General features: G+C 46.9%; 1 protein-coding gene across 1 annotated transcript; it reads right to left on the reverse strand.

Moving 5' to 3' along the window:
• Window positions 1-813: 813 nt before the first annotated feature.
• Window positions 814-60,407, reverse strand: LOC128271349 (box A-binding factor-like). Its single transcript, XM_053008833.1, has 7 exons — window positions 59,943-60,407; window positions 55,826-56,179; window positions 27,604-27,660; window positions 26,234-26,263; window positions 14,625-14,718; window positions 3,584-3,896; window positions 814-2,972 (listed from the first exon to the last, which is right to left on the reverse strand). The coding sequence occupies exons 2-7, from the start codon at window positions 55,968-55,970 to the stop codon at window positions 2,817-2,819; spliced, it is 795 nt and encodes a 264-aa protein (XP_052864793.1). The 5' UTR covers window positions 55,971-56,179; window positions 59,943-60,407; the 3' UTR covers window positions 814-2,816.
• Window positions 60,408-62,981: the final 2,574 nt, after the last annotated feature.

Genomic DNA, 62,981 nt, shown 5'->3' on the forward strand with positions numbered 1-62,981 from the left:
TATTGAAAATAGTTCAGTTTCAATGTTCAAATATGTTTTCACGAGAACAAACTTTCTGATGTACGATCAAAAAACTAAATTATACAATTATGAACAACACCGTTCAATAAGTAATCGTTGTTTTATGACCACGAGTGTAGGGAAAGCTTACTCACAAACCGATTGAAATATTTCAACCATTTCTTACGCCGCAAGCACCCGAAATCTTTCTCCTCACTGAAAAGCTCTTTAAAAAAGCTTGTCGATGAGAGAAACACGGCTATTCATCGGAAATGTTCGGAACTAAAATACCGTAGATAATCCATCTTCTGGAAAAAAGTTAAACTAAAATATCGTATCGTCATCTTACCCCCCTATCATAGAACTCGATTCGAGTCCTCGAACGTTCATTCCGTTCATTTTGAGTTCATTTTGCTATAGCTTTCTCTTTCTGCCCTCTCTCTTGCTGTATTCGGCTTTCTCTCTTGTTGTGTTCACTCGAACGGTAGAGTTTCCGTTCGAGATCCATAATAGGGGGGTTAATCTTCGTTAAATTCCCGTCGATATAATCTTTATCAAATCAATATTTTGGCTCAAGTCGAAGACAATGTGAGCTTCAAAAATGAAGTTCTTGTGTTTAGTTGTGAGAGTCTGAGACAAACAGTTTTGAGGAATGTCAAAAACAGAATCTCTATGTACCCATTGCCAAAACTGGGCCAATCTATGACGAAACAGGGACACCCAGCTGGGTGGTAGCACTTGGCCAAGTGATTTTTGTAAATTTTCGGATGAACTGCGACTTGTAGAAAGCACATTAGCGCCATTGTTTCTCGCATCAATACATTTTTATATTTTAAATTACAATTATCATCATCACTTACAATTTTAGGTTACATTCCTTTCTCACGCGTTATCTTGTTCTACTCGTTCCGGCGTATCAACTACTTTGTAAACTTTCACTATCGCACCATTCAATGTGCTAATCTAAAATACTAAAAATACGGATTTTTTTACCTCTTGCTACGCACCGGTTTATCAAACATGCGCCACCGCACTCCTATCTCTGACTCAGTGCTGTTCGAAATAGTTTCAATCGCTTTCAGATCGCGGGCACTCAATGTGAGTGAACATACTTCTCTCGCCTGGCTCGTACAAGCATTGTTCTAAACAAAACACATAGAAATCAAAATTTCCGAACGCCAATAATGCCGGCCACACACATCGTTTTTCGAGCTGACCCGCTGGAATACCATTACTGTTTAATAGTTCTTCGTCCTTACTGTCCCCGACAGGAATATCATCGATTATCTCTGTGTGTTTTTGTCGTTCCACTTCTTTGATTACGGTTTCTGGTCATTTTCTTAGCTAATAGCGGGGAATGAAAAACTGCTCATTATTTCGTTTCAGGCGATGAAAGCATTAATAAAAGCGGTGCCGCGAGCACAAACTAGGAAGATGTTTTGCTTACAGGTTGGACCTCGGCTCATTGGAAATCGAGTGGGGCTTTTAAGGGCTCCAAGCCAACTCGGGCCAGCCAGCACTACCGGCGAGTGAGTTTTTCGGTGTCTGCAGTTTGAAACGGTTTGTGCAGGTTGTGCGTCAAGTGGTACGCGATCCTACCAAAGTCCACGGATTCTCTAGTCTGTCCACTTTCCTCTGTCAAGCACTCGACGTTCTGAAATCAATCTCGTCTGGTGTTGTGCGGAAGAAACCACGTGGCGCGTTCTGCTGCATCTCTACTGCGCCCGCTCTAATCGACAAGGCTTTCGTCATAATCTAAATGATGCTAGCTAAAAGAACAGTCTACATGCTACTCATACTCTCTGCGTCTCCCAGTTTCGTTCCGCTCTACCAGCACAATGCCCCGCGATCCGTTCCGTGTGCTTATCGCTCATTTCCGTTAACATATTCACGTAGCTGTCTCTTTTTTGTCGTCGCTCCCGCCTAAAAGCCTTCATCTCTATACGTGCGTGTGTGCGCCAGAGTGATGGTGTGTCAGTCTTCTTCTAGTATTCTCTAGGCAAAAATGAGCGGTAGTTGCGATGGGCAAAAAGAAACTAGAATAGATCAAAAAACCAGATTTCGTTTCTTGGTGGAATACTACTGAATCTTGAATCCGCGTGAGCCTATCGTTTGTTCACTGTTGTGTGCTGATCGAACGTTGGAATGACAGTTGGATACAGAAATAAAATCATTCGAGAACAGGAAGAAAAGTTGTTGGAGCGAAAAGGTGTTGCACGCGCTCATCAACAATACTCGTGCCTGTCCAATTTGCCGTTCAAAATGTCGCACCTTTGAATGCTATCTGCTCACAAGTCCTTTGCAAATTACCTCAGCAAAATGCCGCTCGTGAAAAGGTCTGTGGAATTTGAGAATCACTGTATCAGTGAGTTGGTGATGTTGAGTTCGCAGTTTTTCGCACTACCTTCACTGAACACACACGCACACACACAGTGCGCCATCGTCCGTAGGCCATAATTTCATCTAATACCATTTTTGGTCGACCCAAGAATAAAAATCAATAAATTAAATTACTTTAAGCTTCTCGTTGGCCGATAGCCAAGGTTCAAACGACAGATAATCGACAAAAAACCAAACTTCTACCAACTGGTTCTTGCAATTCTAACCAAACGGTTGTGCCCGATGCAGAGCCTACCATGACCGATCAAGATCAAGTGCTCTGCTCGGTAGGAATGGAAATCTAAATGGAGAGAAAGCTCATCTTATGTTGCTGTCCGTTCACTAGAGTTTGTTATCAGCTTATGGTCAGAGGCGCGCATTCCTAATACTTTACAGCCCCCCTGTCGTTTGGCTGACCCGAAATCAGTGTTTAGAGCTCAGTACACGTAGATCGTCTTCAGCTGTGGTTTGAGTTCTGGCGGTATGGCTGGGGCCGGTTCGTGCGTTTTTCGTGACACCAGCCGCTTGAACCGACCGGACAGCTGACGCTTTAGTCCCTTGAGGCCGGTCTTCTCGTTATGTACTAACGCATCCTGCAAGGAAAAGAAAAAGAGACTTGATTAGCCTAATGCACCTTCGGTACGCAGCCACATGGAAGGGAACGCAGCCAAACAGACGGGCATCGAAGTAAGCCTGTCTTTCTCCCGCCTTAAACCAGCCAACCCAGCAGCAGAACTCGAATTTCGGGGAATTCCTACACCTTTCTGGGGGCTCTTTCATCATTCTTCGAACATTATAAAAATTTCATCACGTTTGTCCACCATCAATGGGAGTTCGTTTCCCTTTGTGGAACAAATCAGGACTACGAACACATCTGCCCATCTCAGCATCATATTGTGGAAAAGTGTGGCAACGAACAGTATCGCAGCAGGCCCAGAACGCGCTGGGAAGCGATAAACCTGCTGCGGGAAGGGACAGAGAACGCAGACAGCCTTCAACCGTTGAACGGTCGTCGAGCCGTAGGGTTCAAGGCCCCTCGGGCTGTGAAGCTTTCATTGGCGGAGCGTTTTTGCTCCTTCTTCCGTCTGCCCGCGGTTGCGGTTAGCCAAGCGAAACGAAACTGAGGGCGGTCGGCTGGTCGGCTGGTCGTGGCGGGAAAATGGACAGGGCTAAAGTAGAGTAAGAAAAGGATCTCAGCCCTCACCTGACTGCTGGCGCTGTAGATGTTCGGCTGCGGTGGTAACGGTGGAAAGACCCACACGGTGGACGGGCTCTGGCGGAAGGCTATCGGCGTCGGGACGGAGTAGCCCGTTTCCGGAGTGCTGCCGCCGTTCTGGTGATTGCTGCCGCTGTGCGTTTGATGCGACTGCTGCTGCTGCTGCGGATAGCTAGTCCCGTTTTGATGTTGCTGCTGCTGCTGTTGTTGGTGATGGTTATGGTGGTGGTGTGGTGGCGCTTCAACATTATTCGCCGTCACTGGACTCACCGTCGACGATTCTTCCCGCTTTCTCAGCTTACTGCGGACGAGACGCATCGTCATTAGCGTACCGTTGCTCCCAACCATCTTCTTGAAATGTTTAATCGTCGTGGCACGTCGATTCGTCCTTTGTGTGGCCCAAAAGTTCGACTCAACTGGCAGAGTATTTTCTTCACTATCTAACTATCTCTACAATCCGGCGCGTGGAGCGACTATCACAGATACTTCACTTGGGCGCTTGCGAACCGTCACCGACTTTGTGCGGGACTGCGGGTGTGGTGGGTAAGCTGCAAGGCTTGAGGCACCATTTAAGACTCTTTCCCCGGTTTCGTGCACAGTGTCACTTCCCACTCAACTACAGTGCATTCTGCTGTAGGTTGACTTCGGTTTAGTTCACTAGGATTCGCCAGTTCTATTGTTCAGGCAAGGCTCGAGGCTAAAGGAGCGATGATGCTACGCAGTTGGGCAATCGAATTGACCCAACGGAAAACTCATCACATTCACACCGATCGCACGCACGGTCAGTCCACAAACTTCTCTACCGCTTTCGTGCACTTTTCACGCTCGCCACTCGCTCGGCGAACACTGTCCACCGAACTGCTCGGCGGAGGCCCTTTTGTACAGCAAACGGCCGCTTCTTTCGGGAAAAGGGTTCGGGATGATGGTCGGGCCTTCGAGCGCTCGGACTAGCGAAGGGCACACACGCGCGACGATGGCTCTCTCTGGCAATCGACGGATTCGACTTTCGATCCGTTACCCTGCGCGGCCCCGACAACTCCGTGGACCGAACGCGACGCACGCGCTGAGCACTGATAACCGCTGCGTTTTTCGCTTTAACTCGTTGCAGACCTTCACAGAGCCTACTACCCCTTTCGCTTCTGGTAATATGTCGGCGTTCTCAAAACAGTTGGTCGTACGGGGAACACTTCCTGCGCTCTCTCGTGGACTGCTAGTTGCCGCGGTTCGTACTCGACTTGCTTCGGTTCGACGTCGGGTGTTCGGCTTTATATCACCCGACGGCGGCCCGCGAGATAGCGACAAACCAAATAAAACCGCGGCCAGCGAAACCTTCACACACGCATACGCGCCCCGATGTGTGCGGCAAGCAAAACAAATCGGACACACACACATCGTGGTTGTCGTTGTCGTGATCGGCCAAAGCAGGCGCGATTTTGACGTCACTCCGCGCGCTGTCAAATCGAAAACAATGTTCGCGCAATAACCGAAACGTCACAACCCGCGGGAAACGGGCCGATAAAGCGGATCTCGATCACAGAGCAAGCGGAACGGAACGGAAACGGAGTGGAACTTTCCACATACACACATGTGTGTATGCGGGGCACGGTGCGTGCGCATGGCGCCCTGCGCTGACTGGCACGTCTTCCCCCGTTCGCGCACAGGTAACTTGAGTCACAAAAAAAACTCAACATTATCTAGGAAACGCGCCGTGGCATGCGCTAGCCACGGGCCTGCACATCAGATATAACTGGTGCGGAGCAGATTGCACCGCAGAACGCCGGCGTCGCCGCACAGTATGAACCTCTCTCTTGTTGCATCTCAAACGTTGTCCTCCCACCAGGGGGGGCGAACCCACCCAAGGGAAAAGGTGTTGGTCGCCGCCACCGAGCGAGCAAAGGACAAGGGGGGGGGTCGCTTTCGAACATTAATCGATACGAAATTCAAGGACGCGGATCGAACCGGTTATTAGCGAGCGAGCGAGGGGTCTCTTCCCGGTTCGTGGCGCACTGCGGGGCAAATGCAAATGGATTATGTACGAGCGCAAATCGGCCGATGCACCCAGTCCCGAGTCCTTCGACCAGGCCAGACCAGGGCGCCCACTGGGGCCCTCGCGAGGCCCCCGAGGGTTGCTTGTCAAAGAAAATGGTAATTGAGGTCCAGACACCTCACAGACACGACTCTATTATCTTACGGGAACAGAAAGCCGATGTGGGTTTTGTTTTTGTTGGAGGATTGCGTTGGTTAATTTAGGACGACAAAGCTCAACTCACATCCCAACAAGATATCAATCACTTGCGGTTTGCACCATAAGGCAGTCGGAGCCATAAACGACCACCATAACATGGCTACAATCAGTCTGTTTTATCGTTCCAACTATCCGTTGCTCGACTTCCGGAACAACAACATGCAGCAATCAGCAGATGGTTGCGTGGTCGCGTACCATCAATTGGAAACCATCCTCTGTTGAGTCATGTTCGTGGTGACCGAAGGGTCTGTGTAGAGATCCGGATGATACGCTCTCTTAGAAATGATATCATTTCCAATATGTGGTCAACGGTAGAGGGAGGGCTTGCCGTGTAACTGGTTTGCAAAAGTTGGTCAGAAGTGACGCAAAGTCCAGCAGAGAAACATTTTGATGGGATTTTCCAGGGAGCCCCGTAACGGTTGTTAATCAAAACTTGTCCCATCTACTTCGCCTACGGCCGTGGCGCTGAAATTGATTTGGCCAACAAAATTCCCAGACCAATCAGCTCTGCTGTCAAGCAAAAAAAGTGCTTCGAAGGCGGAAGGAGCCACGGCACGGCTGCAACGGTCGTCGTGCTGAAGCGCTGGCAGTTTTAGTTCTAATTTGCATAGCAAACATCAATGACAGTGCATTGCGCCGTCATACGTCACGGTTTACTGCAGCCCTGGCCCAGGCCGTACACCCCGTTCGTTTACATGCATTATTTTTACAGTCAGTGAGCCCTTGCAACTGTCATTCTTACGTCGTCTTTGATAGCAGCCTAACGTAAATTTCTCGAACTAACGTCGGAGAAATTCTGGAATCATTACACCTCAACTACACTTACTGCTTACCTTAATCCTATCTGCTAATAGCGATAAGTCCTTCCTCATATCGGGTCATAATTGGGAACTTCGTAGTAATACCATCAATTCCGCACCAAGGTGAGGTTCATTCATGGGAACCCTTGGCATCCGGTCCGGGGTTTAACGATAAGAACGTTGTCTGGCGATGACGACAGCGTATTCACCGAACGGCGTCGTCACAAAATAACGCAGTTGATTCGAGCCGAGCCCAAGGGTCTCTATCGTGTATTGTGTCTTGGCCTGTTTGTCTCGTTCATGGCCACGCTCTCGTTGTGGAACCAGACCGCTCTCCTGCTCCTGCTCCTGCGTATCGCTCGGTCAGACCGTGCAAAACAAACGCGCCGTTGGAAAAACAACCTTCAAAACATGTTTTGTCGCAAAAATGCATGCTTTTTCTAGGAATTCAGTCTGTAGATTGGACACCATCATGTCTTTTAATTTACGATTCGGACCATTTCGCAGGAATATTCGCATCACTCGCCATGTATTCTCTCTCCTGCGAGGGCCAGTGTGGGAACGGATCGAGTTTAATTGTTTAAAATCGCTTCCAAACCGCGCCCGAAACGCGTGGCAAGGACATATGATTAAAATGATTCTCAATTAAATATGCGTTAACCAATCAGGATCGTTTCGGAATCGTAATGTCCATGGATACGACGAGAATGAAGATATTCAAAAAGGTATACCGTAAACATTGTTAAAACACATGTTTTATGAACACTTGGGCATACATTTTTTTTTTCAACATTAGTTAATCGCATCTTCCATTTCTTCGTCAACTGTTCTTAAGCATCGCAAACATCTTCCGATGGTGGCCGGCTAATAAATGCTACAAACAACACTATTCGGTCCCTCGTGAGAACCTAATTTGTTGCAGCTTCGTGATCAAACCATTCCACAAATGGATCGGCCATCTGTTCCCTTGCGCCGTTGGGTCGGTAAGCTGTTTTGTTGCAGATCCCTTGTTGGAGATCCGGGGCGGTGGTGGCAAGAAACAGGACAAACAAAAACAATTTTATCAGCAACTTTAGTCGAAGACAAACAACTATGTATTGCGAACGGTTGTCGCAACGGGGTGGCCAGCCGACTAGCAACAAAATCGTCTGGAGGCACGGCCCCTACACGCAATGGGCCACTGACGTCAAGCGTTTTGCACTGTTAGGCACGATTTCTTGGTGTGTTAATCACTGATCAATGTTAGATCTTCGGAATAACACGCGTGAAACAACACCAAAGCCAATGAAAACCGTCGGATGTCCGGCAGAAGAATCGATGCTCCTTTTTTTGTCCTCCTTCGATTGTTTTCGATTACAGCAGGCACAATGCACACACCACTGTCGGGAAGGGTTGGCTTATGTGTATGCCCCGCTAATATCGATTTAGGAGCCGGTACTACAAACAATTACAACATTGGACTTTGGACACACCAACAGCCCGGTACAATAAGAAGGCAATTTTTACCAAATGTTAGTTCACGCTGGTCTTTCATTGATAATTTTTCCACAGGAACTATGAGTAAATTACTTTCCTGGAAACGGGAAGATGCTAAAGTCTGGAAAGATCAATCAAAGTGCTTGTCGTGGATATCGCTGATACATGTAGCTCATAATCGATCCTACCATTTGGTGCCATGGAGTGTGATAAGATTTGATTGTTCCAACTGATCGACAGTTTAGCATTCACATACGGCTTGGCTTGAGCGAGGTGAGCGATGAAGAGCGAGGTGACAAAGTTACGCGATGAAGTTGATAGAAAAAAAAACGAAAGTTGCGCTATTGATGTTAAATACCCATCAAAAAACTGTGCCGCAAAACGATGAATCACATGCTGTGATTGAACGATGAAATGAACAAATGAAAGACTGGTGACGACATACATTTGTTGTTGTTCGAATCTGGAGGTGCCTTAAAAAATGCTATGCACTAATGAAGTACAGCACGAAAACATTACATTACGTCACGATCCTTTGAAGAAAGTGAATTGATTTTAAACACGACATGCCCGAAGTCTCAAACATATTTGGAGCTCCAAATAACATGTGACGTGCAGCAATTAAACAACATACATATAAATCTGTTCCCAGCCCTTTGCCTGCAGACAAAGTAGTTCATAGATAAAACTTAACAATTCTCCTCCTTCTCAGCTCTTGATACTTTACACTAGTTACGAAATCCCGCATTTTTTTCTATCCTTCTGTTTGAACTAACGGGTGGGTATTTTCCACCCATCATAACCTTCTCAGAAATGCACGGACGGAAGTGTGAGCAATACTACCGTTTTATGACTCACATGCAAACAAAAATGCCCCACCAGCTCGCGTGCACTCTGTTTCTGTACTATCGTTCCCCCATCGTTCATCACCCGTTCCGGTGGAATCGGCATGTCAGACTCCGGCATGTTTCAAAACGCCAGCCTAGACACCAATTAGCACCTCTTTGAGATAGCCGGGGAGGAAACATAACCTTCGAAGTTCCCGGAGGTGTCCGGAGAGTTTCTTTTTGATTGATCAGCCTACTGCGTCAGGCTGCGTGCGCCGAATCATCTTTCTAAATTTATTCGTCAGCCCGTGGTCGGAAAACGTTATCGACACACTTCCTTGATACGGCGGCGGCCCCGTCTTCGACTCGACTTCGACAGCGACCAGAGCGCATAAAAGCAGTGCAAACGAAAAACTATTTGTCGTCTGTTGTGTGCAGTAACCCCTTTACATTCGTCGGTCGGTTGTGTGCGATCATTACCTTTCCATGTAGAGGTACAGGTAAACTTCCTCCATCGTGAAGCGTGGTTGTGCTTTGTTTGCTCGCAATTCTGCTGCCACGCGCGATGGAACTGGGACTTGAAGAACTCGATCGTTGGCTATATATCTGGCGTCGGCTCCTACTACTGTATGGTATGTAACTCAGCGATCAGCGGCCCTTAATGATTGTCGTTTCCATTTCCCGTGTGTTAGGCTCTCAGTTACGATAGGCCAGAACCTCCAAGGGCACTTTTTGCCGATCGGCCAGGAACGTGGAACACGGGGCCTTTGCGTTCCTATAGTTCAAAACATACCGCGCCAGCTACCACTAACACAGCGCTGCTGCAGCGCACAACCGTCGACGTGTCGAGGCAGCCAAGGCTACAGTTTTGACGGTGAGGATTGCAGCAGCACACCACACGGAACTGAGATGATTTGTGCGATCATCCGGGCAGTTGGTGAAGTGGACACTGCGGGCTCAACCTTGAGTCAGCTGTTCTTCCAGTGCTGATGGTGCTGATGGAGCGGTCTTGGAGGGACCTTCTCGGAGGCTCGAGTCTTCATTGCCAATGCTCAACGAAAGGCTTAGCGTCGTAACTGGCGCTTAGACCAACTCCACACGGAACGAAGGTTGACGTTGAATCACTCGACACCGAAACTACACTCAGCTTGGCTCTCGTCCTCGTGGCTAACAAAAGCAACAGCTCTCAGCTTTCTTGGGCTGGCTCGTCTTACTCATTGAATCCGTTAAATGCTTGCACCACGTAGACACTGCTTGGCGATCGCCATTATCGATTCAGAAGAAGTGGAACATTGCAGCTCTACAACTGATGGCAGCAAACGTGCACCGAGCTCAGTCGGTACTAGTCGTAGTAGTAGTAAAAGCCGTGGCAGTAGTAGTAGTAGTAGTAGCACGGACTATACATGGCACACAGTTGGACACGCTCAGCGGCGGCGGCAGTCAGTACAAGCCACCGAAACAATGGCTAGGCGCCTTGAGTTTAACCAGGTTTTTCTGCCCGTTTGCCGTTCGTTCACAGAGCGCACGAACTGAACACTCTCTTTCGCACCTTACAGAGCATCGGAGGAGCTTGCCAACAAAAACTTTCCGTCACCGGACCACCGCGCGGTCGACCTCGTTAACAAACTTCGGAAATCCCCGACTTCGGGCTTGCAACAGAAAAATTCGTCTCGGACTCTGCAACTACGCGGTTTTTTACGTTGTTCGTTCCGTTTTTCGGGTTCACACGCGTTTGATAAGATACGGCTTTACGGCGGGGCTTCTGTCTGTTCCCTGGCAACAGCTGACATTTGCCTGCTCGCTCGCACTCACACACTCCTCTTCATGCACACAATCTCACACACGCACATTCAGACATACATGCGCAGATCCACAGAGGTACACGGTCGGTACGCAATGTGTTCTCTGCTGCTCCGTTCAACGGCACATTTGTTCGGGGACTGATATCCGAACATCGTCGGACGACTAGTTTTAACCGACCAAAGCCTAACCAGCGGCCGCCCCGTCGTGCGCCGTTGTCTGCTGCTTTGCCTTGTCCGGAACTGAGAGATCGCTTCTACAGCACCGAGAGAAGGGAGTAACGACCAGCAGCGACCGAGCAACGGAGCAACCCGCCGTCTGTGGAGTTCCCCGTACCTGGCATGCATTAGCCTTCACTGGATGTGCGTGAGTATATAAGCCCGTCACGTTTGTGTGTGTGTGTGTTGAGATTGGTTGCCATAGCACTCACAACGGCTGCAGAGGTCCCTGTCTGACTCACGCGCGCCCCGTGGAAGTCCCCGAAGATGAGACGCCAACACAAAAGGCCCCGTGAGACCAACAGCCAGCCAGACGGGGTCCGAAAATGCAGACGGCGCCGCGATCCCGATCACTCGTGAGCATCCGTGGCCTGGAACGTCTTTGCCCTGGTCAGCTGAGAGCACTGAACAACGGGCAGCATAATTACATATCGGGCACCATGAAAGGGTAACGATCTCGAGGAGACGATCATCGAACCTTTAGCCAGTGTCCACAAGAAGAAGACTCTCGTCGCAAGACAAAGGATCGTTTCGTGAAGAACGATGAACTTCCATGGGATCGCATAGTTGGCAAAATCGTCTTCAAAGGGGCAAGAGTCTTCTTCGTTGCATCCAATTGATTTTTATTCCGCATTAGCCTCTGTCGATTGCTTTCTAATTTGCTGCGTGTCAAAACATGTTTCTTAATCGCCAAACGACAACACACCATGAACTGTGAACCCGTGCGTCAAAACGACAAATTGTTGTGACAATAACTCAATAGATCGTTGTATTGATAGCCAATTGTGCTCTCATTTAAGACGGCCTACCTCAGCACATTTCCAGCGGCTTGAAAATGGCTGCGGCAGAAAGTGGCGTTGATTTTTTTGCGCTCCGCTCATTGATAACTCTCCCAATCAGCGGAAACATTCAGAACACACTGTTGTAATTGCGTAAATTGGCGAGGTCCGGCTAGCGGGGCACGTTATAGAGTCATGCGTCAGTCGTCCATTTCATTTAATCGAAGCCGAGATTCGTCAGTTAACGTAGTTGTTTCCGATTGCCATCCCCGTCCCGTTGCTTCCATCCAAACAAGTTTGTTGTGGTTTTTGGTACGCTACCTAGAATGTCCATAGATACGGCCCCGTTGGTATTTCCAACAGTTCAACGGGGTTTTTGTGTCCGTTGAGGAATTCCTAGTGATCCCACCGCAGGGGTTTTCACCAGCGAAAATTGTCCCCGCTGTGGCTTAGATTTTCCCACAACCTGAATGGGTGTGCAAAAATTCCAAAACAACAAGTTGGCGTAGGTAGTATAAGTGTTTTGAAACAATTGCCTTCTTAGGAGCGTCCCTGAGCGCACTGAATGTAGAATCAGGGAATAAATTATTTAAAACGCCATGGCCACTGAATCGCCACCTAAGCAAACTGACGTCATACGATCAAGCGCACCGAAAGAATGAACGCAACATTCTAGAGCCACTAATGATCGAGGTCGTAGTTGAACGTGGTTTTTATTCTTTTTTACTCAAATGTGTATGCTATTCTAAGCAAACAATCGATCAGCTGCACAGCTGTGGAAACGATTAGCCCAGAATGTGCACCACACAAGCAGGCTTCATTAGTGAGTTAGCTACAACTTTTGCCGTTTGCCCTCAGCGTTATTAGGCGCTCCCTTTCCCAGTCCTACCTACTGTGTCCTCGTCGTTGTTGGTCTCGCCGTACCAGCAAACCCAACCTCTCAAAGACGCTAACAACCATGACCAGGACTGTCGCATGTCAAACTCCCGAGACTGCGGAAATGTGATTCAGTGTTGAGCCGAATGTGCCGTTGAATCACGGCAACTGTTGGGAACCGTACCGTGTTCTCCCCAGGCCCCGTTAAGTGCAGCCTGTGGCCGGATCGGGTGGTACACGCGACTGTTATCGGACACTTTGCCGCACATCGCCGGATCTGCTAACGGCCACGGAAGATTGCACTCCGACGACCGTCTTCCAGAGAACTGAACTGGGACGGGATCAGCTGAGTTCGCAGTACCACCACCACGCCTTCGACCGTTCATCGACTGCCGAAAGGCTGGTGGCAATACAATCGGACACCGTTCGGGGTTTCACATTACACGAACGCAAACGTCTGGTACATGGTGTCCTTGCCCATCGTGACCTTCCTGTACCTCAGTTTTTATGGCACCCCGAAACATGTTCAGAAGCATCCACCAGCAGTTCACTTTAGCCCAAAATACTTGTAAGTCCGACCCAAGAGAGTTGTGTAGCTGAATTTACCAGAATGTAGTATACGGAGTGTGCATATCGCGCAGAAAGTTTCGTTATGCAATGCGAGACTGAAAAACTGGGAAAGTTGAGAACTTGTTAGACGCCGACTAAGCGGACTCACGAATGCTACGCGTGTCGAATGGATACGCACGCGCCGTGCTAAGTGGATTCGTTAAGCGACCTATTGTTTAACCAATACGAGTGATTTGTTCATCAAATTCGCGTTCACATTGGGTACCATTTTAAGGATGCCCAAAACCCATCCACAAGTAGGATCATTTTGCCAAAAATCTAGGCAAGACTATAAAAACCGAAAACGGTACCGCGCCCAGTTTCACTCTTCCGAAAGCGACTAACGTAGTTCCATCAAGCGAACGACTCAAGCGAAAAGTTGATCGAACTTTGGCACTTTTAGACTGACAAGGAAGAACCAACATCTTCCGTACGTCTAACAACGCGGATCATCAAAAGAGGCCTCAACCGTCAACAAAACTCGGCACCGAAACGCGACCGGCTCAGCGAAGCACAATAGCCGACGGAGCCGTGTGGTTATGAATATTAATCAACCTCTGGCTGTTTTATACTCGCCTATTTTGACAACTTCTACTTCCTTGTGACCTCCGTGGCGACAGGTCCGTGGGCAGCTGCTAAGCCATTGTAGCGGGGTGTGAAATATTCTAACCTCTCAACATATTTTGAGTAGTTGCGCCTCACTGTTATTTTTTTCTGACAAACGATCAAGACCGTAATCTCGCACGGGTAGTGTGTTAAGTCTCAATAAAAATAACTTTATGTCAAGTGCTTTGCTGAAAGCGTGAGGAACTAGAATTTCCTCCGTTACGCGCAAATCTTCATTAGCCACATTAAGCCGCGGTGCATGCTAGTTGATAACAAATCGGGGAAGGATTGACCACAAAGTATACCCTTTAATGTGCAGAAACTAGTGTTGTAAAGTACTTCACTAAATACTCGAAGCAGCGAGTGCGCCGGCTTGTGCTTGCACGAGCCGTCGTTATTCTGTGTTCAACAACGTGTAATAAAAATAATACAAATACCTCGAATAACGACGAACCGGAAAAGTCGGCTCAAGAAGGCTGCAAAACACTCGTGATTCGAATGAGCTGTAAACAGACGGTAAAAATAGCCTGTATAGCCCGCGCGGGTACATGAGGTTGCCGCACAAAAAAAGGAGAAACTTGAAAAAAAAAACATCGAACCAACGAATGTTTGATATTTACAAGAGCAAATGTAAACCCCGGCAGCCTTGTAGTTAAACAACACCTACATGATTCGACAACTACAACCTGAGACTACAACCTGAGACCTCTGTTGTCGCTCTACCACAATATTGGCGCTCTGGAACAAATCGACGTGCCGCGAGATATCGTTCACCATGGCGGATGCGACTTACCTGATCGTAACTGCAACTAAAACTATGATGAGGCCCACGAGGAGCATGGCAATGACGACTCCACATACCATATACAGGACATCGTTGGGAGCATCTGAAACGGTAAAGCACGTGAATATATGACGGATCAGAAGAAGCTCTAGACTATGATTAGAAAAAGGCGATATATCATCTGCTCGCTGCAGTTTAGATTTAGCCACTTGTAACCGACCATCCTGTTAACACTTGAAGCCCCAGCCAAACTGTCACCAGTAAAGCGTGCAGCTATCGTTGTTTTTTGCTTTTTGACGTAAGCCCGTGTAACCCAAGCTTGACTCGATTGTATCTTTTACATAAGTGCCCTGCTGCTTGTACCGCCAATTTACGACCGGTACGGATCGGGCCGAGATCGGCATCGGCCATGAGACAGTAACGCCGCGACCCAGCAAACGAAAGTGCACTGACTTTCCGTGTTGCCTTTGCGTAGCAAGTAACATAGCTTTCGCCGCCTTCTTTTCGTCCCTACAGCCGAACGGACCCGTCCCTCGCAAATGCGTTCTATGGGAGTCGGCTGAGGCGAATCATCGAAGCAAGCGTCTAGGAAGACGCTATCGAAGGACCAACCGCATATTTGATCGTTTCTTGTTCACCAATACAATAGGAAGATCGGAGCGTATCATTACGAGTTACAGAACTGTTATACTCGATAGTTATAATGTCACTTAAATCATAGCAACGGGAACGATGGTTTGACGGCACCCTTCACTCTACGCCACCGGGAGCTGCAGGAAGCAAACTTTTTACGTGGGCTCCGAGATATTTATTGACACGTACCAATTCCTGGACGGCCTGAAACGCTTCCTGGGCGGCTTGCATAATCCGCCTCCGATCGGCGGCTTTCCGGAATGGACGGCAATAGTCTAACATTTTACATAACGCACCGCCCGCCAACGGTTCCTCATAAAACAGTGGCAAACAGATTCTGATGTTTGCAATTGCAAGTGCGTGGGTTCGCGGCGAGTGGCGCGTGAAAGTATCGCTCTTGGCTAGCGACGTCATTTTGATAGAGAGCCGGCCGCCGCCGTATACAATGGGGGACATTGAACAGTGAGGCCTTGGGGAGCGCGAAATGTTGACACTAAATGTTGCCGAGACGCGACCGAACGAAAGGTGCGCGTTCAGGGTTTCGGCATCTTGGGTCACCAAAACAAAACACTCTTTCCCGATTCGATTGGATACCGCGTCGAGGTTCACCACGTCACCCACGGCGTGTAATCTAAGCTCCATCCCGGTTCGCAAATTTGTTGCGCAAAATCAGGAAAGACGACAAAGTTGTAAACAAACACGAACTACGGGTTGCAGAGAGGCGCCATGACACAGTTGATCCACGTCGAGAGCATCATTGTCTTCGTTTTGCCATGTTCTACGTTTCTCGACTCGCCGTGGGTAATACCGCCCATTACGCAGGGGACTGTTTATTCCGCAACTGCACGTAAACAAACGTTTCCATCGGCGCCTGGACCTGGCGCAGTCGGCCGAGCAGAGAGCTAAAAGTACAAAACAACTCTCTACGGCGTGCGCCAAAGACAGGAAACTGCAACCGAAAGGGCTGTACAGAAAGTGAACTAATAACTTGCACTCTCTTTCGAGTAAGTGTACGCCACGATTTTCATTCATAAATCGAGACACTGCGCAATGGGCGATCGTAGTCTTTGTGCAGTGAAACCAACCACCGAGCTCTGTACGAGGATGCAAGATCCGGAAGCAAGGACACACGTCGAGTGAACAACGGGTCTTCCTACGAGGGTGGCTGCGATCTCGCGTCCGTACTTCCCGGTTCGATGGCTGCAACGGTGTCTCATGCTACCTTCAGAGTCTTCAGGCAGTTTGTGGTGGGCCCCAGAAGTCTTGGCCATTTCCGGTGAGACTCAGGTGAGGCTAAACACGCGACGAATTGGCATGCAGATGCACACCTGTGAACGTGTCCCAACGGGTGACACTCTATGTTTGGATCGTCGTACTTCAAACGAACTGAAGGAGAAAGCGAAGGTCTGTCGTAGAATACGTTTGCTTGGAAGTCTCAGCGTCGCTTGTGACGCACGTCACCGCAACATTTTCGCAGCGCTTCCTCTTCGCTAGGAGGTTATTGGTGACGTGACAAAACCAGAACAAATAGAAACACTAGAACCCGAACGAATCGCTCTCGTTGCGGGGTATTCTACGCCATGCATGCCTTGTGCGGCTCAGTGTCTTGAAGGGGAGTGAAGCTAAATTTAATGCCACTACCAAACTAAAATAAATCGTTTACCGCTTGTTCGGCCGCCACAGACCAGGGGTGGTTTGAGCGCACACGAAATAACGTTCATCCAACAACGTCTAGCACTTGAAAATTGTTTGTTTCTTTTTTAAGAAATCAAATGTTCATTGAAACGGTAAATTCAATTTTATTCAAAGTATGTGCCATCGCTTGATATACATTTCTCCTATCTTCTTCTTCTTCTTTTTGGCGCTACAACCGCTGAGCAGTCTTGGCCTGGCACCAGAGACAATGTTAATCTCTGATGCTCTTCTGTAACATTTAATTTTTTACGGACGGGATTGTTAGTCCCGCGCCAACCCCCCCTGTCACGCCGGTATCGGGAATCGAAACCATGGCCGGTTGGGTGACAACCGATCCCGGGATTCGAACCACGGCCAGCTGCGCTGACAGCGAAGAGCGTTACCGACTGCTCTATCAGCGGGGGTTTCTCCTATCTCTTTGCTAAATTGTGGATTCCCAGACGATAGAATTCTTCGTCTTTTGAAGCAAACCAATTGGTCATCCAATTTCGACTTCCTCGTAGGAATTGAAGTGCTGCTCGGCCAATACGTGTCCCATCGATGAAAGTGAATGATATTCGGAAAGAGCCAAGTCTGGTGAATAACGCGGGGAGAGATAGTAGCTCCCATCCATGTGATTTGATTGTATCCTCAACCAGTTTTGCTTTGTTGGTCGTGCCGGCTCCAGGCCACGGTGCACCTGGCACCTGCATGGTGGACCAGAAGCCACGGCATTCTGGTCGTTTTCAATCAATGCATGGTTCAAATTGATCATTTGTTCTCAGTAGCGATCTGAATTAACGGTTTCACCAGGTTCTAGGAGCTTGTGATACACCACACCTTTCTGTCCCATCAGAAAGTTCTTTTTTTTGAGTCCTCCGACGCTTTTTTTTAAACACTCAAAACACTGCGCTCTTCCAAAAACAAGCTTCGACAATCGTTTGATTCAATTCTGTAGCAGTTTTCTTCAACAGGTAGCAGCCGCAACAAGCCATTTTCAGACACAAAAGTCGACATGGTCTAACCCTTTCAATGATCGGTTGCAAACTAAATTTATTTTTTTTCGACCTGAAATCCTTTGCCTGATGTCAAAACAAAGTAATGTTGCCCAAAAAAAGTTGAATGGGGAGGACAAAATTGACAGGTAGAGCACTTAGTTTACAATTTCCATTTCCAAGTTTTAGACCTGGTACTGTAGTTGCTTCAGTTGCTTCAGTTTCGTTCGCTAAACATCGCTAAACGTCCAAGCACAGTGTGGTCACGGCCACCCTGTCAAACGGCCAAACACAGGGGGCGAAAACATCGCCAAATTGCAGCTCGCAAAACTCATCATTGCGGAGCTCATTAGTGGTACGGGCACAGTTTTCATCACTGCCGATCTGGGGGAGACCCCTCTAGCGTCACCAGTTGGTTGTGCCATCATCCGACCGACCACTACCAGATCCACTGTCGACTTCACGACGACGCCGCCGTGTCAGATGAGCGGATACCCCAAAAATAAATCCTCCAACCCGCGGTTGCGAGGTAGCAAAACGATGACGAAACCTGTGTCGGAAAAATCTAAACCCATTCTGTCTGTCCGGCAGTGTCTTTCGCGCGCTCGGGTCTTTTCTTTGCCGGGGGAAAAATCTTTGATCGTGGGCAGCCAGCGACTCTGACGAACTACAGAAAGGACACGCGACGCTCGCTTGCTTGTGCTCCAGCCGTGCGCAACCTATTTTCGGAACCTTCGCCCCATTTCGCTTCCGCAGCGCGTGCAGCTAACGAGAATCACACGCGGCATTTGCCGGCGACCGAAAAAGTTGCACCGGAAAACGTGGCGCAAACATTACGCCCCATGCCAGCAGCTCCAGTTGACGCCGGTGTGTGTCCTTTCGGTTGGTGGCCGACAACTTATTGATTTCCGATCCGCGTTCCGTCCGGTGGGTGTCGCGGTAACCGTCCTTTGCAGTGGTCAGCAACAGAAACCACCTCTCATTTGAGTGAGTGGAGATTATTGATTTTTTGTTTAACGATTCATTAAGGCAGGAAAGTAGAGTGAAACATCGCGTGAACTGCTCACAATGGGCCGAGACCTTGACATTTTGAGACGCGTTTTGTTGGCGGTTCGGGTATACCAACAGCCAGCATTACATTTTTTATATCGACGAACAAACGCCAATAGGATCTATGGAGGGCTTAAATAGATTAACTGGTAATTGCCAAACGAGTACAGGAACTTTGTCAAATGTAAGGCCGAATGTTCCCCAGTTCTAATGATTTTGTTGGGCGACTCGTCCGCCCAAAAGCGGACGTAACAAAACGTGCTTTTGACAGGGCGCACTATCCAATCAACGGCAATTAGCATTTTCCTGGTCTACCACCAACTTTCGTTCCAAATTGAGGCCGCTCTGGCGATCCTCGATCCGGCGGCTTCCAATCGATTCCATCGCGACCAATTAGACCCAATCATCCGACGGTCCAACGGTTTACGCAACGACCTACACTACCACCGCCAGCCCCAGCACTCAGCTTCGCGACAGAGTCCTCCGTTATCAGCGGTCTGGTGGCTCAACCCCCTTTTAGTGGCACACCATTTACTGCGCGCGCGATCAGCAGCCGATTTTGGTCGCATCCTGTTGTTTGAATGAAACTGTTTTTTCCTAACCCACCGTAAGCCCAGCGATAAGAGCGGCGGGTCCAGCGCATCGGGATGGGTAAAAATAACCCAACCCAGCACTGGGTCGGTCCAACGGTCCTAGGGTATGCGGACCTTAGTGCGCCTCCCCCTGGGAACAGCTATTTTCAGCCCTAGGGCAGAAAATAACATAATGCTGCCCTGCGCCCTGCGCCCTGCATCTCGGTTTTTTATTCGAAAATGTTTGATAACCTTCGTAGTGCGCGATCGTTATCAGCTGCAAAGCGTCAACTTTCAGCCACCTCCCGGGCCGTTCATCGGGCACACTGTTGCTAGGGCCCATCGTCAGCCCGGCAGCCCGGGTCAGTGTCTTCTGACACAGCGCGCCCACGGAACAGCCCACTCAGCGGCGGCGGCATAAGTATCGATCCTGTCCCCGGGGGCCGAATGTCAGAAATTAAACACCAATTGGCTGGTTCTCGCGGCGTTCAGTTGGCGGCCAGCCCACGTTGTTTGAGTTGCAATTATGTGTAGAGTGGATTCAAAGTCCACTCTCAAGTCCCAGTCGACGCGGCGATGAAAGTGTTCCAGCGAAATGTGATCACTTTTGTTCATTTCCTTCTTATGAGTGTGTGTGTCCGCGGATCGAGGTCGCGATCGCCGCGAATGCATAGTATTTCAGTTTTAATTGTTGCGTTTGCAGTACACACGCCCAGGAGGCGCTGCTGCCATTGTTTTGCTGATCGTTGTGGCGCCAAACTGCTGCTTTGCACTTTGTGCGGGATGTGGGGTGCTACATCAGCGGGTTGAGGTAGGTTCGGATTATGGGAACCGCGTGTGTACGCGAGTGGAGTGTGTCCCCGTGATGTAACGCTCGTGCGCCCACAAATAGACGACTGAAGCCAAGCCGAGAAGGCCGAACATTCTGTTCTGGCGCACTGGCCAATTATTATATCAATCGGTCCAAGGAAATCGAGATCGTAGAGCGCCGAGGGTTGACAAGTGCGCGCGAAAGCGCGTAGCTTCTGGCGTGTCTATGCAAACGCAATGAGCCTAGCCTCTAGCTTGGTATTAATAGAAAACAACGGTCTCGGTTCGCTTCCTTACGGTGCTCTCAGGCGCCCTGCCCTGAGATAGTTTTACACTGTCTAACCGATGCAAGCCGATGTCGCCAGGGCTGAGGCAGCACAATCGCGAAGGGACACCGGCGAGCCGTTCGTGTTTTATTTAAAACTAGGTTGCCTTCGCACTGCTGGCGCTGGCGACGTAGGTCACAGACGCAGGGTTTTGTACCCCACGGACGACCAGGGGGTAAAAGAGACAGTACGCGCAACTACGAAACGGGACATCGAACAACTAGAACTCAACTGACCAAAGCGCGTCGTGCAGCGGTGAGTTGAGGGATCGTCGAAAAAGAGGTGATCACTTGAGGAGGTTTCGTTCGTAGCTCAAAGTTCGTTTTATTTCTGGCCAGCCGATAGTTTCGGAGATCAATTCGAACTCCTTTCCGGCGACCACATTCCACTCCACTTGCAATCATAGAGCATCCCACAAGGGATCCTTTTCCCTGTCTGCCATGGAAACTGCGTGAGGGAAACAAATCAATATCGGACGCCATTGACGCAATTCGCGTGCAGAATCAGCGCAAATAAACCGGAATGATGATCAGCATCAGTCCACCAAACGCGTGCAACGCGTGTCGCTCGCGGTTTGCCTCCCGAAAATTAACAATACGATCGTAACCAGCGGCGATCGTAACCATCGTGCTCGTGTTCCAGTCGAGATTGAGAAGGGGGCCACAAGCCCGATCTCATAGTTTCACAATAGACTCAGCAACGGTCTGAGTCACCATCAGTCACTCTTGACCGTGGGATCGCTAATTTTGATAATTAATTGTTTTATTAAGGTTTGCGTGCGCGAGCATGATCGGGTTAACCGTCGGGTCACTTAAAAGCTTAATTACAATGATATCAAAGGACCTAAGTAATAAAAAAACAGCATTATGTTACCAGCCACTGCAGAGCATGATACTGATCCATGGAAGCCTTGTACTGAAACTGACCCAACTAATGTTGAACAACTCTTTACTTTCCTAATCCTGTTGACGAATAAATCCCAAATAATTTTAATGTGTTCCACATGAAAATGCTTCGCGTGACTATCGACCTATGGCAATGCTGGCACAATGCTCAATGCTGGGCCCAGCTGTTTCTCACCAGTGTGTTGGTGATGGCCACACACCAACACCGATGGCAGAAAACCGATGGTATGGTGAATAAAATAATGGGGGGTTGGCATTTTCCGTCATTGCCGTTCAGAGCAGCGGTTGAAATGCGAGCTATTGAGGCCCCGTTTTCCTGTCCCATTTTTTTTGTACCCAACCACCCAGCTACTTCGTCGTGAGTGGTTCATCAACGTCTGAGGTTATCTTTCTTTCTCTCTCTTGCTCTCTCTCTCTACATACAATCTAACAAAGCTTCATCGCCCGTTCAGACCAATGCGGGGTTCGCACATGCTGCCGACACGATGCTGGGTTTCTGATGCTCGGATGCTGCTACTGTTGCTAGGCGGGAGATCGAGATCGAGTCCGCGCTGCGACGATCACTCTCAATGCCCGCAGTTCCGCAGCTACCGTCGACGACCATCGCTAAGTCGGCGAATGATCACCACTCTTCAACCGTGACGAAGCTACTCTTAGTTAACGTATGGTTCCGCGATATCACCTCCATAGCTGGACCTGTGGCGGGGACCAGGAATTATTCAACACCTTCTCTCTAAACAAACATCGACCTGAGATACGTCGCAAGCGCTACAGATACGCTGGGAAAATGATTAAATAAGCAATAAGTGGCACTAGTTTTTATACAGCTTACACGGAAGAAAGCAGCAAGCAATGCTCCCAGCTGGCTCGACTATCGACCAGACTTCAGGTCGCGCTTTCTGCCAACGATAGATGTCTCTGGCACTCAGAATTATGCAGTCGTTTTGCGTTTCTTATCGTTATCTAACGACACAATTATTATTCTTGGCACCCGCGACAATGTCTGTTGCTTTCTGTAACGGTGTGTTTTTACGGGCGAAATTGTTGGCTATAAAAACTATAAAGTAATGTAAATTCTCACCCTTGCCATTGACCTCCTAAACTGCACGTTCTGGGGCGGCGAAGATACCATTTTTTCCAAATGCTTCCTCGTCGCTAGGCGCAGGTGTTACCGCCGGCAACGAGAACGAGAGCCATGACATGACGAGATGATAATCGAATTTATCTGGCGAAAGCCTACCTCGTCGCCAGGCAGGCAACTATCTCGGGCCGACCGACCGACCGACGGACTGTTTGTATTCCAGTTAGCCAAACAGGTGTACTTTTCCGTTGCCCGTATTGACATTACATATCTTAGCGGATCCCCGCGAACGCAGCGAGAGCTGGGCCAAGGACGTGGATGGCCAAATGACCGGGTTTTGTCCAGCGTTTTCGGGCGCTCCAACTACGAAGAGGAGTCGCTGCATCCATCCGAGCCCGAGGCCAGTTGTGAAATTATTCTCTCACGTCCTTTGAACCTCCGGGATGCGCGGGAGTTCAAAACAATGTCTGCATTCTTCTGTGGCTTTTTCGCAGCATAACCAACACGGGGTACCAGAAACAGATCTAAACGGCGCATTCCCAGCAGCTGTTTGCATTATCCGGCGCTAACGAAGATCCATAAACATTGTTACGGCGTGGGTCTGCGCAGCCGAAGAAAGCGTGCAGAATTTTATGGGACGAAAACCGAATTGTTTATTTGCCATGCTCCGTTCCATTGTTTATCGCCAGCCGAGCGCGCGGCAGCAATTAATTGCTTTGGCGTGTGGGTCCCCCGTTCGAAATGTGAAATGTGACTTTGGAACATATTTTTAGCATGTGGGCCCCACCGTTTCACTACTGTGTCGCTGTCGTTTGTGTAAAGGAAAGATTAAACATGTTGTGGATCGCAGCGTAAATCATGCGCCTGTACCAATTAATCGGTTCCTATACCAAATAAAAATGTTTATTCGCTAGTCATTATTGCAAAAATACCACCTTACGGTTATTCCGCAGGGCTCCACGTGCTTGTCATTTGCTACCATATGGGACACGTAAATTCATTGACACGTTGCGCACAATTTATGGCGCGCAAAATAATCAATTTTACGCCGCTCGTGGTTCACCTGCGATAAACACACCACGATGCCGCCGCCGATGTGTCTATCGTGGAACCAGACAAAATCCCGGAACGGATCGAGAGTAGTTCTATTTTTGTGGCCCACAACTCTTGGGCCGGTTGTAGCGTCTCGCCACACTCTCGAACCGAACTCCCGGGTGTGTGTCTTCTGTTCATCGTTGGACTACATTTCGACGCGATGCCATAAGTGTCAAGCATACGGTCCGAAATATGGCCAAACCGCATGAGAAATATTCTCTGGACCCTTTTCTCGGAACGAACCACCACGTGGTGACGTCAATGATTTGCCGGTGGTTCGTAAAATGCACGAAACGAGACTAGACTATCGGTGTTTTACTTAATAAAACGCATGCACGATTTACGATCGCCACAAAATTTAGAAATTGCCCATGTGTACGTGTTCCACGGCACGAAACCGATAAAATATGTTCATCGCCGACCAAACGCCACCTTTCTAGTGACGTCAAGCCGTTCTTTGTCGACCCGTTCCATCACTGATACTCCTAGTGGGTCGATGAGAACGAGCCCCCAGGCCGACCAAGGATTACGCAAACAGCAATCGAACCGTGAACCTTCGGTTCACTGATAAGGGGGAGGCAGATCGATTTACGCTCCGTGTTGAACCCGAATCCACCGAGGGTCAAGGAGTGAGCGAAGGGAATGTACTCGCGCTTCCGGGTCAGCAGAGACTTCGTTACCAAGGGCTCGAGGATCGATAAACGTTCCATGTGTTCTCTTTCTAGCGCCCTATTAAATTGTAATGTTAATAATATTGTACAGCCAACGCGAGTGTCTCGCCCAAAAGGGGTTGGATCGTCTGCAACCTACTGTATGAGTAAACGACCGGGGTCTAGTATGGTAGGGCCAGTTCCAGGAAAGACCAAAAATAGACCAAACCACACACAGCCAGACACCGAGCGAATGCTCGATACATTGTGCCAGTGCACAGCCAGTGCATACATACAAACAACCCAAGCATACAACCATCACACACTGTCATTTGAAACGAACGCACGAATGGCCCAATTTAACACTCATGGGAAAAGGAAAGTGCTTCGGGGGAAAGACAGATGATACGTTTGATCATCATTTACGGCATGAATCAGCATCGGACGGACTCAACTAATCGGACCGTCCGCCGCCTCTCGAGATGAGAAGGATACATTTAATCGAATCTACTGTTGCTGCCAAAGCAGCAAGGTTTTAGATAAATATTATGACGTGTTTATATTCGTGCCTTCCACAAGGCACGTATCGAATCGACTGCGTAGAGAATAAGTTCAATGACCAGATTTTGCGTGCCAGCAGCAAGCAATAAGCATGAAGTGAAGAATCAATCAATCATGCTAATAGACGCCAACTCTAAAGTCCTCCAGGGATTCTGCAAGCTCCAGAAAATCAAGCTACTTAGAATCAAGTTTAAGTAGTTCAAAATAGAAATATAAACATAGTACATAGTCCATGGCCAAAGCGGCACCCCATACGTCCGTGTTGTTTTTCTTTTCCGGTCCAGGCGAAACTTTCCACATACAATCCATTATCACGTTCCTGAATCGTGGTCTGGAAGCCAATGAATCTGTTTTCCAATTAAGATCGCACTGACCCTCGCCCTGGGCATGTTTTCTTCGCTATCCTTGACGCGGTTGCATTCCCTCTACGTCTCTCGTTCACATACTTCCAATCCGATTTCTAGGTTTTTTCTGATGACTTACTATTAGAGAGCATTACGTGTACGAGGCCTTGATAGAATAGTATCCTAGGACCCGACTTTAAACACTCTTATTTCTTTCGTAACTAACAAATTGACAACAACCCTCATATTACTGACGGGGAAGATTCACATTCATGTGCAAATCATCCTCACAGCACGCAATGATTGAATGATCATTACTGTAATAGCGTGCCAATCTCAATTATTACGTTCGGTAGTCTCATTACAAAGGTAATAGTCCCCGTCAACCGCAATTATTCGTCGGTCGATCCTTATCCTACTCCTTAACCTAACCCTTCAGCAAAGTCTTCGAGGAGACTCCTACTCCGAGGACAACATGTCACGTCCTCGTGCACGTATCGTAACGACGCAATTTATTGGAACAACTGAATTCCATTTGGCGAACGCCATACCCTCTCTTGAAATTGTTCAAACAATCGCGACATACTCCAAAAGTGCTACTGGAGTAGTGACTGATTAGCTTCAATTAGTCATTGCTAATAATAGCAGAGAGTGCGTTACACATGGTCGAACGAAAATTGTTATCAAGTGAAGCAATAGATTCAAGTACGGTAGATTACACACTTTGTTGAAATGGGCTTTGATTTGTCGAAACGCCGAATGTTATACGAAATTATGAAAACACTAAGAATGATCGACAAGTTAATGGAGAAATCAGTTCTACGATTGTTATACAACATTAGAATCGTGAACAAACGTAGACTTATTGCGGTACCAATGAAGAACGTTGAATGGCTAACAAAATAACGAAAAGAAAACTTACCAAGATGCGACAGGGAAGATAACTCGGAATCTGCAATGATATTAGAGAAAAGGGATGAAAATGATTGCGATTTCAAATTACGACAAGCAAGGGTGGCGTCTTTTCTTGAACCAATTAGGAAAACGCAAATAGACAAAAACTCATTCCGTGGCATGTTTTCAGCCGGCCACAGGCGCTGTGACCGTCATAATTACCGAAACATACGCACGCATCACGAATTGATGCACGTGAAAATTCTGTAAGTAGCGCACTTAAATGACCGACGAATGACCACCCATAACTTGCTCAAGATCTTCACATTCCCCGCCGGAACGCCAGACGTTTGTTGAGGACAGGATTTTGTTTGTTTTCTCGTTGATAATTAATCTCATTGGCTAGGTTATCTTAATCTTGAAATGATAATTTTAATTCTCAATCTGAAGATCTGAAGTGAAATCCAATCCAAGACGAAAACCCTTTGTGGACGCAACTTGCTTCTAGAAGTGGCTGCGTCAGTTGTGAGCTTTCAAAAAATTCCTACAGAGCGCGCTCGTCGGTTTGTGCCGAAGCTACTTTTCGTACGAAATTGAGTACAACTTGTTTGCACGCAATTCGAGTTAGGTTGCGTACAAGAAAAGCTTACAGAGTTGCGAGCTTTAAAGCTCGCAACTGGTTGGTTGGATGGTTGGCTGAAGTACAAGAAGCTTGCTCTAAACGTAAAGAAAACATGCTTTATGTTACTTTCGTCAAAAGTAGGCCAGGTTCAACCAACATCTTTATAAACAAGGAACCAAGGAAGCTGGATGATGATGAGGAAAATTTTTTCATAGAACTTTGATTTTTGATCTTGATTTAAAATAATAAAATAGTGTACATGAATGAGACAACATATTTTTGAGACGCGCGCGCGTAAAAGTGGACAGTTGAAGCAGACACTCAACAGTAGAACGACTCTCGCTGCACTCGTGCTATCGTGGGACAGGTGCATCAAATACGTCCATTGATGATTTTTTTGATGTACCGTAAATGTCCTAGATAAATGTAATTTCGGCCGTTCTTGGTAGTGGTACCCTAACGCTACAATAGTTTTAGGGAACCGGCTACACTGAAAGAACTGGAGATTTTACGGGGGCAATCCGGAGAGTGGTTCCGTATGCGTTTCCTCCTTATGGAAATGGCTGGATACCGCTGTATGCATGGATTAGATTCAGATAGAGTGTTCTAGAGTGTCTTGCAACGATGCCACCACTTCGTTTTTTTTTGAAATCTTAATATCATAACGATAACTATCTCGCCTATCTCAAACCTATGTTGGGGTAAGAGGTGGGTCTCATCATCATCATCATCATCATTGTTAAAGCTTAAAGAACCACTTTGCAGCCATCACTTACCGGTATCGTTAAGCAGGTCTTGAATGTTGTTGTTGTCTACGTCACTCCCTTCTCCGGCTGCTGGAAATAATGACAAAGAGAGAAAGACAAAGCATTTTAAGTAATTGAAATCTCTTGCAGTTTACTGATTAATTTTTTTTTCTATTTGTTCGATTTCTGTTTTGTTCGATCATCATTGTGCAGGAAGAAATCGCCCTTCGGCGAGGTTTTGAAAATTTCTGTTTTCTTTTAGGTTTTTTTGTTTTCTTTTAGGAATACACATTTGAACAGCTTGTAAATGATGGCCATACAAACTACAGCGTTTTCTGTTAAATACACAGCAACCGCAAACAAACTGTCTGATACACCGTAATCAACACCGTTGCGAACCAAACGGATGAAAACGACGACCAAGCGACGACTGTTTATCTTTTCATTGAACAACAACCTAGACGGGAGGCAAGGGCTCTTCAAATTTTGCCGCCAATTACCGGTCGTAGAAATTATTTGCGGACACGACCCGACAATTGATCGATTGTACCTCGTGTTCTCCTACCGAAACCGTAAACAACGTACTCAACCTAGCCGCTACTGTCGAGCTAGTGGCTGAGCTAATTTAACTTCGCAGCACTAAAATGCAGACCGATGAGTCAATCAGTTGACATCAGCATCCACTCAGTGAGATCAACGCAGTGGCCTTTACACAGTCTCTTATATTTATGCACGATTGTCGTGCCACATTCGCCCCGTACTCCGGTTTTGGACTCACGTTCCACGGGCGCATGCCAAATATTGCCCTTCCCCGGCCCGCCATTGCGCAATATCCTTAAACCCGCCATCGATCGTGGCGCGTCTTTTCTTGCACCGGATGTGACCGTGGAGCACCCGACATACGTAACATCGGGGCCGAGGGTGTATTTGCATCGAACTCCTTACCTCCGAGCATCTCCGAGTTTCACTTTCTAATTTCATCCCCCGGCACGGTTGGTTTCCGGCCCATTGGCAAGGCCCTTTCCTTCGGCCCCCGGTGACGATAACACGGCTTTGTGTGACAGCCGTGGAAGCGTTTTTGGACTTCCGTCTTTCGGGTACAGCTTCGTCAAAGTATCACAAGTGTACCACGGCGGCGGTTGTGACCTTTTCGCCAAAGGGGTTTCGAAACTCCGAGCGGCCGTAAAAGTGTACACCCGCAATTGACCACACACTTTTCTCCTAACGGCGGCTGCACGGACCAATGCACGGACCAACGTGAGCCGACAATGCGCGGACGATGATGCAAACCATGTGATGCCACGCGGACGGAAGGGGAATGAAACAATGGTCCGACTGCGCTGACCGACTTATGCAACGCCCGGGCGGGAAACTCTTGTGGTTGGTGTGCCCGCAGCCCACAGTTTATGATCCATTTAGCATTTCGGTAAAACAAGTTCCCTGCAGCACCCGAGTGTCCCGAGCATCGAATGGACGGAGAGTTATCTTGTGGGCGAAAAACCGAAATCTCATGACATTTCCTCGGGTTACGAGTGGTGGCCGGCATGGTGATGCAAGAGGAGTTCCACATAACGTGGCCAAATACTGGGACCAGTCGGCCACTTCTGCGTCACCGGAACTAATGGCGGACTGGTGTAGCTTCCGGGGTGCCACCTTCACGGAAGGGCGCCATTCGCACGTGCTTCGCATAAGTTAGCCCACTCCCGCGGGCGTTGCCCATTGGACACCCCCCACCGCCCGGTTTCTCACCTGTTAACAGTTCAGCGTGCGTTCCGTTGTCTGCGCTGGGCAGATGCACAGCGGCAGCGGCAGAAGCCACCAGTACCACCGACGGTTCGCCTAGGATCGTCATTTCGAGCTGACCTTCGGCTTCGGTTTAATTCGTCTTCAGCGCACCTTTTAAGAGACCACAGACCGTTCGACGACGTGCCGTGCTAGGTTTCCACCGACCCACCAAACACGACCCCCGGACGCACGACTGACGAGGACACTGAAGATTGTTTCTCACCACATGGTAAACAACTCATGCCTCACGATAACAACACACTGGCACAGCACGACACTAACACGCACAGTACAAAGGATACCACCGAGAATTAACTTCACAGGTTTAAGTGTCCCCAATTGCGGATAATTGGATCCTGAGCCCGCAACGTAGAAGTATTCACCTGACAACAAACAATCGAACGTTACTCCAACAAGTCCATCGTCCAATTATAGGCTTTCTGCGTTGCAACCGACTCCACACGCACCCTCCTCAGTAGCCGTGCTTATCAGAAGGTTCACGAATTGCTGAAAACCCACGTGAGGAGCAATCGTATTGACGTCGCCTAGACCACCGAATCGACGTGATGTTCCGCTGTTGGACCAATTGGCCGCGCTTATCATCGCGTCACCCCGCTCGTTCGCTATCTATCTCTCTCGAAGGAGAAGGAACCCATTTTCTACCACCGCCGGTTGTTTACTCACTGAATTACCAGCCAGCATCGATGCTTGACCGATAGCCACTAGGTCCGCGTAGTTGATCACAAGACAGAAGCTGCTGTTTGCTTATCGTACGAATGCCGATGTCACGCCAAATGTCACGTTCTCTTTGGATCTACTATTTTGTTGTTTTTTGTTCCTTTTTATTTTGCCAACAACATACACCGGCCATTATCGCACCACATCACATTAGCGCCTCGTGGGCTTTCAACTCTACTCCAAACGCCCGAATGGATTCAACTGGATCCAGAACCAGACTGCTTGACTGGACATTGAATTAGAACACTGTTGTAAAAACCGTCATTCCAATCCGAAGCGACGCACGGTTCGAAGTCTCTCCAACGACTGTAGAACGGGGCGATCGCGAATGCCGCGTAACAGTTGTAATCGAGTCCCACGACGCGCCAGTGACTAACGCGCGCTCGATTGCGTTCTTCGTCGCCCAAACCTCTTCCAATTGATTATTTTTATTGCTTCGATTACTTCCTACAAACGGCTCGGCGGCGACGGGGTCCGCTCACCGCGCGGCGTTTGACATCGTTCGGTTTATTTAGTCCGACCTGACCACGATCTGCATCGGTCAGAGCCGTGAAGTAATTCGCTGCAGCAACCAACCGCGGCTGACTTGAACTCACTCCGTAACGGCCTTGACCGTGACGCAGATTGTGGCGGTGCTGGGACCGGAACAGCATACCAGCATCCCATCGACCCACTGACTCACCGCACCAATCGTGGTGCGGAAAATAGGCGCGACAACTTCCTCTGAACCCGGGCCCCCGGGCTACCCAGGATGGAAGTTCCAATAAACCGTAACGCACTTCTAAACGCGATGTGAAGACCTAGCACATTTACCGTGACCGTTTCTTGATCACTGGTGATCCGTGGGGCAATGTGACAAAAAGCCGTGACGGTAGGTTTCAGTGCCAAGGATGTCGGCCACGGTCAAGCGGAAGCAAAGTAGCCCCCCGTCGCCGAATGAATTTTGCGCGCCGGTACAGTCACAGGCCGCGTGTGGTGGTCGACGAGAGGACGGTTCCGATTTCCGTTCAAAAAAGGGGGTAAGACCCTCCCGTCACCAGCAGCAGAACAGCTGTCACACGGGCTATCGTGCCAGGTTGTTGACGTACTCGCAGAGGCCGGCCGGTCACTTGTTAGATTGTGCGGCAAAAGCACCGCTGTTCGACTGTTTGAAGAGTTGTGTCCGGGTAGTGATAGCATCACTGGACAAGCATAACGGCGGCACTCAAGTGGTACTTGGTTGGTGGCATTGTTCCGACCCACCGGACGATCCCGGCTCGAAGACTTCAACGTATTCGGCAAAGTCAACCACATTGTACCTTTCGCCAAAACAATACGAGGGCGGATCAAATATTTTTGCAACTTTTGAAATTCCGATATTCGATTTTTCAGGCGTTAGGTTGCTACATATCTCAGTAACTTATGGTGAAAACTTCGGCCATTTTGAGTAATCAGTCAATTTTTGACAGCTGTTTTGCTTGGACGTGTTTTGTCTCATCGTCGATTTTTGTGTACTCCAAAACTAATTGACCACGAAAAGGGTAATTTAAGTTTCTAAAACAGGAAATAGTTATAGGGGGTCAGATCTGAGGAATGCGGTATCGATAGGCAAAACTACGAGTTGGTAGCAGGAGCGCGACAACCAATTTTGGGGTTCCCACAAATCCGGCCATTTGTGACGGATTGGCGAAATTGCACATAACTTGCAGGAAATATTCTTTATTGGACGTCCTACCCTTTGGCAACAACTCATGATGCATCACACCCCTGCAATCGAAGAAAACTGTAAGCAAAACTGTTCACATTCTTGGCACATCTTCTCGGCTCTTATTTTATTAATTTAAACCACCGATAAGTGCTGTTTTTGGTCTTTATAACTTCATTATGAGCCACAGTCAACAACTCGATTGCGTCCGAGCTCTTGATTTCGTTTTTCACACAAAATTTGATAAAGATTCCTTGCCATCCATTTTGTGGGGCAGATAAAAATCGACGATGGGCCAAGACACATGCACAGTAAAACAGCTGTCAAAAAATGACCGATTACTTTAAATGGCCGAAATTTTCACCAAAAGTTACTGACATGTGTATCCAACTAACGATATAAAAACATCGAAAATCGGAAATGCGTAGCCCGCAGAAATTCAAATATCGCAAATTTTTTTGATCCACCCTCGTACATATTCTGGTGACGACTAAGGCCAGACACATGACATGCCAAACTTTGAGCACTGGCAAACGCACCACAGCAGCCTCACACACAGTATAGGCGTTTAATTAAATATCAATCCGTCCGTTGCGACATGACACCAGCACTTTCCTATCTAATCTTGCATGCATCGTTACACTTGACTAATCCTCTGTATAATCACTACCGTTTTTACGATCAATACGATGAATTCAGCTGGTTCTCCAGATGAAGTCCTAACACGACCGACGCGGAGCAAAGCAACGAACGATCCGTTCCGACAGGACTCGTTCTTCAGAACTGATTCCGTTCATCGGCTTGATTCGGCCGCCGGGTTCTCCAGAACGTGCTGCCATTATATTGTTTCTCTCTCCCTCTCGTTGGCCTCTTCGCTATCTCCCTCCCGTTGGATGGCGTTTTCACAGCCACGAAACGGTTTCGTTTAGCGATCGGTGGTGGCGTGTAACGATTATCATCAGAGCAATCCAACAGCACGACCACACCGCGGAAGAACATATACAAAGGCCACCAATACTGACAAGCGACGCATCAATCGCGGTCGGTGGACGACGATCCCATGTGCGTGATGTGCATGTGTTTTCGTTGACTCCAACACGTCGTTGGTTGTGGGACCGACTCCAGACCGAACCGACATCAATTGTTTCGCCGTCTGCGGTCTCGTGGTGCGTGCGACGCAATCGAAGCGTCATTGTCGTGTGCGTGTGGTAGTTGTGTGGCCGCGCTCTGATCAGCTATCTAATGGTGCAAGGTCTGAGCGGGTCTCTTTATCAAACCGAATCGCTTTGCTTTGAAGAACCACAACAATACATGCAAAAAGTACTCCGAGTCGAGCCCGGGTGGACTGTTCCGGCACATCCAGTGCGGTGCTGGTTTACCTTTACGCCACGTATTCGAAGGCTGGTCGGCCTTCCAATTGATGATTCGGTAACGCCGTCCAAACAAACCAACATACTCCCAGAAACAATAGTGAAAAGTAGGACTAAATTGACGCAAGGTGTGACACTATCGTCACAGACTCCACAGGTGGTTAGCGACATCTTTATTCAGAAGTGAAACCAGCCGTGTGTCTTCAATACCAGACTTGGAGTTCAAACCAGTCTCAATTGAACACAAGGATAGCCTAACGGTCACCTAACGGCCCTAGAACGTGAGGCCATCGGATGACTATTTTCGAGCAGCAATTGTGGGTTCCAATCGCTTTGACCTTCACAGCACATTGACAAATAAAACTACAACTGTGCCCAAACGCGGCAAACAATGCCGGGAGAGCGAGAAAGGGATAGAAAATATTTTGTGTATGTTTCAAGTTGAACATCATTTGAATGTTTTTTTCCATTTTTGAGACAAACACCCCACAACGAGACCCCCACATACTATTGTTTGTCTGTTGTCTGTTCTGCGCTGGAATGGAGCAACGAAACGAATCGCGCATACCGACCGGGTGCTGGAATTTCGACTACTTTGGCTGGGCCGCATCCAAAGGGTTCACCCAAACAACAGTGCCTTACTCATTTTACCAACAATTATTAGTCACGGGCAAAAAAGGTAGGTATCAAATTTTCTTTCCACTAATGACGTGTTTTGAGGCCGGCTCCTTTTTTTCTTGGTCTGTATCTGTACAAGAACCAAACAACGGCGTTGACGGCGTAATTGAACCAATTTTGAACCAAACTCTGTGCAAATAGTTGCGTTGCAGACACAATGCAGATGAATCACTAAGGCAGGGCATTTTTTAAGGCAGGGCCATTTCGTGGTGAACGTGCTATTCCGTTTCAGTAATGGAACTAAATTCGCTGACGTTGAAGCGAATATACACAAACTTATCACAGCGATAAGAAGAATATTTTTATTCTGGTACAATTGTAAGAGTTATCTCAACTGGGTTGTACTTGCGGAAGAAAACGACCACTCCTTGCCAAAACGACAACGCAAAGTCGGCAGAAAACGGTAACGCATGGATTACTCGTATCGCATGGGCAAGCAGCAGGGCACGCTTCAGCAGTGTTGAGAAAGTTAATTAAAGAGAAAGGACTGTCAATAAAAAGGTGCTTCAATTGTGTGGAAATCAGCAAAGCCAGTTAGCAGTTTAAAAACGAATAAACAATACGCTCAACAGTGAGTTTAAAGTTATTTAAAAACATACCAAACGTTAATGTTGAATGACGTTGTTGGTTAATGAGTAATGATGGCGTAACGAGTTGAAAACACAGCGTTAACCATATCTGTACCATTTTAACGCAATCGACGTAACAACGTGTGACGCCACTAGTCTCCAAACTCTTTGCAGTCTGCTTCTTGCCATCTGTTATGACGACTTCGCCACTTAGAGGGTACACCCGTCGCGGACGTTGGACTTTGGACTTTCCACCTCTCAGAAATCCTCCGCCATGTTTAAACAACAATTCTTACCTCCCTCTATTTACCAACAGACTTCCAACCAAATTCCACTTCGACGCGCCGGTTTTGGGGGGTTTTTGGTGGCATCTCGGTTGGCCGAAACGGCTGGACAAGAATGGTTTACCAAAAGCTTCAAAGTGTAGTGTAGGATCGTAAAAAGGCAAGCCTTAAAAAGGTGACATTCCTAGACTGTGTCCACGCTGAGTCTGGCAAACGTCGGGCCAGCCGGGAAGAAGCAGGTTTACTGTTTGGGCGACAACATTAATTATTGGTAGCCCCTTGGCAGGAACCAAACCCAGACAAACTTCGACCACCGCGAGAGGTTTACATGTTTTTTATAGTCTCTATTGTCACAATAATGACTGGTAAACCTGTTCCATCCATCAGCGAAATCAAACACCAAACACCGTGCAGAAATCAAGGAGAAACTTTAGCCGAGACTTTCGCGTGCCACCAATGGGTGGTGATTTGATTAATGATTTGCTTTGATTTGAAGACAGAACTCGGGTTCGTCTCGGGTGTTGCTGAGGTTGCACAGTTCAATTGAATTTGCTTCAATTAAGCTGGCGCGAAGATGCTTGCGCTACGGTCGCGTTTCCGATCGCCTTGCAATGTGTCGCCATTAAATCGAACCGAGATGGTTCCGTGAGCGTGAGAAGCGATTCGTGTCCAATTGGACACCGAAGAAAAGCCTTGGGAGTTCATTTCCTGTAAACGCAAAGTAATTTGAATGGTTGCATTCCGGGCGAAACGCCAAAGAAACCGAAGCAACTATTTAAGAAAACATAATTCCACAAATACATTATCAGTAAGATAAACTGTAATTTGAAATAGTTGGAGGGGAAAAGCATGTTAATTCCGCTGTGTGCCACAAAATAATGGGCAATCTAAAAGGACACGGTTGTCCTTTTGTTTGGCAACATGTCCCACATTTGCAATGCCTCAACTCATCTGCCGAGATGGGTTTCCAAAGTCATCGCTTTTGAGCGTGAGGACATCAGAGCAATAAAGAGATTCATAACCACCAGGCCAGACAGATTCATTCATGGCGCTTCTCCGAGCACATCCCAATAGCTTGCGTACCTGACATGACTTCTCAATGAGCGATAGGCATGCACGAGCCGACCAAATATCTCTTCAACCTTAATGTTGTGTGCCGATTGCGTTTCTCCGTGCCTTACGTGCCTTACTGCTCGGCGAGCAACTTCGGATTATCAATTACACCTGTCCCAGTTTTTGTGACTGGCGGCCTTTTAAGTTGTTTGGGGCCCCGAAATGCCATCATTGCCAAAACTGGCTCATTCAAAAAATCTGCACACTGTTTGCCGTTGCATAGCGCATCTTTTTGCTGGCCAGCATACGACAGCCACTTGCCTGTTGGCTGTTGGTCAGCCGCCGCGTCTGGGTGATGATGCAGACGGATGCAGCTTTCGGACGCTCGTGAACCGAGCTGACTCTTCGCATATGGCTTACCTGAAGGAGAATAAATAGAGAACGAAACAAAAAGCAAACGATTAGTTTCAGGGACGATTCTTTATTGCCGCGCTTTGCATGGCGGCAAGGCTGTCGTTCAAGGAAAGAGCACCCAAAATTATACTTTCTAATGCGCTGAAGAAGGCTGGCTGAATTGCAAACCGGTTCACGAATCCAGCCATCGATGCAAAGTTTCGCTCTCCGAAAATAGACGATTTTTTGTGGATTCTTCAAAATAAACCATATATGTGGCAGGCAGATGGAAATCCCCGCCGAGCGTAGTCACGAATGAAGGAGCTCTTCTTTCGATAGTCCACTTGAGCGTTAGAAGCAGGAACAAAACGCCAAGGTCCAACCACCCACACCGAAATACAGTCAATGCTCCGGTGGGGCCACCACTCTATTGGCACCGTTTCTGCCGCAACCAGAATAGCCCATTCGTCCTTGGTCATGACTGATCATGACATCGTTTGCCGTTAATGGAAACGCTGGTCAAAATGATGACCTCCTAGAGTCGTCTCATCCACAACTTTTGGTCAAACGTTTTGCTTGAGGCAACCTTCTTTCAGTTCACTTCCCACTTCAAAAAGCGCATTAAGCATTTCCGCGCGGAAAAAGTACACACGCGTGGTGCGATATGATCTCTTTAAATCAAACGTAACAGGTTACACCCTGGTTCACCGAACAGGTGTGCAGCTCCGAAGTTCCAGCAAACCTTGTTCCAGCAAACCAGACCCAACTTCCGAAACTCCTGCTGCGAGCCAGCCAGTTGCAGTCCTACTCACGATCACGAGATCGATCGAAGGCACGAATGGGATCGACATCGCTTGGTTGCATAATTCATGATACCTCACGACACCGCTGGAGTAGGATTAAAGCGAATTAGTTGCCCGCCAGACATTACGGAGTGCGCCAGCAGAGGTCTGCTGCGGGGTGACGTACGAGTCCAAGTACAGTCTAGATAATGAGTCATTGTCGTGCCGGTTGCATCGGTGAGTTAATCAAACGTGGCGTCAGGGAGGGAACCTAGCAATAACTAGAAACTTGTTAAAGAATACCGAGTGGCGTCGGTTACATAAACGCATCCCCGTCACAGTAGGCCCGCAAAGACGCTATTATTGTCGATCTTCCGTTAGTTTTGAAACACTGACCTGATGATAATGTCTAAATAGATATTAGATATTGATACGTTATTCCTTATAAGTTTTTGGATAACCTCTTTTAAGCAACCAACTGTTTGGGCGCAAAAGACTGACTGATGTATTGAAGAATAAATCAATCTTCAGAATTCTCCAGCTACGGCGTCTGTTCGGTATTAATCATCGTTCTCGGCGCGTGGGCTCAGCGACGTTCTTCGCGCAGCTGGTACCGCATTTTCTCTTCCGTATACGAGAAACTGATCGTACACCGAACCAGTTTGTGCTGGATAAAAACCCGCCACATTAGATCTTTCGAACCTTAGCTGACCGATACTGACCTCTACAGGCTACGCGGTCCAAAGTTCTGGGAATTTCCGAGGCAGAAATCAACAGATCCTTCACTACGACGAATTTACGATCCAGTCAGTTGCCGCGAGTCGTAATTATCTCTTTGTCAGGGAAGCAAATGTGCCAAGTCATCCACGTCAACAACAACCGGTGCTCCATTTCGTTACACGAGTCTGGATATTCCGACAGAAATCGCCCAATCCAACGGAAATCGCTTTCGTTCAGTGCATCGCCAAAGAAACCTGTTGGATTGGACCTGCGCCAGCGCTATACAATAACACAACGAGCGTAGTAAGAGCATACCAGCGCATGCCCCTCCGATTTCGGTTTCCAGGTTTGATAAAAACCAGACTCCAGACCCTTGATCACTTTACTTCGGGTGGGCATGGTAACAAGAAACCTGCGTAACCAGCCTCGCAATAACCGAGAGCAGCGTTTACGGCCTCACGTGAACCTCTTCATTGACTTTACAAGAGTTGCTATACTTCGCTATAGGATCCGGATGTTCGTAGCGAACATTAGGGACGACACACAGGGCATGAGGCGCCACGATTTCTGTAGGAAAAGTGAATGGCTCAAGAGATTCTCATTTAGAAATTCAAAATCAGCAGCATCGCCCCATGGATTGGTCCCCTTTCGCCTTCGCACAGTGCCCGACCGGTGTGGAGCGGTGAAGGTTCAGTGCAACCTTTAAACAGCATCAGACCACCTCAAGGCGATCGAGTATTTCGATTTCTTCGCACCGCTTCACCCGGCCCGGACTTCAGCCCGTCCGGCCCGGCGTGTGACACTGACGTCACTAATTGCTACAGCAAACGTGATATCTTCGTGTTTTATGGGATGGCGGAAATCGCCCGTTGGAGGTTCAGTGTTTTACACATCACACTGGGTGGTAATGGCGACGAGAGAGCTTTAACGGAAGTATATGCTGGAACAGATGGGTTAACCATCGCCGACAGGCACACTATCATTTGAATGGACTTCGATTGCACTTCTTGTCGCACGCCATCCCGCCATCGGCTCAAAGCCAGGACTGCGAGGAATCAGCGACCCCTGCTAGTGTCTATAAGGCAGAGCTTTCAGCAAACACGAAACAGCGGCGTGAAATCGTTTACTAACGGTTTCGTACCTCATTTCCATAATCCTAACTACCGCAGGAAGTGGTAGCAACCGGGCTGTTATGAGTTTATCTGTTTCTAACTCGCGTATCTTAAGTTATTCTCCCCAGTCATCCAGAGAACGAATTAGCATACTGTTTTGAAAGATTTCTTCGCCAAGTCCGACAAGTTCTCTGAGTCAGACGTGCCAGGTGGACTGTGATTCATGGTTCCACGAGTTCAATAACTTATCTCGGGTGGTATTTATTACATAGAGCACGAGTTTCCTGTTACCGCCGCGTGAAACTAAATCTCTACAAATTGTTAATCTTCTTGAGACTCCGCAAAAAATGAAATGTTTATGAATTTCTCCAACGACAAGCGATAATTAATAATATGTGAGGAATAAAACCCCAGAACCGATCGTTCCGTAGCAATAACAACAGCTCGGTCGTAATGGTCGTATTAAATCTTAAACACCGGGCACAAGATAAACGTATGGGCTGTTTTAAATGTTCTATAGCACGATAGATGCCTATCGCAATGCCCGGGCTCAATTCCACAATAAAAGCAATTAAGGCAAAATTCCACAACATATCGGTAGCAGTACAAGCAACCTAACTAGGCACAGGGAATGATATAATCAGTCCGTGAGAGCCCTACGTTGGCCGGTGACTTGCTAACACCGATAACAACCCCTTTGGGGCGTGCGTAGCCGAGATCTACGCAATTTAAAAATTCACCCATCATGGCTATCGTTATGTCAATGACTTCGACCAGTGTTGCGCGATTTTGTCGCGCAGTAGTGTGGACATGAAAGGAAGCGCACCGGTTTGGCCGCAATCTGAAGCCAAAGGTTGCATGGGGCGCAGATTTTATTGAAAATACTCGCACCTGGCTACGGTTCGCGTATTTATCGTTTAGTTTTGGGGTAATATCCATCATACGGCAATCCGAAACGACTACTGCGAACAAATGGTAGGCGAGGGCTCCACGTCACTCATTTTCGATGTTAGGCGAATACAGATCCAAACAGCAGATCACAATCTTTAGAGTATTGAAGAATTGTTGAAGACAATGGCAACGGAAATGCGAAGAATGTGCAATGCGTAACAACGACCACAATTGAATCAAGTTACTAGGCTGTTCAATAAGTTCGTAGCCTCACCAAGAAAAATATTTTTTACGGCTTGAAACATACTTTATTATTCAGTATGGCCTTCCGGAACATCAATACACTTGTTCCAAAGAGGCTCCAATTTATAAATTCCATCCCTGAAGTGAAAAACTGGAAGAACTTCAGAATACACCTTCGCAGCTGTTATGACGTCATCATTTGATGAGAAAAGTTTTCCACGCTTGATTTTTTGGGGCTTTGGAAACAGATGGAAGCCGCTAGGGAACAAATCTGGTGAAAATGGTGAATACTCCAACAATTCGAACTTTAATTCATTGATTTTTGCCATTTTCAAAATGCTCTTGTGAACGGGTGCATTTTTCCATTTTTAGCGAATGCGGTACGCATGTTGCAAAAAAATTTCTGAAACCCAACACTTCAGTCAAAGTATTGGTTTTACTGCTCAATGAGATGGCTAGGCATTATACCAAATCTCATTCAGTGATTCGACGATTTTCCAATACGACAACCGGTATTTTATTTACAATTTTAGGAGTTGTGTCTGTTTTTTGACGTTTTTCGCATGGATCGTTTTAAAGGCTACTACGACCATGTTCAAGCTCAGAATCCCTTCTTTGAACCCCTTAATTAAAGGTGAAGAGTCCTTATATACGTTCAACAGTCGTTCATAATTTTCTTTTACTTTTAAACCTTTCAAAAATAAAAATTAAATCACTGCACGATACTTAATTTTTTCCATTGAAAAAATACTGTGACATGTCGATACTAAATGGCTTGTAAAAAAAAAGTAAGTGATCGATTGAAATGAAACTTCGCATACATTCGTTTGAAGAGTGTACCAATATCACAAAAAAAATCAGGCTCGTAACACCGCTCCTTGATATCGAGGCTCCGAATATAATGAACAACCTAGTAGTGTTGGGTGTGTGCAGTTCTTGAACAGTAGCTTGCACCGATTGCACCGATGGAGTTACGGATACTTTTCAAAAATTCATACTTTCAGCATAGAAGATAGGTATAGTTATGGCTAGATATAGAAACATGTTTTTACAATCGTAATAATTAATTTCAAAGTAAACCGAAAATGCGTATTGTTTTCTTGAAAGATACACATGATTTTATGGCGTCAAACTAGGATTCTATTCTGCGAAGAGGTGTGAATTATTGAAAATAATTCTTACCCGTCCAACAGCGCTCACTCGCCATGGAACTGGGCAGTGGAGATGCCATCGTAAGCACGGATGAGCTTTGCATTGCAAATTCTACGTACCACTCCTTATAAAAAAAATGATAAATGGTCATCGTCTAGCGCACCATATCGGCGCAACATACCACACCTACGTGTGGCCGAAAAGGGTAAGAGTCAATGATGGTGATGGAATAATGGCGAGCGTGATTACAATCAGCCCATTATCGATTGACATTTCGGACCGCCGGCGAGACCTTGTCCGCCCGGCACTTGGCAGACGATGGACGCCAATGAAAGTTCCGAGTTCCGAGCGACAGTCAGCGCCGTCAAGAATGGAACTTGAAAGGGAAAGTACATCATTTACCGCTTTCTCGCTTAGCCGTGGGCCGATCGGGCCAATAAATGATCTGAAACTACTATAATGCGAAACTCGCTCACGATCGCGCCGCAAAGCCAGACATCATTAATCGCGTCACTCCGTCACTCCTCCGGAGTCCGGTTCCCAGCCAACCGGGCATCACGTGATCACCACACGTCCGCTCCACGCCACGTTGCTGTTTAAAATTCTTCCAACGGTCTCTACCAGTGAAGGTTCATCATCGTCAACTTCGGAGCTTCGAGGCAGGTTTTTGCATGTGCCGGTGCCGGGGTGACTCAACTCGACCGAAAACCGTCTCGTTAAGCACGTTTCATCTTCCGGTGTGTACGTTTGTTCCAAACAGTTCGGCAACCGGCGGGCTGGCAGTTCATCGAACGCATTACACGGTGCGGAGGTCTGTCATTAGCGGATTCATGCCGCCAACCCAAGCGCTAGAATGCGCAAGAGCAGGAAGCATGCTGCGCGACTGTGCATTGCGTACAATCTCCTTGCGGCACGACACGCGGTCCCTGGAACCGGGGGGTCCTCGATGGAAACTAGGAAGGAAGAAGAACCGTTCGTTTTGCACGGCGTGCACTGCTGCAGCTGCTGCTGCTGCGGTCGGTCGGTTGCCTTGGAGGCAAATCCTGCGCGATCGCGAGGCGCGTTCCCATGGCAGTCCTCGGCCATCAGGGAAGTTGATTGCCTACTCCGCGCGCTTCGTGCGGTAGCTCCAGCGCAGCAGCAGCAGTAAGGACAGGACTCCCCGTTCGTTCTCGGTGGATTCGCGTTCGGTTCATGGCCACGACGTCGCGTTTCAAGGATACTTAGGGCGTGAGGACCGACGCGCGATGCTCGTTCACCGATCGTTCGCCCCCCTCGCTTCACCACGCCGCGTTGTGCCCCGATGGAGACAAATCGGTCGTCGATTGCACGATCAACTCGTCTGGCGATGGCAATGAGCCGGGCGAGATGCGAAAATCGTGTTTCAGCCGAGCGCGTGTTGCGTTCCGAAGTTTCGCGTGTTATTCGCGGCGTAGCGCCTCCAGCAAGTTTCGAGCCTATGCCACGGCTAGTAGCAACTTAAATTGTTGGTTGCCTGAAATCCCCAGTTCGAGGGTTTATAGCGTATAGTGGTGCCTCACACACACACACACGCGTTCATCGCGAGTATTGATGAAGTTTCCGCAATAAATCACGAAACATCACCGTTCCAACACACACAGTCGGCTACTGGTTTGCCACAGGCGCACTGCTGAGACAAACCTGCAATTAACGACAGCCTAATTGCCGGCTTGTTTAGGGCTTTGGAAGGAATGACAGCGTCTGCCGTCGAATGCCGACTGCAAATCCAGACTGGCAAGGCCGACGACTTTTCGTTCGTTTGCCGGATTTGCATTGTTCTGGGCGAAGACGATAACAGTTGATCGTTATCAAAAAAGCCTCATTCCCTCACCGGCTCGGTCCGTTTTCGGTTAAGAGGCCTGCAAAGCTTTGCATCATATGCAGCAGTAAGCTGGAATGGGGCCACTGGGCAAGCGTTCAGAAACAGGTTTCGGGGCGACTTGGAAAAAAGATTTCGGAGGTCGTCTGTCAGGTTCGGTGATATTCGGGTCACGATTTGCTACCGAAGCCCTATTTTGCCTGTCGCTATCTTTTAGATACAGTGCTGTCTGCGTATCGTTGTCTATTATACACAACATCGGCTCGACCACTCGATGATAACGTAGTGCGTTAATCGATACCCTTTGGTTCTCACAGGCTTAACTACAAGATAAGAAGCCTATTTAAAAATCTAGTTTGAAAGTGTTTTCTCGAGATACTGGAAGCTTTCAATTTTTGCAATTGATTCACTATATCGAAAAATTCTAACATTTGCATCCGCATTGTTAATCTCTATACCATACAAATAACACTATATCATCTAACAGGATTAGCGAGGACTATACTCGGAACAACTTTCTAGTATTACGTTACATATAATACGAATCTTATGCGGTGTAAAGATTGTCTTAAAATAAAAGTATTCGAAAGTAAGGGCTTGTCACATTTGGCAGCCACTATTTTGCTTCTGAATCGTTCAATCGTTAAGAAAGTGCACCGGCTACTGACGTGACTTGAAATTGCACCAACCGAAACTTTACAATCCATAATTCAACGAAAAAGTTTCGCCGCTTCGCCACCATTGCAGTCTTTCGATTCGAGTATAGGTGCCACGTGGAGAGCAAACAAAACGCATCGTTCCATGTCATTGCACAGCCTAAACAATCGCCGGAGGAAAATAAAGCAAAACCGAAGCGTGTTTTTGAGCCGAGCTCTCATTTAGGCGCTCACGTGTTGGGAGGCTTTCAGATATTGTGCGAGAGTGAAAACTCTCGGAATCACGCGGGGTAATTAATTTTTCCCTACGGACACCAAACGCGGATAGTAAAATAGTGGTGGCATCCGTTGTCACGTCAGTGAGGCCACGTGCTTCAAACGCGAGGTTTCCGTGCCGCGGCCGAAGTGGATATCACAATCGTAACGGATTGCGTTGGAACGATTTTCTAGCGTTTGTCAAATGTTCTTCCACGTGAACCGAATATGAACCGTGGAGGCAATTGAATCAAGTCGAGTGTTTCTCGTCCCCCTGTGGTACCGACTATTATTGCTGTTGTTTTTCTTTCCCTCTGACTGCCAGACCAATGGCCGCGAGCGATCATTAGACCAACGGAACAAAGCGTTACCAAAGCGCCGACGAATGATTATCTATTTTCCGTTGCCACGTTTTTGTCATCATCGCCACTTTGCCTCACGTACATCGGTTAGTAAAGTTCGATCGCACTTCTCAAACGAAGATTCTCGAAATTGCGTCTGAACGGCGTATATGGTTGGCAAATTAGTAAAGGAAGGAAAGGAAGGATTAGTAAAGAAATAAATGTAATGAAAAAGAACCTTATCCATTTTCAAACGATACTTCCACAATCCAACCGATCCGAATCAGGCAGTTCATTGTTTCAGACCCCTACAAGAAGGGGGTGTTTTCATCTCGTCAACACCAAGTTTGGTTGTTGGAAAGGTATTTTCATTGTTCTTCCATGGAGTGAAGGCGAAAACGGAAAACCATTTCGGTTAATGGGAAATGTTCGGCGCAAATTCGGCTTGGTATTGCTGTACAATACTTGGTTGTATCAAAAGCTTTAAAGAAAACCGTAGGGATACGGTATGACCACACTTTTTTTAAATTTTCATCAAAATAATCATAAACATGTAGGTGAGTGAGGCTTGGTGAGTTTTTCACAAGTGGAGATTAGCGTTGAAGTTTGAATGCGAGACAGTTTTAAATTTTCCAACACACAATACCCGATGATCAGTGAAATATGCTTGTAACATTGATAATGATGATTAAATAAGCATTCCTGTGGTAAATTGGTCGGCTGTAGCTAACATGTTCAACGTTATAACAGCGTACCAGCTTAACGAGCTCCGCCGGAAAATGAAGCAAATAGTACGTGCTTGAGCGAGAATATTTTAAAAAGAGCCATTACAATTTCCGCCTGAGCCCGCCCCGCCTAATTCGCATTCATGTGAGTACCAAAAATAGCACATTTTATTACACTCTTACCCCGAATGCATACCGTTGACGCATAAACAACTTCACGAGCACGTCACGAGCTCAAACAGAGTGAGACAATTTTATCAGCTACCATTGTTCCCTTGAGTATAATTGTTACCTCCGTGGCGAACAGCGAGGCATCAGCGAAAGATATGATCAGCGAGTTTATCAGAGCGACTGCAGGGGAACCTGAGCTCCGACATAAGACTACGCAGCACGAATTACAAGGTGAAGGGCACGATGCTGAAACAGATCAACAAAAGTCCCGTGCTCTGGTCGGTCCTTCCCGATCTAGTACGGCGACGAAAATGACAATGAAGCAAACATATCAACATATCAACCTCAAACCTCAAAGAACTGAAGAGAGAAGTGAGGCGAAGCCATTAGTTCCTCACATTTGTATTCGTAATCATATGTCGCGCTGCATTAATCGATTTCGCCTTCCGAGACAGAACATGGGTTGCTCACGCAAGTCGGCGCCCAGCCCATCGATGGTCACATTAATTGCTAATGCCCCTGGTTTTCACGAGCAACTACCGAGCGCTCAGCAAAGGTTAAGATTAATCGGTTTGCACTTAGAACGCGTGACGCAGTTCCGTTTCGGTAAGACCGGGCAGGATCATGTTCGTATCTTACCTGTAGTTGAAGACAGCGTGGGCCGATGGCTTGTGATGGGCTGTTCGTTGTCGACATTGTAACCGAAATAATCCAGCTTGAAAACAGTACTGTATCTCAACCAGCGGTAGTTCACCTTCACGCGCCAGCCACTCAATATTCATTGACTTTCCGCCTTTTTCCGCCGGGCCCGCTCTTTACGGGCAACGATTAGCTTGTGGGTAGCTTATCTTTTTATCCTAAACAATTGTAGAAATCTAACGAATAAATTGGAGGCCCTAAACATCAATGTACCGAAATCCAACAGTCGAAACGAAATCTTTATATCACGTTGGACTCAATACGCATTTCACAACCTGATCCGCAGGCCTTTACAACGCAGGCCTCCTTTCCACTCACTGTTGGTAAACTGTTTTATGAACAAATCATCTTCTCGCCCAACCCAACGGAGTTCGCGTCGTTGCAGTACACGCCCAAGATCTATCGCCGTGTCACTTTCGCGTTCATCGAAAAGAGGAAGTGAATCGACGCAAAGTCACACGCGGATGGGTTGTTCGCTCGACCGCATGCTCTGTTAAATTTTGACCGTTGTTTTTTTATCTACCCTTACAATTTCGAAAGATTTCAAACTGGCTTGAAAGCATCGAAAAATACGCACAAAAAAAGGTGGTTCACTGTGCGAGGCGATTTAATGCTTCACGCAAGCCATCGGGTGAGAGTGAACTGGACAGAAGAGTTCGCGCAGTGATTTCGGAATCGGAATCGTGTGGCGTAAAACGCTGAAAAGTGAAAATTTCGGCTACCGAAGCACTAGAAAGCACCGTTTCGACCACATATTTATTGTTTCCAGTGGATTTATTTGGCAAATCACAAATAATGTACCAATCCTGTGCGCCAGAAACAAAGATCATCGTCGCGCGAATATGAAAGTAAGACACAAAAACGGCGCCAAGCCAACCGATAAATGATTAGCACTAGCAAGATAAATAAACCTCTCTTACATGCTAAGCAGTTGAGTCAACGAAACCCAACCACTCAAGCTTATTGGCGCTAGATGAGCGCAACGGAAACATTTGTTTTCAGTTTAACACCTCCAAACATTTAAAATTTCTACCGATCGGAGACACCCCTGTCTATCAGTAAATGATGTCAGCAATTCGCTCAGCCGCAACGAATTAAAGCTCGCTTTGCTGACGTTGTGAAAACATTTAATCAAACCCGAACAGCGAGAAACAACCTCGAAAAACTCCAGAATGTTCGCCACTAGTCGGGCATAAACTGCCGTTGACAATCCCAACGGACCACCGGAATTATGTGATTGAAATCGCACTAAATTGCGCCATCAGGACACGCTTGCCCGCGCCGGGTCTTTTGGAGCTACGAAAATTGTCCAACTTGTAATGATGCATCTCTATTGTCTAATGTATTCTATTTTTTATGACATTTGTAATAATGACATGCCGTTGCGTTCCACTCACTGTCAGTAGACATAAATCACAGAGGGATCACGGTGACGCAGACAATATTTTTGACCAACTATACGAAAACTAAACGGAATATCTTTATTCGCAACACGTGCACTGTTTAAAAAGAGCACATTCACTTGATTTATCACATGTCACTGAAGATCCCTCGTTTGACCAATCCACAGAAAGGTGAACAAACGAGATATAGTATAAACGGGACACCGCATCTTATCGTCTCATGATGCCTTTGCTAGTACGTTTGCCTAGCTGTCCTGCAAAAACTTGATAGTAGCACGAGTTTTCGCAAACCGGTCGATCACAAAACACAGGATCCACAGTTCAACGAACGAACGTCACCAACGAACCGTTTAATTCTATGATTTTCCGGCTCGTCGCTTACGCTGTCCTGTGTGTCCTTGTTAAAACGGGTGGTCCTTTAAGTTCAACGGCTACGGCACAGTTTATCGGGGGAAAACCTCTGAACACCGGCCCGGACTTTGCTGCGAAACCGGACCTCTGCAAGCGTGTGTCAAGCGTATCTGCACCGTCTACAGCAACTGATAATCCCGAGCCGGTCCAGAAACCGTGGAACCGCCGAGCGTTGCGAGCGTTTCCGTGGCTTTGCGTCGGCGGCCGTGCGCCTAAACTAAGCCCTGCGAAAGCACCGAGCGGCGCCGATCTCGTCAGTTGGATCTTTACCGCTCGCTCATATGTTCCCTCTCTCTCTCTCTGTGGGTCTCTCTTTCACCCTCCATTCCGTCTCTTTCGCTCCCTCTCGGGTGTCTCTTTCGTGCGGGTTCTTCCTTCCGAGTTGTGTCCAGCGCGCGCTATCACGCGCGGTGCTGCGCTCGGTCCGCGCGAGATCCGATCACCTGGGGGATCGGGATATTACCGCGGAACCGCTGTGGTGATATCGCCGCAAGTATGCGTGAGTGAGTTGTGGTCGTGGGGACAGATGTGGAGCCCCGACCTCGTGGCTTCAAACAAACATACCCTCCGCCGCCTCGTCGTGGGTTTGTGGGTGTGCAAATGCCATCCCAACGCGAATCGCATCTGCGCCACACTAACCCCGCTCTCACGACACTTGGAGAGATAAAAAATAAACAATAACACTTTTTTTTCTAAACGATCCACGGCCATCGGTAGCTCCGCGCACCCCTATGTGTCCACCGCGTGACAATGGCCTGTCATAGGCACACGCATAGCAAGAAAAACAAAAAGAGGGTTAATTAAAGCCACACACAAGCGGGGTGTTCGAATATTGCAACTACACCCAAATAAGGATGTGCGTCGTGCGTGATCGCCAGCAAGTCAAGCTTGCACCAGTTGGTTAGCAGGCTGTTCAATAAGTTCGTAGCCTCGACCAGAAAACACATTTTTATGGTTTGAAGTACACTTTATTACTCAGTCTGGACTTCCTGAACATCGATACACTTGTTCCAACAAGCCTCCAACTTATAACTTCCATCCCTGAAGTGAGAAACTGGAGGGGCTTCAAAATACACTTCCACAGCTTTCTGAAGCCCAATACTTCAGTCAAAATATTAGTTATACTGCTCAATGAGATAAAGCCTTATACTAAATCTCTTTTTGTGATTTGAGAGTTCTTATAGACTTTCAACATTCGTTCATAATTTTCCTCTACTTTTGAACCTCCAAAAATAAAAATTAAATCACTGCACGATACTTAATTTTTTCTATTGTAAAAAATTCTGTGACATGTCGATGGCTTCTAAAAAATATTAAGCGACCGATTGAAATGAAACTTCACTCACGTTCATATGAAGAGTGTACCAATACAACAACAAAAATTAGCCTCGTAGCAGCACCCTCTCTTATCGAGGCTACGAGCTTATTGAACACACTAGTACACTAGTGGCCGCATCGAGACGCTAGCTCCAAACCAATTTAAACTCAATGCAAAAAGAGTCACTTCTTATCGACGAGTTAACCAGCGATCGAACAGGACATTTCGTCTCGAAACGACGAGCTTCGTGAGCTTCGAACCTCGCACAATGCGCATGCAACTTAATGTTGCCTTTCGTGACGTCACACATCACAATGGATGCATTTCCATTCCAGCCTCTCAAATCTCAATATGCACTGTACGCGGCTCACGCACACACACACACACACACACACACACAACTCTCGTTCTCTATTGCTCTTTTCCTTTCCTGTCTCTCCACTGTACTGCGACCTTAAAAATACAAGGAGAACGCGTTTTCGTGGACTGCCTCCGTGGTAAGGCGCAACGATTAAAGACTGCAACCCCCGTGTCCGGGGGTTGGTGAAGCTGCTGCAAGTTGAATCAGATGTTTGTTTCGAAATACAAAGAAGCTGCATTACACATACACAAAGTCGAAGAAGGGCGTAGCGAGCCGACTCTCGTTTTCGGCGGATGGAGAGGATCTCACCGACCGGTATGCCACGCGTTTCGATTAAATTATCTAGCAGCAACGTCAGCAGCGCAAAAACTTTTCAACGATAACCTACAAAATGGCATACCCCGCACATGCAGCTCGTTTCCAAGAATCACCCACATTTTTTTCGAAGAATCACCCACAGCCACGACAATTTACGGCTTGGGTTTATGTAGCTTAAGGTCACAGGCACTGGACTGCAAGGGTAGCTTTCGGTGTTATGGGTGGCTTCCCTGATATGCCCATTAGCTGTATCCAGAAATCTTCCGGATCTTCTTCATTTTCATCCGAACGATATCCTGCCGGTATCCTGCCGTGCATCGACCGGAAGAAAGCGTAAACTTTACTGATATGCACTGCCGAGCAACTTGAACAAAGCCAAACACAAAGCACTTTCCCTTTGTCCCGCTCCCCCGAAGCTCCCACGCTTAGCTCTCCGGCTCACCGATCACGCACACGGGCCACCCTTCCACCGCTAGCTGCCGCCGTCAAGGTTTGGAAAGCTTCCGTTTGATTGAAAGCGCTGAGCCCTTCGAACCGTTCACCTATGAATCGTGTTGCACCTTCACCTCGGCGCACCGGGTTACGTTCGGCTAAGGACGCACGGGGGTTGATTTTACTTCCGATACACACACACACAGCAGGCAGCGGGCAGCTGCCAAGTTCACAACATCACCCTTCCCCTAGAATGGTTGGCGAGCGACCGTCTGTTTCACGCACGCACGCGATTGCGCCGGAAACCCGAAGTACCCGAAGTGTTCGCTGGAAACGCGGGTTGATGAGACACGCGTCATCCGTTCGCTCCGGTTCTAACCACACTGAGCAGAGTGCAGGGCCGGGCCGATGAAACTCCACGATTACCCTCTGCGGTCGGCGCCAGACGTGAGGCTTGCGCAACGCACAAACGTTGGCAGGGAGCAGGGCAAGCCACGAGACTCTTACTTGCGTCTCTTTTCAACTCTGGGAGTCGCTACTCGCTGCCCGTGCCCAGTTATACCTTTACCTTCAATATTCTGTCAGGATTCGAACTCAAGTCTTCTACGCCCAGTCATATTAGTCCTATAGACCCTCTATAGATGGACACTAAGGCAGCAAACTTGTGCGGCGCGATTACTGAGACAACCCTTTTGCTGCCCCTTTTGACCTTTATCCGTACCCCGTCAACCGTTCGCAAGCAAACGTCGTAAGGCGTTCTTCTGACACCACGCACTCAATTGATAGTATCGATGCCAGTGTACGACTCTTGAAAAGAGTTCAGCTTCTTTGTCGTCAAGCGATTCTACATTGAACCTTGTGCGGTGCCCTTATGGAAACATCCGATGGCCTGATCCGGAGTCCTTTGGACGAAGCCAGGCAGAAACGCGGTGGTATTAGCCAGCAATCGCAGAGCCATTGGGAAGAGGGCGCAGCCAGACTAAGCGACGTTTGACCTAAACGTCCGGTAGCAAGTACGACGGACCTGCACCACCTGTGCTCGGCTCCCAAACCGGACACAGGGACACCGCGTCAGTGAATGGCACACCGCCACATACGACACGCTCGTACGCCCTCTGACCGTATGCCGTGGGTCTCGTGACTCGTCTTGCTCGTTAAGTGTGCAGTTTATAGGCTGCCTTAGCAGGCCGCAGGGTAGTGGACTACGGGCGCTTGTTTAGGTGACGGAGTCGAAGCCGACTTGATCTTGAATGCACTACATTGTCTGCTACCTTTTGCCTCACACAACCCAGATGATTCCGCAGGTTCGTTCGTTTCAGATCCACGATTAATGGCTGTGGACGCCGAGGACGCCCAGTTTGCGTTGCTGACGCTGTCGAAGCCACAGACTGTTGATGGATATGCGTGCGTATGTACGCCAGAAAATGGGGTCTGTGTGTCCTCTTTTGGATGGCCACCAACAGGTAGCTGCGCTGCACTGCGCGTGTGAGCTTTTGGGCCAAAATTTATTCAAAAAAGGAGAACATGATTTAAGCCCTAAAGACAGTAGGACAGATTTCGGAGCGACGATAGCACAGCCACAAGATGAGCATGGATGGTTTTGTTGTACCGTAACATAAACCAATTTCAGCTTGCTGAGCTGCTTCTTTAATATGTATTATTGTGCTAAAACTTTCACTGCTTCAGTTGTGAAGGTTTCCAATTATTATAAAGTGAGCTAATTATTTAATTTAATTAATTAAATTATTATAAAAGTGAGCTGCAGTAGTAATTAATTGCAATGCCAATAAAAACATCATTGCTTAAAAAGAAAAGTTTTCAAAATGAACACAAGACATCTTGTGTACTTTTCACTACCAAAACATAATTTATGAACGCCATTTCCGTTAGTCAGACCAACTGCAAAAATAACCAATCTAAAATTATATTAAACAAAATCGTTTTAAAACTTATTTGATACGATGAAACATGATGAAGTTGTTGTGGAAGACAGCCGATGAATGAAGAACTGTTATCGCAACAAATTTAAACCACCTTAACATTCAGCTCCATTGGCAGCCGAAGACATCGGCAAAGTTTTCTTCGTCACAACATTTACTATATCAAGCACAGCATTTGACCTTGTAACGAAATGTCGCTTTCGTGTTGCTAGATTTTTCTGTATATTTTGCTTTGTCTCCTTTCACTGCACAAAAGTCTCAAATGAGTAATGATGACCAGGAGTCAAGGCAACGAAACTTGGCGAACTTTCAAACTAGCAGCTTGCTTGTAGCATATAAACTACATACAAAAGCGGTAGCAATAACCAGTCCTAGACACCTTATCAGGATTCATCAACAGAGAAATTCAACAATTTCGCAATGTACGCCTGAAGGTAAAATGGTGGCGGTAAATTACAAAAGGTTTTTTTTTTCTCCTGTAGCCAATCCACCACAAAACAATTGCTTGGCAAGCATGGTTCGAATTCGTCGGACGGTTGGAGCAACGTCGAAAAACCTGTATGACCTAACGACCTGATCCGATCACAAAGCCGCGACGAGTGTTACGCAACAGATTGGGTGTAGTGCTGCCGAAAAAAGCATAACATTAAAGTAAAAGATCTAAGCTTGGGTTTATTTTTATTGTCATGTCAAGTTTAGCAACAAGGACAGCAAATATTCCACAATTTTCTAAGGGCAAGTTTGACGGCAACTACTGCAACAGCTAGAAACATCACTGCATACATCCACAACAACATCACCTTTTTTGCTTTACGTGGCAAAAGTAGCACCAAGTTATGCTCATGTTGGCAATGAGTTATGCCGCTGCCGATGCTATGGAAGTTAAGCATAGCCTGTGTACATTTGCTGAACGGATCGCTAAATTTAAGTGTTTCCCGACCTTCTTCCCAAAGGCAACTTACAGAACAGCTGAATAGATTTCTATTGTAGACGACATTCCCTTGAACCTGGCCTGGATGACGGATGATGCTACGCACGCTGTCATCGTTATCTAGAAGGCCGTACCACGGTGATCGGTCCTAGGTGCGCAAGTCACCTCTGGTGGGATGTTTACACTTCTATTTCAGATGAGATAAAGCATGAAGCCATTTTGTTGGACCAGCCAGTGTGCTCCATACGACGCATGGAAGGTTTTTCACTGCCGCGGTTCGTTGATGAACTTTCCAAGGGCGTGCGGATGAGTATCAGGTTCAGTAATTGCTGCAGGTTTGAGTACTTTCTTGTGTAATTGGAGTTCGAATGTTCTCGAAAAAGTATCGAGTTGTAGATTAAGAAAGAAACGAAATGGATTAAGCTGCCACAGGAAGCAGGAACATAAAGATTTTTGATTCCTGGACAGCAAGTTTGCGCACTACAATGTTATCACTACGAACACGTTATGCATATTGCATAATAATCCCTAGCACATCCTTTTTTTGGGTATTTCCGAAACCACAGGAAACCAACGGCACCACTTGAAACCCAATCTCATCTGATCCCCTTCTATCGACTGTAGTAGTGTCTCTGTTTGCAGTCATTCCCCCGCAGATCGAAGAATCTTGCTTTCTTGCATCGTATTCATTACGGATGGAAGCAACATATCAGCGTCACGGTTACCACGCAGTTTCGAGTAAACCGATAATTTACTTCCGTTTATCTTGAAAAAGCTTCTAACCGCTGCATCACCACACACAGCACAACCGACCAAACCGGATCGACAATTTTTGCAATCGACAGAACGAAACTGCACACCGGCTATGCTGCTGCGCGGAGCTCTCCATCGACCAAGGCCATTCAATGGTAAAATGTGCTTATTGGGACAGATGTTTGTAACCCTTTAAGCGGAGCACCAGCGATGTGCAATGAGGAAGTAGTCTTGCAGATCGCAACTAGAGATTCTTGTGCTTAAAGTTGCTCAATGGCACGCCCGGGTGGTAACTGGTGGGAATGGAGTATTTCTTGCCAAACAGATTCGACGATCGGTTCTGGCACTAGTAAAGTAGTGGACTGGCGCTAGCATAGTGATAGAGCACTGCTGGTGTAGCTGGTATAATTTGGTGGCTTATCGCGATTTGACTTGTTTTCTACTTCCAGATGAAATGTCTCAATCTGCCTCCCTTTAACCCTCATTCAACCGGGCCCGCAAGTAGCGTACTACTATTGAAAGCGACAGTTCATCTGGGTCAGCAACAGACGCTACTCATTAACCTTGTTTCGTTATGCTTAATGCGGCCGAGGTTCAAAGAAACACACCGTTCCAACGTGCAATGCTTTTTCCACAGGTCCGAACTCAAGCCCAGCTTCTTTTTGGAACTTTAAACATTTTTTTCATAATAAAAAGGTCACGGTGTTCGTGGCCGGTCTTCGTACAGGTCTCAGTTAACTGCTACATGGCTAGCTGGTTGATGCAAGACTTCGGGGCTTTAGGGCACTTCGTATGATGGCACCTGTTTGCACTCCTCGTGAGCCACACCTGATTCTACAAGTTTAACTATAAGAAAAATAATTATTTGAAGATAAAGGTGTACGAAGTGTGACACAGTGCAAGATCAAGTACGGTACGAGTTGCTCTTGCCACAAACCTCGTTTGGAAGTCGCGAGGTCTATTAGACGATTAACTAACTGAAAGGTTTATACTGCATTCCGATAGAAAGGTATTGGTGGTTTAATTAAACGGTAGAAAACAGTTTCCGTTCCGTTCTGGGAACGGTCGATGCCTCGGGCATGTTTTCGAGCGATGTTTAGTTGGCAAGTTTAGAATCGTTTTGCACCATTGAGCATCCCCAAGCGACAAGCGCACAATTGAGAAATTACTGCTTTTGTAACTGACATACATTAGGATAAGTGCTTAGTGAAGACCCTTAACATTCTAGCATTTATTGGCAATTTACTTCCACATTGTCCACATTACGTAGCTGTTGGTGTCGTTCCTCAATTATGTAATTGTTGGTTAATTTAAATAAAAATGCTAAACGATGTCAAAATGGTTTTATAAACCGTAATTTTTATCATACCACTTGACTAGCTCTTTGAAAATATGATTCAAAAACTCTCTCTTCCTTCCTTTTTTTTGTTTCGTATTTGATAATTTGTTTCGTTTTGTAGGTAGGCGACTTTAACTACTTCAACGCTTACTTATCCGACTACCACAATCGCCGAACAGTCCTTTTCGCGGTCGAGCTCCTTCATGCACCAACTCGTTATTCTGGGTGTGTGAACATCACTGTTCATGCAATCCCGCCATCTCAAACGAGGCTTACTACAAGCCTTTGTCGTTCTGTGTACTTAAATCGTGTACTGGGAGGTTCTGTATAATCCCAGCCCAGACCGTCTTGACACGAGATGTGAGCGAAGTAGTTTCTTCAGACTTTAGAATGCACTGATAACTGATAATACCCTAGCTAAAATCTCCTTCGTTATGTCGTTGTTGATACTAAATAACCTTTGACTCTAGATAGGTGAAGCTCGAGTCGATATCGAACATTCGGTTCGACGGAGAGCCTTCGACCTGTATTGTCTATAACATCAACATAGACCAAAATCGGACTGGACTTGAAGTAGATGGTCCCTGAGGTTCCTGAGCGACAAGGAATCGATTCATTATCCCATAACCCAGCTTGTGAATCCCTCTCTACACTGTCACTCCTCTATTTCTACAAACTCGGATACAATCCCGTCGGTGCCTGTTGCTTTGTCATTCTTTAAATTGATACAGTGAATAGTCCAGACAACAAAAAACTTCGTCAGCTATGGACCACGCCATGCGTAAACCGGATTTTGCCTGAAACAAAGTCCTTCGACGACAATAAATACGGCCCAATTCATACTTTACGAGTAAAAAAGTCCTCCGACGATTATTTTCTTAATTCGATGTTCTCCATACACCTACCTGCTTGATGAGGGTCATGATTTTCATGCCCATGGTGGTGTGCGTGGTGATCGTGGTCATCCTGTAAATGATGTTTCAGGTGGTGGAGATGGGCGTAGAAGTGATGGTGATGTAGGACGCAGGCGAGATCGGTACAATTTAACATAGTTCCGCAGGCCGAGGTGGCCGAGTGTGATGCTCGGTGTTAACTTTCAGCTGCTGCTTTACGCTCGTTATGCGTGATTTTTTTTGGAATCCACCTCCACAAAATAGCTGCCACAGTAAGTCACTAAAATGGCGACCCGCCACTCCTGCGGACGTTTCTAGAAGCTGCAGTTTTCAGGCACTACTCGGCACGCATCGGATTACGGACATCTGGGGAGAGACAGTACAAAAATACTATTACTGATTGTGGTGAAATCGTTCTCGTTTAGCCGTTTCTACTGGTGTAAAACTATCAGACAAAATAACTATACTGTCGAGCACAGTAAATAAATTTTTATAATAAAACGTTCTCTACGAAACTCTACTTGTGACTCTGATAGTAACTGTATATATCGGATGCTGTGACTAGCAGTTTTGCTTTAAGGTCGGGTCTTGTCTGTTTCACGACGTCGCTGCTATCCGAGCTGTCCTTGACTCCCTTCAAAGATCAAAGAGGTGTTGCGAATGTTGGAGTTGGTGGGATGATTAGTTTACGTTCGACACTAACCGATGCAAGACACCAAAGACACCTGCTCGTGCTGCCTATTCGACTATAAGTAAGCTTAAATCCGGAGCCCTGCTGACTGCTTAGACAAGGCGCATGGGAGTGAAACTGGCCAAGCTATGAAGATTCGCAGATAAAACTTTTTAATTTATCACACGAGATCCATACAAGCCAGCAAACATACGCAAACGGCATTTTCAAGCACGCCACAACTTGGGCAAAATAAGGAACACCGATGCAACAAAACGCTATGTCGCCGAATGGACTGTAAACGTACGTTAAGTAGTGAGCAAATTAACTTTAAAAGAACTATGTTGCCCAATCAAACATAAATTTATTATGTTTCGATCTAAATTTATTAGGAATAACTTGTATTGTAACTGATCTGCTTGATCTTGCACCCGTTGATAGAGTAGTCGGCAACGCTCGTCCTTGTTGGAGCGCAGCGGGTTGGAGCGAGGCCAACAACATCGCCCGTAAAAACTACATTATTACAAACAGCAACAAAGCTTAATATTGTCTCAGTTTTAGGACAAGGTTCGTTAATTGCAATTGACGAATGAAAAGAAGAACCACTTATCTCGACACAGAGCAAAAGAAGAAGATGTAACTGATTTACACTGATCTGTAACTAACTACATCAAGAGAAACCAAAACCAAAAAACTTGCCGGAATATTTACGAAACCAACCATAAGATTCATTGATCTCACTTTCGTTTTAAACTGGTCCTGCCTTATCACTTAGGACCATAGTAAATGAAGCTAAGGCTTAGATGAAGGGCTAACGTAACGTTAATTCCGACTTCTGTCGAGTAAGGTCAAAAACGGACATATCGAAAAACGGACTTACCAAAACCTCAAATTTAACACAATATAAAAAGGAACAAATTTGATCCATTGTAAACCGCTACCTGGTTCTTCATTTTACTCTTGGGTTTCGTCAACACCCAGCGTAGCTGTGCTGTGTCTTCGCAGAGAGTAATTTCGGTCGAGTTCCAAACGACACGTAACACGTTGTCATTACGCAAGCGCTACAGCTTGAAGCCACCAGCGCAATCGGATTGAATCAAAGAGCATGCCTGGCCGAGGCACGCGTAGGCTGTTCCATGATTTGGTTTTGAAAGTCAATCACTCGCACTGTTTCCATGATTGGTCGTCTACTTTTTAAACCTCCGGGGCCTCTGCGATTGGGTGATGCACAATGTAATACCCCTTTTGATCGACATTCGAAGTCAGAGGATTCACGCGTGCAATTCCGTTGCATTTTGCTTCAATCTTACCCAGCAACGTCAGTAATGGCCTCCTGTGCTTCACTGAGGAGCACACAACACGCAATATCTCCAGCAAATGCCATAGTCGTTCATGTAGGCATGAAGTGAAGCTATGTTATCTATTTCTTGTGTTATCACTCTATGTCTTCACTTTCTCGAGGCATTTTTTATTCGTAGAACAACGGACCGGGACGTATTTATGAGGCAGACATTGCACATTGATAGAGTGGCACGTTTCGACGCTGTAGTTAGCTCGTCAATGCAATCAAGGAAAGTAAAAACACATGTGCGGGAGTTATTTGGCGCTTTCTTATCAGGAAAATTGTAGATGTAAATGAATCACAAATCCATTTATTTGTAGAACAAATAAAGAATTGTAGAATATAAAACATCGCACAAATAAAATCCGTTACTACAAGGAAAAATAAAATAAAAAAAAACCGTTACTACAAGGAAAATACAAATCATTTAATTCAATCAAGACACACAGTTTCCACAGGTTGTATCTATTCTGGGTCTTATCCCTCTTCAGACTTTTTGACATCGAGACGATTTTCAGATCGTTAATACCATGTTTCACTCATGCCATAGTTGATGAGTTTTGTAAAACAGTAGGTAATAAATGTAAATGTAAAGTAAATCAAGATTCAAGACAAGAATCAAGACAAGTACACGATAGCGACTAATAGGCAGCAGCTGTGTTGCGGCAGCTGGTATGGAGCTCATTTGCGTTAAGCTACGATTTGATTGACTATGTGAAACCAGCCCTTGAACCTGCGACTCTCGGACTCGAACTTCGAGCAAACCGGAAATGTTCGATCAATTGGGAGGTTTAATCGAGCCCCGACATTGAATGGTCAAATCAGAATGTTGTCACATCAGAAGTGAACAATACAATCAACTTAGTGCCTTACGCTCGAAGATATGTACATGTTATATCGACTTCACTACAACATTACACAACTGTCTTTTTTCTATCAGTCATTTTCTTTTATTTTATCCGATTCCTTCGAAGTTGTACTACTTTTCAACACGCATTTTGAACAGAAAGCTGCGTTTTGGCACTGTGTGCGGAAACCGACCACAAAATCACTTTCGAATCTCAATTGCAGCACGGTACTAGGCACAGTCGTAACAATTCATGTACGCTTGCCATGCTCGCATTCAGCAGTAAAATCAAACATAGACATTCCCATAGACAGGCAACCCATAGTGGCCGCAACCCTCGTTCAGCTTTCCAACAAAATGTAGGTCATGTGCTGATAAAAAATAACGGAATATCAACGCAAATATTGATGGTGTCGCAATGCCGACGGTTTCTTGTTCACCAAGTATTTCTATCATAATATGAAAGCTTTCAGGATGGCTGATTATTTTCTTCTTTTTCTTTTTTATTTTCATTTTCTAATTTCATCTTGTTTATATTGTCATTATGTTACTGTTTCTTCTGCATGATGTGGCTTATGAGCAAATGAGCTACTTTCCAGTTACGCCACCTATGTGAGTCCGACGAGCAATGCAAATTAGTGTAGTGCCGTCGCAAACAGGACCGACGACAGCAATCTGAGCATAAAGAGACAGCCATAGATAGACGACAGAGCAACCGTGACGTTTTAGTGTTAACATTTACTTTAAACACATGGTCTAGCATGGACGATGTCACATACACATACTCATAGTATCGCAATACCCGCTCCACCATCATGCGTAACAGAGCCTTGCGTAGCCATGCTTACAGGTGGTAGGAGGAGGGGAGCAACATACTCTATGCTTATCTGATCCGCTGGGGTCATCGGAAGATTGTATACCGTTCAACTCCTCCGTTCGTTTGTTTGTTCAACAAATCACGGACACAAGGATCAATCAATTAGTGGCGACCGAGAAAAATATAATATGCTACCATCTGAGGACAAACGGGGAAACGTAAGAAAGACTTAGATGATTAGCAAAATACAGCTCGAAGGACAGAAACGTAAAAACGTAGAGTATTGCTTCTTATCTGTTTACAGTAGCTTTATAGTTGATATGTGTTTATTTTTCTACGGAATCTATTCTAGGCTCTTGAAATCAGCTTCATAAACATGATTCTGTTTCGAAGAGCGGAGAAAAGAAGTCTTCTCTTCTCAAGGATGGCTGTAGTGATAAAGCTACGACTTACCAATTGCTCGTCGTACCAAAACTGCTTACGGCATTCGTTCATGACCCTGAAGGATTCCACCGCAAAACAGGCCGTAAATATTACATCGATGAATTTTCGCAATTACGTTGACAATTCACGCCCAAAAGATAGCAAACACTGCACAGAGCGGAAAGCACTAGCGAACTACGGAACGAACAAACTAATTGCTTTGAATACCTTATGGAACTAGGGACACTTCGAGTCGCATGATTACAGCACTTCCGCACTGTAGTATCTCAGCGATGAAAAGGATTCAGCGATGAGGTTCCAGTTGCTTTCGCTATTAGACGGTGACGGTGATTTAGTCACACTTCCCGCGTCTAATGTCTCGCTTTCTTTTCTTGCTTTATTTCACTTCTGTCTCAGCCACTGAACTGAGAGCTTACACTGAGGTTTACACGGTATCACTATCTTTTTCTCTATCTCTCTTTCTCTCTCGCAACCTCTTTCTCTTTCTATTTGTTGACCCCACGCACACTACTTCTTTCCTTCACATCGCTTATTCAACGTTTGTTGTCGATTGATGATAAGGGCGGTTTCAAAAGATCTTTAATCGTACCAAGTACGAACGTACCAGAGAATGATCGTGCCGACGATGCTGGAGTCAGATGAGTGTCAGATCATATACGAGTTTTCGTAAAAACATTCACGGTTCGTTAACTCCCAAATCATCTTTGCATACTTCCAAAACCTGATCCACTCCAGTTTCACTCAACTAGGAATATGTTTGTCACTTGTCACAGGGCAACTTCATACGACCAACGCAAAGCGTCTCCACTAACAAACATCACTTGTCTATCGACCGTACTGATTCACGGGTTGTTGATAGCAGACCATTCTGTGTGGCATCATTTTTCGAGTATACCTAATGTATTGCCCGCTTGCAGATCACTCGAGTATTCGCTGCTATGGAAACGGGGATTGATAAGAGCCTCAAATTACCGTACAGGCTCCAACGCACATCAAGGAACAGCCATAGTGCTACGAAAGCCACTAATCGTTGCTGTCATAAAGTATATCAGCCAAACGCAAGTGACACACACGTCTCACGATGTGCCTCCTCACGGCCGCCTGCTAGCAACTCACTGATCACCAGAGCTCAGCGTGGATCAGTTTCGGGCAGATTATTGCCTGCGTGTCTGTCTGACGACTGCTGCGTCTGGCAGTGGCAGCCTTCCCTTCGCGATCCCCGTCAGGCCACCCGTCGTAGGCCAACACTTGACTTGCTGCCTACTCTTTGCAATCGTTCGCACTCACTCGCACTCACCCTTTCACACGGTAGCACTTGCTATTCGTCGGTTCGTGCCCTTCGCTTAATATTGATCTCGGTTGCTGGGTCGGGCGATTGAACTACCTCAGCACTCGGCAGTCTCGAGAACGGCAGTGCCTGGCCAGGTGCTCCTCACAGTATTCAATTAATTTACTAGAGCACAACAAACGCGCACATTCCAGTGGCCGCCACCAAAGCCGTGATGCCCTTCTCTGGCACTAATTTTGAGAACCCATACCCGTTGGGCGATTGTGTCTGGGCGCAATCATTGCATTCGGCCTGAGTAGTGTTTGTTTAATTACAGGCCACGGGCGACGAGGGAAACCCGCAGGAGGGCTGCTATCCGATTTAGGTAGGCCGATGCGATGGAACCAGATGATTGTGCCAATTGTTCGTTGCAGTCCATGTGGCGTCGATTAGTGGCGCAAGCTCGGCTCGCCAAACGCGGATGTTGCACCTTTATGCCGGCGAACTGTACTTCCTCCGATCTCCGAGCACCACTGGTAGAGGATTGGCGAAATGGTGAGGTAAAATAACCGGAGTATCCAATTGATTTTCACACACCCGCCACCTATGGGCGGACCTATTGTTTGTAGTTCGCACACGCGCGGATTGAAATGGTGTAGATGTTGGTGCCAGTGACTGGCCCGAAATGGAATGTTCGTTGGTCGATCGTTAAGAGATCTCCGTGCTTGCTGCTGTCGTTACAGCTGAAAGCATAACCTCGAATCTGGAACGAAAGTAAAAATGCCTGTCCTTGCGATAAGAATGTTGTGGACCTTCGCTGTGTGACGAGCTCCTCCTAGCAAGTGGCGGATGTATTCGAGAGTACGATCGTGTACCGGTACATCGTATGGATGTGAGAAATGTATTTCGGGTTTGCTTGTGCTTTAATTCTTAAACAAACCCAAGGCGATTTATAACACAAAAAACCAGTCCATGAGATTTAAATGCATGAACGAAAAAAACCTTTTTGATTAGATTATTGGTTGGGCGTCAGTAGCCCTAATCAATCCTAAAACACGATTTTTCATGCTTGAATTCAAAACAGTGACTGGCAGGAATATTAACAGATAAAACAGCGTGGTCCTAGAACTAGCTTGGCCTGTTACCAACCTTCAATTCTTTCATTTCTTCTATAGCACAGCAATACAATTTCTGCCACGCACACTATAAGTATAAACTATAATAGTAATGTCTATAAGTATATAACTAGGTTAGAACCTTTGAAGGTTATTTGCAAGAATGTTCAATATCTCCTTTGCCATAAAAATGCACTGTAATCATTTGATTGTTTCGACGTTGTATGTTGTGTTCCATCACTTTCTTTTTTGAAACCTCTACCGTTATCCGGCAATTACAACCAGCTTGCGGTTCTGTCCTGGATTAATACATTAATCATCATTTAATTGTTTTACGTTAAAGCCCGTAGATGAACCTTTGGTCTAATGGTTTTGGATTTTTCTATTACTTTAACCCCTGGTTTCGTTGTGGCAACTTAGAACCATTGATTCTTATGAAACTAACAGTAAGTTGAGCAAAGTAGTTGTTCTCGCGGACAATATCGTCTATCGGATAGGTAAAAACGATGACGGATTTTCCGGAACTTAAGCGTTGCTGACATAGTAACGCGGTTGTGACTGAATTAAAACCATTTTCAGTGCCAGGAGCCGGAGGCCAGCATCAGCAAAGGCCAGACCAGCGTGGGCTAAGTCCAGAACAGGGCAGAACTGCTGTCAACGACGGTC

This window comes from Anopheles cruzii, chromosome 3 (assembly GCF_943734635.1).
Source record: "Anopheles cruzii chromosome 3, idAnoCruzAS_RS32_06, whole genome shotgun sequence".
NCBI lineage: Eukaryota > Metazoa > Arthropoda > Insecta > Diptera > Culicidae > Anopheles > Anopheles cruzii.

Coding starts and splice junctions, on each gene's coding strand:
- LOC128271349 (XM_053008833.1), bottom strand. CDS start 55,970: ATGTTAAATTGTACCGATCTCGCCTGCGTCCTACATCACCATCACTTC. Junction 27,661..55,825: donor TCATGACCCTCATCAAGCAG/GTAGGTGTATGG, acceptor TATTTCCAGCAG/CCGGAGAAGGGAGTGACGTA. Junction 14,719..26,233: donor ATCTTCCCTGTCGCATCTTG/GTAAGTTTTCTT, acceptor TTACCGTTTCAG/ATGCTCCCAACGATGTCCTG.